The sequence below is a fragment of the Triticum urartu genome, chromosome 7A (genome assembly GCF_056163025.1).
Source record: "Triticum urartu cultivar PI428250 chromosome 7A, HENAU_Tu73, whole genome shotgun sequence".
In the NCBI taxonomy this organism is placed as follows: Eukaryota; Viridiplantae; Streptophyta; class Magnoliopsida; order Poales; family Poaceae; genus Triticum; species Triticum urartu.
The window spans coordinates 14,841,668-14,913,756 of record NC_141879.1 but is presented as its reverse complement, the minus strand read 5'-3'; the positions used below and the strand labels follow the sequence as shown (position 1 = coordinate 14,913,756).

Below are 72,089 nucleotides of genomic sequence, written 5' to 3'. Positions count from 1 at the left end.
GTTGCTTTTGATTGTCTTTTATGCTGGTATGGAGATCTTGAAAAAATCTGATTGCCCTTCACTTGGAGATATTGTACTCTAAACAATCTCTAAGGGGATAAGTTCATGGTTTGGATCTGACTCAAATAGGCCTGATCTGCACTGCTCTTTATTCCATCATATGTTGTTTTACATGGTCTACCTATATTCATATGATGAATTTGCAAAGTTGATATAGCCAAGGAAGCTCTAGCATGGACTTGCGGTTAGAGTTAAGCACGAATCCAAGATTGCACGGCACGTGCATGTATGTTCTTGTTTGGTTAGTATTGCAAACCGAGTAGGATTAGCATTACTACACCGAGTAGGATTAGCAATAGGCTATGCTTAGCAAATATATATGCGTCTACCCCCAGCCCTTGTAACATCACAACGAAAAGTTCAGAGCAATAAAAAAGCAAGAGCAAGGCTCGATACGAGCCTTTGGCGATCTATCGATCAGTTTGTTTCGTTCGCAAGTGTTTCGCCGACGACGCCGAAGTACATCGATCCAATCGATCAAGCTAGCCAGCCGAGGCGTATAAATACGCAAGTTTCCGGCTAGTTGCACGTACGTGTGTACTTAGGCACTAATCGATCAAGCTGCCAGTGTGCTTGTTCGAGTTAGCTTTGCACGTACACATACGTGGTGATCCGTGATCCTGGGTGGTTTTGATCTAGAGATCAAAAGCCAACAATTGCACCGCAGCACCATTTACATGCTGCCTGCATTCCCGCACCAAATGTATGTTCCAACTTGCGTCAACAAAAATCCTATGCAAGTTGATGACGAGATGATCAGAGGTGCACTGCACGGTACAGGGGAGGTAATTTTAGCTACTGTCTAGAGCCAACTAAGTAAAAAAGAGCATAAAAACCAGCTTGATTAGACTGCCTTAAAACATCGCGCAAATTCCTTGCTCATCTTGAAGACATCTCTTGAGGCCGACCATTCCATAGTATCTGAAATTTTCCCTCAGATTGAAAAAAAAAGAGAACAGACGATCTTCTGTCGTAATATTTCTCAAGGCAGCTGGGTGGTACCTGGATGGAGTGTGCCACGTTCTTCCCAGGCACCTGAACAGAGGTGGTCCGCCTGCTTGCCATATACTCCCTCCGTCTCAAAATAAGTGACTCAACTTTGTACTAAAGTTAGTATAAAGTTGAGTCACTTATTTTGGGATGGGGGGAGTATATGATAAACAGTATTCTCACTTCCCAGCTTCAATTGTGTAGTTGTTACAGGTGTTGAATCTTTGCTTCCATTTCATGCAGGGAAGGTCTTTTCTGGAGGGGTCCTGAAAGTTACCTACGTGCAAGCTCTCAGTCAGGTATCAATGCTTTTATTCTCTCCTCGGTTAATTAGTTCATCAGTGCTATCTGAAAAGAGAGAGAGATGAAGGAGTCCATCTTGGAGCCAAGAAACTGGAAAAACTATAAAGGTAATAACAATGTAAAAACCACTAGACAAAGATTATGTATGATACTAGCTAGGATTCGGTCCTGCTCACTGTGGCAAATGTTCAGACTCACAAATGAATTGCCAAGTTTAAAATAAATACATCATCCATTCTCAAGCAGCTCAGAGCTTTTCTTGGAATAATATGGCATTCTTGATTAATTCATCTTCACTGTTTTTAGTTCATATGTCTATTATCATTCCAGACCCATTCAAGAATCAAGAGTCATCATGCATGACATCACAAACAACAGGACTAGTGCTGTTGAGCCAACTCAAACAGGGTAGCCAAATCAATCATGCAGTGGACATCAATCAACCACGCCGACAGACCGTATTCTTAGTTGGCATTCAGTCGTGTTGACAGACAAATATTGTGCATGTTCTCCAAGCCACATCTCTATGAAACTCTTGTCACCACTGGATCTAGTGTACTGATTTCTCTCACCTGCATGCTTCTGTCAGTACAGGAGTGCACACCCCAATCAGAAAACTATGGTGCATTATGTACACTGTTTATATGCCTGCTTTAATTGTTTTATCAGTCACCAAGTTGAATGGAAAAAGAGGATGTTCTTATTCACCACTTTTTAATTATTTGTTTATGGTCCATATTTATTTCTGACTTTTGGACCATGTTTGAAGTGCCCAGCAGTGAGATTGCAGCTAGCAACGATGAGAAAAGAAGAAGATACGCCGATGACACACTTATCATAGTAAAAGCTGTTGGCCCAGTCCCGACGCCGAGTACTTCCGGCCTGCTACAAGGAGGTGCCGTCTCCTTGGCTAAGTGGTCGATAATTGTCTTCAACCAAATAATTCTGACGTGTAACAAAACCCTGTGAACCTATTTGATAGGCAGAGCTGCTCCCTGCTCAAAAGCTTGTGTTGTTGCGATGTTCAGAGACATGGTAACACAAAATAGTTTCATCCAAGATGGGCCATAGAGTTTGCACCAGTGGTAGCTGCTTGCAGTTACTACCATCTTCCCATTATTTCCAGGCTTGAGCCCAGTCCTGAAGAACACTGCAGAATGAGGCAAAGCTCACAAACATAATGTTTGCATACAGGAACATTTAGATTGGACAAGCTTTTCACTTGATGAGATTATTTTCAAAAGTTGTTTAAAAAAAGAGAGAATAGAGGTTCACTTCCAAGCTTGAAAAGCTGTATCAGCTCCCGTCCAATCCTAGTTATGTACACATGCATACAATGTGTTAACTACCTGACCTAGCAATTAACACCAAGGGGTTTAAGTTAAGTATAAGCAAGCATGGTACGTACTAAACCAAATGCGTCCTCAATCCTAGCATTCCTGATCTTCCAACCACAAAATAATCAGAACACGGCACATGATGCATCCACCTGCTTAATCATCAGGATTGCAGCCACTATAGGGAAGATCAGGAGCATGCATTCATTCATAATCCGAGTTACAGCCATTACAGACAGTTTACAAGAAAAATCTAGTTCTTGATCTTATAGATGTGAGCCAACAAGCTGTTACTTTTTACCTACTAACGGAAGGGCGGTTTGGGTGCACCAGCGAAGCCTCCTTGAACGCGCACACAACATCATGAAAGGCCCCATCAAGTCGGATCTCCTCGAGGTGTAACAGGTGCTCCATGCCGACTGGTATGGTGCCACCCCAATGTACCACACTGAGACAAAGGATTCGTAAGTTGGGCATAGCCCCTGCTTCGAACCCCAGGTACGCTGTAATATCTTTCTGAGAACTACAATAAAAATACTCCAGAACTAGGAATAGTCCTGTGCCTAATATAGCTCTTTCAGCAGGGATTTTACCCGCTCCAAAGTTGAGGTAGACGAGGGAGGGAAGCTCTCCAAGAAGATGAATCTCCTCAGTTGACGTCTCCTCAACCTGCAGCTCAAGGACGCGCAGACAATGGAGACCATCCATCCATTTCGGAACTCTGCAGAACCACCATGTTCTCATGCAAAGTCGCTCCATATGTTGAAAAGGATTGGATAATGAGCCCACCTGCAGGTTCTCACTCTCAAGATGGCAACCAAAGATGCGCAGACATTCGAGGTTACGGAGCTTTCCAATAGAGAAGGCCAAAGCATCAACTTTTTGCGTCCCCAAACTGAACTCTTTTCTCACACTCAGTTCCCTCAGATTGGTCAGCTCGCTGAGATCCATAATATACTTCAGGGAGATCTTTTCCAGGTCAAACTCTTGCAGAGTGCGCAGTGATTTCATATTCTCGATACCTTCCGGCAGGTCTGTACAATTTGGAAGACCCAGATAGGACAGGCGGGGCAAATGAACTATATCTGAAGGGATGCTCTTTACCAGCCTGCATTTCTGTATGTCCAGTGTCTCCAAGTAAACAAGCTTACCAAGTTCAGTAGGGAGCTCTATTTTCCCATCGACTCTAACCATCACACACCTCAGCTGAAAAAGTTGGCTAATAGCAGTGAGGTCAACTATATCCTTTCCCCTAACAATGATGAGCACCCTGAGATACTTGAACCACAAAAAAGGTGGTATGGGATTCTCAAACAATATAAATGACCGAACTTGTGGCAGTCTAGCAGCAATAGCCATATCATACTCATATGTTGCTCCACCAATAGCCATGGAGCTCAGGGATAATCTGCGAACATTGTACTTGCAGCCATGCATCAGTCTTGCCATGTCCTCAGAATTGTACGCCACACTTAGAAAATTGTCTTCTACACACTTGATTAGGATCAAATCAAGCATCATGTCATGTACTGTGCAAGACAACACCTCTCCATACTCAGTTTTTGATGGCTGAATCATACTTCTATTGACGAGCTCATTGAAATAACTCCTGCCAATATCCTCCAAATCTGACCCATGCAAACTGCTGACGAAGCCTTCAGCTATCCATTGTCTAACCAGATGATCCCGCCATATAATGTGGTCCTCAGGATACATACCAAGGTACAGAAAACATGCCCGGAGATGAAGAGGAAGATGCGTGTAGCTAAGGTTTAATATGTTATTCATCTCTTTCAATGAAGGATTTGTGGCAGATTGGGCACCCAGAGATTTCCTTATGCTCTCCCAGTGTTTCCTTGACCTCACTTGAGTAGCTAATAGGCTAGCTATAGTGATAATTGCAAGAGGCAATCCACCACACTTCTTCAGAATTTCAGCCGCAATGTCTTTAAGATAGGGTGGACAAACAACTTCAGACCCAAATACTCTGTTCGAGAATAACATTCTTGAATTCTGTTCATTGAGGGGCTTCATTGTGTAAATGCACTTATGGTCATTGTGACAGGCCACACTAGCCACATCTTCCACTCGTGTCGTTACTATTATTCTACTCCCATTTCCATTTTCTGGAAAAGCAAGACTAATAGTATTCCATGCTGATTGATCCCACAAGTCATCAAGTACAATAAGGTACCTGTTGAAATGTTTGCACAGGTTACATCGTATCAGAATATGACTAAGTTGAAGACAGAAGCATCAAAAATTAAAATGGACTAGATGAAAGAAATATGTTGCTCATATGGCTAAATTAGCATGATCACATAATATTCAAGACGGGATAACAATGCCTGGCCGAAGAACCTTCATTATCATTTGGTCAGCTTATGCCTGTATATTGTAGTCACCTGGCATTCTTCACCTATGAGTATTCGGTCCTGTCTCTCAACCCCTACGAGTCTCTTCCAATAAACAACTAAGCAAGTTTTTACATTGAATGAAAAAACATACAGAACTTCAATCAATTGTTCCGAATGTGTGTTTCTGCTCTAATGTTTTCTTTAAAATTTTGAATATCTACCACGAACGTACAAAACAAGAAAACAACAAAACTTCCTACATGCATGGGCAAGCAACTCTAACCAAAATATGTACTAACCAATTACTTGCTACTTCAAATTGAAGATGAGCAGCCAATAATGCCAGTGGCTATAGGAAGTAAGTAATTACCTTTTATCTGCGAGATACTTCCTTAGCTCTTCAATGATGTCTTCAAACCCGCAATCATGAGAAGACACACTTATCCCAAGTTTCAATTGTAGGCGATTGAGAAGCACTCTCATATCAGGCTTCTGTGAAACTGAAATGAATGCCACACTCTTGAAATGCCCCCTGATCTTATCATACACCTGTTTGGAAAGTGTAGTTTTACCCAGACCTCCAAAACCAACAACAGACACAACCTTGAGTTTTTTCTGAGTATCCATCAACCAATTGGCAACCTCCCCCCTTGGGCCGTCAATGCCCACAAGGCTAGTTGCCTCCTGGTAGACCGCTGACAGCCGAGGGTCGACACCCACAAAGCTAGGCTTGCAATCATCAATCTTGTAGCTCTCACGTCGAGCATTTGCTTCTACCACAAGAGTCCTGAGCTCTTCCATCTGGTTGGCAATCCTATGAAGCTCGCACAACCTCTTGTGAAGTTCAGCAGCCTCCCCGACGAAGCTTGCTTCAGCATCCTCACCTCCAAATTGGCGCATGAAGTCATCAATGCAATTCTCCATGTCATAGGAGATCTCCCTGACATCATCCCTCCAATTTTTTAGCGCTGGAGCGAGCTCATCCATGAGCTCCAGCTGCTCAAGGACAGCGTTTATGGTGCTCAACTCCTTCTTGAGGAAGGACGCCTGCTTCCTCACCTCTTTGCGCTTAATGTACTCGTCGCCCATGAGCTTGGCAAGCTTGGCACTGAGGGTGCTCATCACCCCAGTTGCCACAATCACTGTTGTTGCCTTCCCCTTACTCTCTAGGCTCACTTTGCCATCCTCCTGCTCTACCTCCAGCGCTGATGGCTGCAGTTCGGATGCTGCAGCGGAATCATCCATCAACTTCAATTCATCCACCAACTTGGAGGCAAAGCCTATCTGCAACAAAAATGAAAAGAAGGTCAGGACAAATCACTAAATAGTTAAATGGTGGATCATATACATTTACTATTGAGTAATTGTACCTGCCCTTCTGTCGAGGTAGCTACATCACTTGTAATAGACCAGTTTGAAATTTCCACATCACCCAGTATTCCACTAATGATAAACCATGTAGCAGGCCTATTCTTTGGGTCATAGTTCATGCATTTTATCCCTATCTCAGCACATACTTTTACTTGTTCCAGTGCTGTCTGGCTCTCTGATGTCCTGAACTTGTTCGTCCAACTTTCAACTATCTGCCAATTTGACAGCCTACTGAGTTACAAAAAAGCATGGCTTGCATTTTAGAAAAAGCACACCGCCGTATTGATTTAGGACTGGAGACCAAATGCAAGGATACTGCCACAAACAAAATTGAATTTCTCACTTGATCGATTTTAGTGTTAGTAATCTTTTGACACACATAATGACTCAGAAATCAGAACCATCTTTATTTTACGTTTTGTGGAAGATCAGTACAAAGACAACATTCAAATCTTGTCATTTACAAATTCTACTGTTAACTAAATACTCTGATTGAATATGTGTTGCATTTCTGTTCAACAATATTGAGGTTTGTGCTAAGCATGTTGTCTATGATGTTGTTTCTTGGAACCTCATGTATAATATAATTACCTCCTTAACATTGGAGTAGTCCTTATGTCCCATAAGGATCTCCATTATTATAACTCCCAAACTATATATGTCTGTCTTGAAGGTGATTTCTCCCTTGTTTATAAATTCTGGTGCCATATATCCCCTGCATAAAAAATAGTGCAGTTTGTACAATTAGTGAATAAAGTGTATGCGACAAAGTTGGTAGATGGCTGATAAAAACATCAAGTTCTCAAAGAAAATTGCTAGCCTACATCGTCCCATGCTTGTTTTCAGTGATAGCCCGACTCTTGCTTTCACTTAAGCGTCTTGATAGACCGAAATCCGTAATTCTGGGCAGCATGTTGTCATCCAATAGTACATTTTGAGGTTTGAGGTCCATGTGAATAATACGCTGCTTGTGAAGATAATGTACGCCTTCACAGACCCCCTTGATTATTTGATAACGTGTGATCCACTGAAATCGACAAGCTGCATCTGTGGAGAGTATTAAGTATAACAAATAGTTGGCACTATATGCGGAGAGATAGGCTGAACCACACAAGCTCAAAAGGCTGATCAGATTTTACCAGGGAGATAGTCAGCAAGGCACCCTTTGGGCATGTACTCGAAGCAGAGCAGCCTATGCCGCACATCAGCCAAGACACGCTTCCCGTCATATGGCATCAGTACTTGCTGCGTCTCGGAGCAGTATCCGAGAAATCGCACGGTATTCTTGTGCCGGACCCCAGCAAGACAGGTGACCTCGCTTGCGAAATTCTTGTCCAGGATCTCGTACATCTCAAAGAGCTTCTTCACGGCAACGGTGCGACCACTTGGAAGCACGCCCTGCATCTCACATAGAATCGTGTCAGCTAGATTGTCTCCGGTAAATTAATTTCAGAGCGGAGGGTCGGCTTGCTTACCTTGTAAACCGCTCCGAACCCGCCGCTGCCGATTTCATTATCTTCAGAGAAGTTCCCTGTGATGGCCTTGAGAAGCGAGAAAGGCAGATCGACAGGATCCGCACTTTTGTCGAGCAACACTTTCTCCAGAGCAGCAAGTTCGTTGTCTTGGCCGCCATCCGTCATCTTGGTTGTGGAAGTTATAGGTGTTATTCTATTGAAGCATGCATAATTAGTGTTGTTCATTAGCCGTACGTGGAAATAAGGAGAAAACTGGGACCTGCTATTATTCAGTTGTCTGGAAAATAATCATGTTAAAAAAGTCGACTGAAACCAATACAGTACTCTGTTTTGGGGGTAATTGAAGAACTAGTGATTGCAGAAAAAATTAGTACATCTATCTGAAGTCTAAAGTCGATCTAAAAAGTCTGAAAGAGACTGATGGACTTAATTTTTCTCTCGGTTATACTAACAAACAAGAAAAACATCTGTATGAAATTTTTTATCTATGTGAAATCTGAAAGAGACGTGGATCTGAAATGTCTGAAGTAGACGGGCGGACGGGCTTTTTCCCCTCCATTAGTTAGCAACAAAAGAAAAAGGCATTGAAGAAAAAGGGATCCGCTGATTAGATTAGATCTATGGAGGATACGGATCTAACACTAACTAACCAAAAACCAGGGGATGAGTCCCCATCTATCACCATCTTAGTGGCTTACGGTAGGTACCTTTCTTTCTTTGCCAGGGAAGCGGCGCCGCAGACCAAGGATGGCTGCGGTCGGGCCGGATAAGAACCTGACGGGAAGAGTACTTCGCCGGAGAAGTACTTCCGAGGAGGGTGGGGGCTGGAGAGGCGGAATGCGGAGGGGGGAAAGGCCGTGCCCACAATGGAGGCTTGACCTGGATGGAGTTTGCGGGCGGAGACTAACTGAATGGAGTCTGCACTCCAGACTTCACATCCGCGTTTGTCTCCGTGATGCCCGTGAGCCAAATGCTCGTCTCCGGGTGCATCTTACTAGTTACTACTACTAGTTTCCAAATAATTACTAACACCGTAAAACCAACAGTAATCCGGGTTTCCCAAAAGAAAATATAATCCCGGTTTGGACTCAATTGATTCTTTGCTTTTCAAAGCAATATCCATGGTACAACTAGAAGAGGAGGATATATACAATAGGAAATATTTGATTCTTCCCTAAAAAAAAGGAAATATTTGATTCGCTGAAATAACTCGCCCACAAATATATGTCTGTTTTGTCAAAATATAGACTCACTGACACTATCCGAATTACGTTATGAGAATAGTAGCTGGGATTCAGTCCTCTGCTCACTGTGGCAAATGTCCAGACACAAATGAATGGCCAGCTCTTTATGAATGTAAAACTGTTACATGCATCCGACCGAGGGTGATTGTTGCAGATGTTTACAAACTGCCGTGATCCAACGCAGACCATAAAGCCGAGTTTCAGTAAGTGAAAACACCCCATTCAACTGGGTTAACGATGCAGTTTCAGGAAATTGAATGTTGTTCGAGCAACGGACAACGTACGTCATGATCTCCACTATACTCCGGGTTATCTCTGTCTATACTGAGAACTCTGGTGTATTTGACGTCTTCACCTTCATGCCCCAAACAGAAAACCATGGTGTACAACACTGGTTACACCATCTATACTCTCTCTTTTGCCCCGGATACAGATTTTGTTTTGCCATTGAAGTATGCTGTTTATATCCCAAAGAAAAGCATCCGGCATTTCTTTTTTTGCAGAACTACATCAGTACATTCTGTTCAATTTCTTTTTGCCATTCAAGTATTGTACAGAGAAAAAAAGGAAGAAGCAAAACTCATGCATCTAACGAATGTTCAGAAACAGAGTAACACAATATTGCTTCATCCAACAGTCTTGAGCTCAGTCCAGAAGGAATATTGCAGGATGAGGCAAAACTCTTGTGTACGTTTCGAAAAATAATAATAATTAGGTGCCAGTTAGCACCAGTTAACTCACACAAGTGACCGTTTGAAATAGAAATAGCGTATGTATGCATCCATAGAGCTTTGCCTTTTCTTAATTATCGGATCACATGAGTAAACATCGAAAGTAGCTTCCTTTATTTAATCAAAGGTGGGTGCAGGGTGGGGAGATCGAGGTCAGAATAATGCCTAAAAGTCCAACAAGAACGCTGAGTTAATTAACACTGATGACCTCGGTCGGGTTGTCATTGATCAAGATGCAAACATAAGTTAATTATTAGTTGTTCTGATCGAGTCGAGCATACATTCATAATATACTCCAAGCTTAGCTAGCAACAGCATACTTTATCCATCTGTAAGCCATGGCAGCTAGTTCATAGTTCTTATTAGTAGTACACTACACTCCGGCCAGTCCGTGCATCTTTCTCGATCCAGATCTAGCTAGTCCCAATCCCATCGTAACTTCAGATCCAGGTCGAGCTACAATCTTAGGCTGAGTTCGAAAAGGCGTACGGTAAGGTTAAATGGCCATTTTTACAACAGGCCTTCCGTACGATGGGTTTTGATACCGCTTGGACGAAGCATGTAGAATTATTTATACAAAAAGGCAGTGCCAGGATAATGACGGCACATGTCATTATTTTCAGACACAAAAGGAATTGAGGCAAGGGGATCCAATGTCTCCAATCTTGTTTAATATCGTCGCTGATATGCTGGCAATCCTAATTGGTAGGGTCAAAGAGGACAGTCAGGTGGGTGGGCTAATGCTGCATCTCGTGGATGGTGGTGTTTTCATTCTTCGGTATGCCGATGACACTATTATTTTCATCGAACATGATTTCGTAAAGGCTAGGGATATTAAGCTAGTTTTATGACTCTTCGAACAACTGTCTGGCTTGAAAATTAATTTCAACAAAAGTGAACTGTTCTACTTTGGACGTGCCTAGGAAGAGAAGAATAATTATAGACAATTGTTTTGCTGTCAGTTGGGATCTCTCCCGTTTAGATATTTGCAAAAACCAATTCATCATTGAAAGCTCACCGGCAAAGAGGGGAAGTGCATAGAGGATCAATTTAAGAAAAAGCTTAGTTGTTGGAAATGAAAGCTTATGTCTTATGGGGGTCAGCTAATCCTGATAAACTCCGTGCTTACAAGTATGCAGATGTTCCTTTTGTTCTTCTCTGCGGTACCTGTGGGGATACAGAAAAGATTGGACTTTTATCGATCACTCTTTGTTTGGCAGAGCAATGAGACTAAATCTAAATATAGGTTGGCAAAGTGGGATATAATATGCAGGCCTAAAGATCAAGGGGGTTTAGGTATAGAAAACCTCGAGATAAAGAACAAATGCTTACTCAGTAAATGGTTGTACATATTTTCTTTTGACGACGAGGGAATCTACCATTCTTAAGAAGTTGCTCCCACTACTTCCTATTTTCTCACCATGCGCATTATCCACATCAGCGATGTGCCATGTCATCCTCTATTCTTAAATAGCTACCTCCCACTAAGAAATTTTCATGCAATTTGGTGATGCCACGTCATGGCAGACGTCACTTGATTTATTTTTTCTCCTCGCTTCATGTCCGCGCGCTAGCCTGGCCAGACCACTCGCTCGCTCGCCTCTCCTTCTTTTTTCCCTCAAAACGCTGGCCCATCACAGGCCGAAATCTAGCCCATAAGACCGCTTGCTAGCCCCATTCTATCCACTTAATACCTTTCTAACAATGCTACAAATTTGTACACTATGCAGGGCGACGCCAAACTATGCTACAATGAAGATACATGCTTCAGTGCCATACATGCTTCAATGCTACAAATTCCACCTATATTCATGTGTTTCCTATTGACCCAACCTTAATGTGGATTGCCAACTCTACAGAATGCGAAGTTAGATGTGCAGTTTTGTCACTTCAGTTTGGATCCTCACCTTTCTTAGAAATTCATGACAAAAAATCCCGCAGCAACACGCGGGGCATCATCTAGTATGGATATAGTTATTGCGTAACAAATATCTACACTCCAAAACCCTCGCACAAGTTACGACGCAACCGAATAATTATCCTTTTTGGAAGGGGCTTATGCAAACAAAGGTGGCCTTTTTCAATAGGACCAAATTCACTTTGGGAATGCCAATTCAATTAGGTTTTTGGAAGATACTTCGCTAGGGGACACGCTACTGGCCATGCAGTATCCAACCCTTTACAATATCGATATTACTCCTCTTCCTTACGGCTCCCCTGTGCCTAGTGATTTCTTGTTCTCTTGTACAATGAAAACATACCTTTTGTTAGTATAATTCTGGAATCAGTTCCCTTAAACATACAGTTCAGAAAGTCATTTGTAGGGGAACGATGTGATAGATGGATACATGTTGTGCACGGGTTGATGCAGGTCAGCCTTTCTGATGAGCTAGATACACTACACCAGAGACTTTCAGTGTCAGGAGTATTCTCAATGAAGTATATGTACACAGACCTGATAAAACACTGGTCCAATTCCAAAATCACTACACACTTGGAAAATCAAGGTGCCCTTAAAAATCAAGATTTTTGTGTGGTTCAGTTACAAAGAAGTGGTCATGGCTAAAGATAATCTGCAAACATAGTGAGGTGGGTAGTAAACGAAGTTGTTTCTATGATAGGGATGAATCAATTCAACAGTTGTTTCTCGACTGTCCACTTGCCAAGCTACTATGGCACAGTGAATGTGGCATTTAACGTAAGTGCACCTTATACCATAAATACTCTTTTTGAGACTTGGCTAAACGAGGTAGAGCCTAAGTTAGCGGCGCATATTCGAGTCGGAATGTGTGCATTACTTTGGGCCATTTGGAATTACCGGAATGACGCAATTTTTAACGCAGAACACATCACATTTTTTTAGGTAATATACAGGGCAACTGGCTGAATCCGTACGTGGTCATTACTCAGCCGTGCAGAAGCCAATGAGCATATAACTTTTGGCTGCAACCGATGGGAGACAGTCGTACACGTTATGTACAATCGGTTTGGATGGCGGTCCAATAATAGGCATGTGGTCCTAGATTTTGCTGGTTGTGGCTTTGAGTTCTCCTTTCATGTACCGTACAACACACTTGTTGGATCTTTTGGTTAATTATATAGATGGCTGCATGCGGTGCAGAAGCCGACGATAATCCTCCTTTTCTGGGAAAAAAAAGGACGTCAGGCTCCTCCAACTCATCTGATGAAGATTGGCAGAGTGGACAGAGTAACGAGAAGTACTGACGAGGGTGTGGAGATGAAACACGTGTCCGATGAGTTCCTTGGCTTCTGGCTTCGGCCAGAAGAGGCGCTGCCCGAGGTGGAGATCATAAACAACTACACCGTCTTCATGGAGTACCTCTGATGATGAGGGGACTGGGTTTTCTCGTGGTGACATGGACCACCGTCGTCCTGTTCGGCGGCTTCGTCTCCGTGCATACACGTGAGCTCCGTCCCTGGATCGAGGTCAGAATATTCCAACAAGAATGCTGAATTAATTAACGGAGATGACCTCGATCGAGTTGCTGTTGGTCAAGATGCAAACATAAGTTAATTATTAGTTGTTCTGTTCGAGTTGAGCATACATTCATAATATACTCCAAGCTTAGCCGGCAATGGTAGCCAGTTGTTCATATTGATGAAACACATATCATCCAATTCATCATTTAAAAACAAGGGAACGAGATATTGACTTCATAGTTCATATTAGTTGTACCCTACACTAATTTGAAATTTATGCAGCAGCCAACATTTGAAATTTAACATAATTTTCCTAAAGGGCGCTTTAATACTTAAAAGGTTTAAGCTTGAAATTTAACATATGTATTTATACTAAACATTATGTTGATTGGCGACCAATTTGAGACTGAGAGTGATTGTTGCATATAGCTATTCAACTGTAAGAGAACTGCACGTTCTTATTTTTGGTGGCTATTCAATTGGTTTAACATATACAATGATAATATCCGAAAGGCCATAGACTGATCTTTATTAAGAGGGTGGAAGCAGAGGTTACAAGAAGAAACTCAACAGAGCGAGCTGAGGTATAGATCAACTCCAGCTTCAAAACTGCATGGGTCCCTACACTATGTAGGAGCTGGAAAAGACATAAGAAAATTCAAATTTAAAAAATACAGCCAGTTGCTCTCCAATATCTCACATCTTTCCGGAGGAAGCTGCAATGGAGCCCATTAAAGATTTTCCAAACTCGCCAACGAACAAAGATTGCCACTGTGTTGAAGTCACGCCACATGTTTTGTGGAGCTCCCTTTCTAGCCTGTAGCCACCATTCTGCAGAAGCCTGATGCTCAGCAGCTGGAACAGGGAAGTCGGCAGCGGTGCAGGCATGCACACGATTCCATGATACACTCTGTGTGAATCGGTGGTGGACAAAAGGATAGATGCATCTTTCTGATGAGACGGGACACAAGGTGAAGGTGTCTTCATTAGGTGTCCAACCACGGCGTTGAAGATTGTCAGTTGTTACTAGATAGTGCTGATTAAACACTAGGCACATAAAAAACTTGCACTTGTTGGATAATCAGCAACTGAACCTTTACTGAGGGCCAAAGGCCAGTACATATACAGGTGTGGCAAAGTGCAGAAAAGCCCCTTATACAATGGGGATGTACACAATGAACTATACACATCTAACACACCTCCCCCCCCCCTCAAACTCATGGTGGATCAACAACACTGAGTTTGGAGAGGGAAAATCCATGCTGCGCTCGAGTCTGTGCCTTCGTGAAGAAGTCAGCCAACTGTAACTCGGAGGGCACATAGTGAAGAGCGAGAGTCTGATCCTGCACAGCAGCACGCACAAAGTGGGCATCCACACCGATGTGCTTGGTGAGCTCATGCTTCACCGGGTCACGCGCAATACTGATAGCACCAGTACTGTCGGACAGGAGAGGAGTTGAGGTAGTAGCAGACACACCAAAATCCTCAAGTAACCACCGTAACCAGAGCACCTCAGCCGTCAACATAGCCATGGCTCGCAACTCAGCCTCAGTACTCGAGCGAGAAACTGCAGTCTGCTTCTTTGTCTTCCAGGCAATAAGAGAGCCACCAAGAAAGACACAGTAAGCAGAGAGCGAGTGTCGATCAGAGGGATCACTAGCCCAGGTAGCATCAGAGTAGGCCTGGAGCTCAAGAGAGCTGGAGCAGGGAAAGAAAAGGCCCTGAGAGATCGTTCCACGAAGATATCGTAGAACACGGAGGAGGTGACTATAGTGGACAGAGGTGGGGTCTGAAACAAACTGACTCAGGATGTGGACAGGATAGGAGATGTCAGGACTGTTGGAGTACGTTGCAGAAAACAAAAAAATTTCCTACGTTTCACCAAGAGCAATCTATGGAGTCAACTAGCAGCGAGAGGAGAGTGCATCTACATACCCTTGTAGATCGCGAGCGGAAGCGTTCAAGAGAACGGGGATGATGGAGTCGTACTCGCCGTGATCCAAATCACTGATGACCAAGTGCCGAACGGACGGCACCTCCGCGTTCAACACACGTGCGGTTGGGGAAGACGTCTCCTCCTTCTTGATCCAGCAAGGGAAGGAGAGGTTGATGGAGATCCAGCAGCACGACGGCGTGGTGGTGGATGCAGCAGTAATCGCAGCAGGGCTTCGCCGTGCTTCTGCGAGAGGGAGAGGTGTAGCAGGGGAGAGGGAAGCGCCAAGACTTGGGGTGCGGCTGCCCTCCCTCCCCCCCTTTATATAGACCCCCTAGGGGGGCGCCGGCCCTAGGAGATGGGATCTCCTTGGGGGGGGGGGGGGCGGCGGCCAAGGGGGAGGCTTGCCCCCCAAGGCAAGTGGAGGCGCCCCCCACCCTAGGGTTCCCAACCCTAGGCGCAGGGGGGCCCAAGGGGGGCGCACCAGCCCACTAGGGGCTGGTTCTCCTCCCCACTTCAGCCCACGGGGCCCTCCGGGATTGGTGGCCCCACCCGGTGGACCCCCGGGACCCATCCGGTGGTCCCGGTACAATACCGGTGACTCCGAATCCTTCCCGATGGTCGAAAATGCACTTCCTATATATGATTCTTCACCTCCGGACCATTCCGGAACTCCTCATGACGTCCGGGATCTCATCCGGGAATCCGAACAACTTTCGGGTTGCTGCATACTAATATCTCTACAACCCTAGCGTCACCGAACCTTAAGTGTGTAGACCCTGCGGGTTCGGGAGACACGCAGACATGACCGAGACGACTCTCCAGTCAATAACCAACAGCGGGATCTGGATACCCATGTTGGCTCCCACATGCTCCTCGATGATCTCATCAGATGAACCATGATGTCGATGATTCAAGTAATCCCGTATACAATTCCCTTTGTCAATCGGTACGTTACTTGCCCGAGATTCGATCGTCGGTATCCCAATACCTCGTTCAATCCCGTTACCGGCAAGTCAATTTACTCGTACCGTAATGCATGATCCCGTGACCAAATTCTTGGTCACATTGAGCTCATTATGATGATGCATTACTGAGTGGGCCCAGAGATACCTCTCCGTCATACGGAGTGACAAATCCCAGTCTCGATCCGTGTCAACCCAACAGATGCTTTCGGGGATGCCTGTAGTATACCTTTATAGTCACCCAGTTACGTTGTGACGTTTGGCACACCCAAAGCACTCCTACGGCATCCGGTAGTTACACGATCTCATGGTCTAAGGAAATGATACTTAACATTGGAAAAGCTTTAGCAAACGAACTACACGATCTTGTGCTAGGCTTAGGATTGGGTCTTGTCCATCACATCATTCTCCTAATGATGTGATCCCATTATCAATGACATCCAATGCCCATAGTCAGGAAACCATGACTATCTATTGATCAACGAGCTAGTCAACTAGAGGCTCACTAGGGACAGGTTGTGGTCTATGTATTCACACATGTATTACGATTTCCGAATAACACAATTATAGCATGAACAGTAGACAATTATCATGAACAAGGAAATATAATAATAATCCTTTTATTATTGCCTCTAGGGCATATTTCCAACAGTCTCCCACTTGCACTAGAGTCAATAATCTAGTTACATTGTGATGAATCAAACACCCATAGAGTTCTGGTGTTGATCATGTTTTGCCCTAGGGAGAGGTTTAGTCAATGGATCTGCGGCATTCAGATCCATATGTACTTTACAAATATCTATGTCTCCATCTTGAACATTTTCACGAATGGAGTTGAAGCGACGCTTGATGTGCCTGGTCTTCTTGTGAAATCTGGGCTCCTTGGCAAGGGCAATAGCTCCAGTGTTGTCACAGAAGAGAGCGATCGGCCCCGACGCATTGGGTATGACTCCTAGGTCGGTGATGAACTCCTTCATCCAGATTGCTTCATGCGCTGCTTCCGAGGCTGCCATGTATTCCGCTTCACATGTAGATCCCGCCACGACGCTTTGCTTGCAACTGCACCAGCTTACTGCCCCACCATTCAAAATAAACACGTATCCGGTTTGTGACTTGGAGTCATCCAGATCTATGTTTAAGCTAGCGTCGACGTAACCCTTTACGACGAGCTCTTCGTCACCTCCATATACGAGAAACATGTCCTTAGTCCTTTTCAGGTACTTCAGGATATTCTTGACCGCTGTCCAGTGTTCCTGCCGGGATTACTTTGGTACCTTCCTACCAAACTTACGGCAAGGTTTACATCAGGTCTGGTACACAGCATGGCGTACATGATAGACCCTATGGCTGAGGCATAGGGGATGACACTCATCTTTTCTCTATCTTCTGCCATGGTCGGACATTGAGCTGAGCTCAATTTCACACCTTGCAACACAGGCAAGAACCCCTTCTTGGACTGAACCATATTGAACTTCTTCAATATCTTATCAAGGTATGTGCTTTGTGAAAGACCTATGAGGCGTCTTGATCTATCTCTATAGATCTTGATGCCTAATATATAAGCAGCTTCTCCAAGGTCCTTCATTGAAAAACACTTATTCAAATAGGCCTTAATGCTGTCCAAAAGTTCTATATCATTTCCCATCAAGAGTATGTCATCCACATATAATATGATAAATGCTACAGATCTCCCACTCACTTTCTTATAAACGCAGGCTTCTCCATAAGTCTGCATAAACCCAAACGCTTTGATCATTTCATCAAAGCGAATGTTCCAACTCCGAGATGGTTGCACCAGCCCATAAATAGAAGATTGGAGCTTGCATACCTTGTTAGCATTTTGAGGATCGACAAAACCTTCCGGCTGCATCACATACAATTCTTCCTTAAGAAAGCCATTGAGGAATGCCGTTTTGACGTCCATTTGCCATATCTCATAATCATAGTATGCGGCAATTGCTAACAAGATTCGGACGGACTTCAGCTTCGCTACGGGTGAGAAGGTCTCATCGTAGTCAACCCCTTGAACTTGTCGATAACCCTTAGCGACAAGTCGAGCTTTATAGATGGTAACATTACCATCCGCGTCCGTCTTCTTCTTAAAGATCCATTTATTCTCTATCGCTCGCCGATCATCGGGCAAGTCTGTCAAAGTCCATACTTTGTTTTCATACATGGATCCTATCCCGGATTGCATGGCTTCAAGCCATTTGTTGGAATCTAGGCCCGCCATTGCTTCTTCATAGTTCAAAGGTTCACCGTTGTCTAACAACATGATTTCCAGGACAGGGTTGCCGTACCACTCTGGTGTGGAACGTGTCCTTGTGGACCTACGAAGTTCAGTAGCAACTCGATCTGAAGTTTCACGATCATCTTCATTCACCTCCTCTCTAATCGGTGGAGGCACCACAGAAACATTTTCTTGATCTGCGCTACTCTCCGGTTCAAGAGGTAATACTTCATCAAGTTCCACTTTCCTCCCACTTACTTCTTTCGAGAGAAACTCTTTCTCTAGAAAGGACCCGTTCTTGGCAACAAAGATCTTGCCTTCGGATCTGAGGTAGAAGGTATACCCAATGGTTTCCTTAGGGTATCCTATGAAGACGCATTTTTCCGACTTGGGTTCGAGCTTTTCAGGTTGAAGTTTCTTGACATAAGCATCGCATCCCCAAACTTTTAGAAACGACAGCTTAGGTTTCTTCCCAAACCATAATTCATACGGTGTCGTCTCAACGGATTTAGACGGTGCCCTATTTAAAGTGAATGTAGCTGTCTCTAGAGCGTATCCCCAAAATGATAGTGGTAAATCAGTGAGTGACATCATAGATCGCACCATATCCAATAGAGTGCGATTACGACGTTCGGACACACCGTTACGCTGAGGTGTTCCAGGCGGCGTGAGTTGTGAAACGATTCCACGTTTCCTTAAGTGCGTATCAAATTCGTGACTTAAATATTCTCCCCCACGATCTGATCGTAAGAACTTGATTTTTCTGTTACGTTGATTCTCAACCTCACTCTGAAATTCCTTGAACTTTTCAAAGGTCTCAGACTTGTGTTTCATTAAGTAGACATACCCATATCTACTCAAGTCATCAGTGAGAGTGAGAACATAACGATAGCCACCGCGAGCCTCAACACTCATTGGACCGCACACATCAGTATGTACGATTTCCAATAAGTTGGTTGCTCGCTCCATTGTTCCGGAGAACGGAGTCTTGGTCATCTTCCCCATGAGGCATGGTTCGCATGTGTCAAATGATTCGAAATCAAGAGACTCCAAAAGTCCATCTGTATGGAGCTTCTTCATGCGTTTGACACCTATGTGACCAAGGTGGCAGTGCCACAAGTATGTGGGACTATCATTATCAACCTTACATCTTTTGATATTCACACTATGAATATGTGTAACATTACGTTCGAGATTCATTAAGAATAATCCATTCACCAACGGGGCATGACCATAAAACATATCTCTCATATAAATAGAACAACCATTATTCTCGGATTTAAATGAGTAGCCATCTCGCATTAAACGAGATCCAGATACAATGTTCATGCTCAAAGCTGGCACTAAATAACAATTATTGAGGTTTAAAACTAATCCCGTAGGTAAATGTAGAGGTAGCGTGCCGACGGCGATCACATCGACCTTGGAACCATTCCTGACGCGCATCGTCACCTCGTCCTTCGCTAGTCTTCGTTTATTCCGCAGCTCCTGTTTTGAGTTACAAATATGAGCAACCGCACCGGTATCAAATACCTAGGAGCTACTACGTACTGGTAATGTACACATCAATTACATGTATATCACATATACCTTTAGTGTTGCCGGCCTTCTTGTTTGCTAAGTATTTGGGGTAGTTCCGCTTCCAGTGTCCCTTTCCCTTGTAATAAAAACACTCAGTCTCAGGCCTAGGTCCATTCTTTGACTTCTTCCCGGTAGCTGGCTTACCGGGCGTGGCAACTTCCTTGCCGTCCTTCTTGAAGTTCTTCTTCCCCTTGCCTTTCTTGAACTTAGTGGTTTTATTCACCATCAACACTTGATGTTCCTTTTTGATTTCTACCTCTGCTGATTTTAGCATTGAATACACCTCAGGAATGGTCTTTTCCATCCCCTGCATATTGTAGTTCATCACAAAGCTCTTGTAGCTAGGTGGGAGCGACTGAAGGATTCTGTCAATGACCGCCTCGTCCGGGAGGTTAATGTCCAGCTGGGACAAGCGGTTGTGTAACCCAGACATTTTGAGTATGTGCTCACTGACAGAACTATTTTCCTCCATCTTACAACTGTAGAACTTGCCGGAGACTTCATATCTCTCGGGCATGAGCTTGGAAAATCATTTTCAGCTCTTCGAACATCTCATATGCTCCGTGCTTCTCAAAACGCTTTTGGAGCCCTGGTTCTAAGCTGTAAAGCATGCCGCACTGAACGAGGGAGTAATCATCAGCACGCTGCTGCCAAGCATTCATAACGTCTTGGTTCTCTGGGATGGGCGCTTCACCTAGCGGAGCTTCTAGGACATATTGTTTCCTGGCAGCTATGAGGATGATCCTCAGGTTCCGGACCCAGTCCGTATAGTTGCTGCCATCATCTTTCAGCTTGGTTTTCTCTAGGAACGCGTTGAAGTTGAGGTTGACATTAGCGTGGGCCATTTGATCTACAAGACATATTGCAAAGTTTATTTAGACTAAGTTCATGATAATTAAGTTCATCTAATCAAATTATTTAATGAACTCCCACTCAGATTAGACATCCCTCTCGTCATCTAAGTGTTACATGATCTGACTCAACTAGGCTGTGTCCGATCATCATGTGAGACGGACTAGTCATCATCGGTGAACATCTCCATGTTGATCGTATCTTCCATACGACTCATGTTCGACCTTTCGGTCTCTTGTGTTCCGAGGCCATGTCTGTACATGCTAGGCTCGTCAAGTCAACCTAAGTGTATTGCGTGTGTAAATCTGGCTTACACCTGTTGTATGCGAACGTTAGAACCTATCACACCCGATCATCACGTGGTGCTTCGGAACAACGAACTTTCGCAACGGTGCACAGTTAGGGGGAACACTTTCTTGAAATTTATTGTGAGGGATCATCTTATTTACTACCGTCGTTTCTAAGTAAATAAGAAGCATAAACATGATAAACATCACATGCAATCAAATAGTGACATGATATGGCCAATATCATATGGCTCCTTTTGATCTCCATCTTTGGGGCGCCATGATCATCTTCGTCACCGGCATGACACCATGATCTCCATCATCGTGTATTCATGAAGTTGTCACGTCAACTATTACTTCTACTACTATGGCTAACGCTTTAGCAATAAAGTAAAGTAATTACATGACGTTTATGTTGACACGCAGGTCATAAATAAATTAAGACAACTCCTATGGCTCCTGCCGGTTGTCATACTCATCGACATGCAAGTCGTGATTCCAATTACAATAACATGATCATCTCATACATCACATATATCATGCATCACAACTTTTGGCCATATCACATCACAAAGCACTTGCTGCAAAAACAAGTTAGACGCCCTCTAATTGTTGTTGCATGTTTTACGTGGCTGCAATAGGGTTCTAGCAAGAACGTTTTCTTACCTACGTGAAAACCACAACGTGATTTGCCAACTTCTATTTACCCTTCATAAGGACCCTTTTCGTCGAATCCGCTCCAACTAAAGTGGGAGAGACAGACACCCGCTAGCCACCTTGTGCAACTTGTGCATGTCAGTCGATGGAACCTGTCTCACGTAAGCGTACGTGTAAGGTCGGTTCGGGCCGCTTCATCCCACAATACCGCTGAAGCAAAATAAGACTAGTAGTGGCAAGAAGGTTGACAACATCTACGCCCACAAAAAATTTGTGTTCTACTCGTGCAAAGAGAACTACGCATAGAGCTAGCTCATGATGCCACTGTTGGAGAACGTTGCAGAAAACAAAAAAAATTCCTACGTTTCACCAAGATCAATCTATGGAGTCAACTAGCAACGAGAGGAGAGTGCATCTACATACCCTTGTAGATCGCGAGCGGAAGCGTTCAAGAGAACGGGGATGATGGAGTCGTACTCACCGTGATCCAAATCACCGATGACCAAGTGCCGAACGGACGGCACCTCCGCGTTCAACACACGTACGGTTGGGGAAGACGTCTCCTCCTTCTTGATCCAGCAAGGGAAGGAGAGGTTGATGGAGATCCAGCAGCACGATAGTGTGGTGGTGGATGCAGCAGTAATCGTAGCAGGGCTTCGCCGAGCTTCTGTGAGAGGGAGAGGTGTAGCAGGGGAGAGGGAGGCGCCAAAACTTGGGGTGCGACTGCCCTCCCTCCCCCCCTTTATATAGGCCCCCTGGGGGGCGCCGGCCCTAGGAGATGGGATCTCCTTGGGGGGGGCAGGGGGAGGCTTTCCCCCCAAGGCAAGTGGAGCCCCCCCCCCCACCCTAGGGTTCCCAACCCTAGGCGCAGGGGTGGCCCAAGGGGGGGGCGCACCAGCCCACTAGGGCCTGGTTCTCCTCACCACTTTAGCCCACGGGGCCCTCCGGGATGGGTGGCCACACCCGGTGGACCCCCGGGACCCATCCGGTGGTCCCGGTACAATACCGGTGACTCCGAATCCTTCCCGATGGCCGAAACTGCACTTCCTATATATAATTCTTCACCTCCGGACCATTCCGGAACTCCTCGTGACATCCGGGATCTCATCCGGGACTCCGAACAAATTTCGGGTTGCTGCATACTAATATCTCTACAACCCTAGCGTCACCGAACCTTAAGTGTGTAGACCCTACGGGTTCGGGAGACACGCAGACATGACCGAGACGACTCTTCGGTCAATAACCAACAGCGGGATCTGGATACCCATGTTGGCTCCCACATGCTCCTCGATGATCTCATCGGATGAACCACGATGTCGAGGATTCAAGTAACCCCGTATACAATTCCCTTTGTCAATCGGTACGTTACTTGCCTGAGATTCGATCGTCGGTATCCCAATACCTCGTTCAATCCCGTTACCGTCAAGTCACTTTACTCGCCTGAAGCCAGTTCTTGCAAAAGGAAGCCTTTGAAACCTTTGAACATCTTGAAGCCTTCCAAGTTATTCATGGCTTCAGAAACAGCAGCAAGGAAGGGAGGCAGACAGCGACGTGGTGAAACGTCCAAAGATCTGCCTGATGAATTGGCAGAGATGTACAAAACTGATCCTGAAGAAAGCTATGGTCAGCGCAAGACACGAATCCAATGGATTCGAAGATATTGGGCAGAGCAATGGTTCCACTACCGCTTCGTCACTCAGGAATATGCGGAGAAGTGCGCCATCAAGAGACCGTGGGGAGATGTATTATACAAAAATCACGTACCCAAGTCCAGAGACGAAGCCATTGCTCAAGGCTTCTATCCATGCATGGTGAGAGGACCACAACCAGCTGAGGCACATCCGTCATCACTTCTCTGGTGTCGCGATGATAATCTCTTCAAGCGCAACTTTCAGTTTGCACAACAGTCAGCAAAGATAAACAAGAAGAAATTTGGGCTTGACTTCAACCCTGGTCCCTCCTCACCAAGGGCAGATGGCACACGCAACGCCGATCCCAATATCATCGGGCCGTATGCCAATCTTGAAGGCCTCATCACTTGCATCCTAGTCCAAGGGACTGCTGTGAATGACCCTCCAGCAGATACTGAGTCAGATGACGCCCCTGCTGCTCCGAAGCCAAAGCAGAAGAAGCCAAAAGCACCAAAAGCTTCAAAGCCAGCCGCTTCTCCCAAGATCGCAAGAGTGAAGCCTTTAGCAACTGCACCTCCTGAAGCCAGTGTGCAGTCAGAGGGCTTATCACGAGTGTCCAAGCCCCAAGAAGCCAAGAAGCCTCAGCCACACACAGGGAAAGAGCTCACAGCTGCTGACATTCTGCGCTGCGAAGCCATTGATCTCTCAAGCGATGAAGATCTTGGAGATGATGCTCTTGAGCAGCTCATCAAGAGCAAGGAGGAAGCCGAAATCTTCAACAATCTTCCTCTGTTTGATGTCGCCATCATTCACAACTTCATCGATGAATGGTTTGACACACCAGACATAAGCTTCAATGATCTGCAGCTACCCATAGGCCTCAGCGTTGCCTTTCAAGGTGCAATTGCTTCAGAACTTGCAATAGCCCAGCGAATTGTAGAACTGAAGCAGAAAATTGATCATGAAAAGGCTCAGTTCAAGAAGCACGTGGCCAAGCTCAGTGTGCAAGAAGTAAAAAACTTCAAGATCATGTTGCACGAGCTGAAAGAGAACTTCCTGAAAACGCGTGCCAAAGCTCAAGGCTCGCGAGAACGCATGAAGACTTTGGCTGAACGCTGCGTGCAAGCCTACAATGAGGCAGAAAAGCGCAAGGCACTTGGGCGTCCTGGCATTGACCCCAGGATGGCCGCGAAGAAGAAAAAGAAGGCGGCTGTGCCCGAACCTGAAGCGCCAAGGTCAGAACCTGATGCTCCGATTGTCTTCCCAGCTGCAACGACTGGCTCGAAGCCAAAGAGTCGATCAACCGCCTCACAGCACAAGAAGACACGGACTGCAGAGGCTAAAGCTAAGAAGAGAAAACATTCTGAAGCCTCTCCTTCTGAACCCATCATCAAGAAGCGCAAGACCAAGAAATCTCGGGCTGCTCCCACAGAGCCCCTGATAGTTGAACCACTCTGCGTCCGCTATTCTGACGCAGACCGTCAGTTGACAGTGCATGAGCCTGCTTACATAGAGGCTCCGCACGCTGAAGACATTCCAGCAGCCAACCCCAATGCTGCTGAAGACATTGGTCTCCAAGACAATGTGCAAGGTGATGCAGCCCTTCCTCAGCTTGAGACAAGCGAACAGATAAGTATTGGTCGTCCATTGACGCCAATCACACAAAATGCATCATGGGCAGATCGCCCACAGGAGGAAGATGAGCCCCAACCCACTGCAACTCCACCAGCGCCTACATTCCATAGGCTTCGCAAAGGGCCAAGGGCTCAGGCTGCTGAAGACATTCCGGCTGCATCAGCCGAAGAGCAAGAAGAAATACCACAAGCTCCAACTCCCCCGCACCAACAAGAAGCAGTTCTCAAGGAGAACGTGCCTGAAGCTGAAAATGTTGAGGCTGCCACAAACAACGCCGAAGCAAATGTGGAGCCCTCCCCAACAACAGCTTCAGAAGACACCGAAGCTACTGCTCCTGAACATTCTGTGCCTGAGTCTGCTGCCGGACCACAATTCAACTATCATATTGCGCACAGGCCCCAGGTCCAGAAGCCAATCCCACGACTACCAAGGTTCCCAGGTCCTGCATCAGCTCCTGGTTCCTTCAACATCAACTGCTTCAGGGCAGATAACACGTTTTTCGACCGCTCCAAGAACCCTTATTCAAGGGAACGGATTGTATCAGATAGGTTCTGGAGCCATCAACAGCGCAGCTATTATTCATGCATCCTCTACAACCAAAGCCACATCTTTCCTCACAAGCGCCTTGAGGTTGAAGCTGTTGCAGGTCTGCCTGGTTTGGAAGAAGCACTGGATTGCTTCAAGCAAGTGGGTTTGCTGCCATTTATCACTGACGAAGAGCACTGGAATGAAGAGCTTCTGCTCCAGTTCTATGCCACCTTGCATATCAAAGGCTATAACAGAGATCCGAAGACATGGATCCTGGAGTGGATGACAGGAAATATCCATCATGAAGCCAATGCTTTCGATCTAATTGAGCTTACCGGCCTTCCCACTCCTGGCGAATTCTTTGAAGAAGGGTGCAAACTCCATGCTGAAGCAATTGAGAGCATATTTCAGCGTCCTGAGCCAGATATGAGTCAAATGCTCTCAATGATGAAGCCATTTCCTCCAAATGCACCCTATCCAACTAAGTTCTTCGTTGAAGACTTAGAGTACCTGCCCAGAACAATATATCACATCATAAGGCGGACTCTCTGGCCAGTCAAGGGACACTCTCGATATGCAACGATTGATGGTGCAATGAAGACTCTCATCTTCTGCATTCTTCACGGCAAATGCTTCAATACACAGGATCTCTTCATCCGTCAATTTGCAGCGTCTGCTTCAGAACTGTTTGGATTAAAGTTTTATGCTCCTTGGGTTATGAGGCTGATCAAGCTTCACTCTGCAATCTCCTATCAACCCTCAGCCCGCAATCATAGGATATTTTTGCCAGATATGGACACATCTGCTGAAGCAATATATCCAGAGCCGGCCAAGCAACCACTAAGTCTTCAGAATGCAGAACACCAGAGCTTCACTAAAAATATTGAAGGTATTGAAGCTCTCTCCCGAGTGTATCCAATGGCTGGCACCACACGTGCCCCTGCATCAACTGAAGCCACCAACAGCACAGCTGCAAAGAGACCCAAGAAGCGCGCTCGTACACTCAATGACAGAGAGCTTCTTGTGGCTCTTCACCAAAAGCAAGATAGGCATCACGACTGGATCAAGAGGCAGATGAGAAGCATCATGCAAGAAGTCAATCGCATTAGAAATATGGCAACCAAGAATGCATTTGTCACACACGAGACCTGTCGCCGCACTTGGAAGGGCCTCACTATGATGTGCCCTGAAGCTGAACTGCATGAGGATGGCTTCACAGAGCACTTCAAATTTGACTCCACGCCTCCACGAAGAGCGGTGATGCGCAGCACACCATCACTTGAAGAGTCAGAGTTCTCTTCTTCTGCTGCCACCGTGTCTGCCCGGATCATTGAAGAAGAAGACGACGTGACATCATCTCCACCTGCTTCAACGCGCGTCGCATCTGCACCAAGCTCGTCTGCACCGCCGCCAAACAACTCCACCGACCCTGCTGCACCTTGGGAACGAAGTCTGTGAAGGTTTGGGAGTCTACCTTGAAGACTTACCTGAGTGATTGGGCGAGGTCTGTGTGACCTTAGCTCAAGGAGAAAACGGTGAGGACTGGGTGTCTTGGACTAAGTGTCCTTGACTGGGTGTTCGGGACTGTGTGTCCTTTGGTTTAAATACCTAGCCGCTCCAACCAGACGTACAGTTGTCACAGCAACTGGAACTGGTCCAACAAATCATTGTCTTCAACGCATCACTGGTTTCATCTTCACTTCCTTTCACTTACAGTTATTCATTGTGAAGACATTGCATGCTTGCTTTATCTTTTGTCTTCACAACATGAATGTATGATCTGTTTGGCTTCATAACTTCTTCCCACCTGATCCTTATTACACTGAGGCTGTTTGTCATTGCGCTTTCACTCTATTGAATACATGACCATGGCTGGCCTAGTGTAATCTAACTTCCGCTGCATAGTAATAGGCATGATCTTCACTGTTTGTCTTCACAACTCTCACGTTTTGAAGACTTTCATAAAAATCGCCTATTCACCCCCCCTCTAGTCGATATAACGCACTTTCAATTGGTATCAGAGCAAGGTGCTCCCTTGTTCTGTGTGATTCGGTTTAACCACCTGGAGTTTTAGCTATGTCGACTGCAGGGATAATCAAAGTCCGCTGCTTGTCCCGTCTTCGATGGAACTGAATATCCCTACTGGAAGAATAAGATGCGCATGCATCTTGAAGCCATTGACGTCGACCTATGGTATGTCGTCGAAAACGGCGTTCCCAAGGCTGGAGAAGGTGTCACTGCTGCTGATGTCAAGAAGTTCGTTCAACTGGACTCTACTGCCAAGAATATCATTTGTGGTCATCTGACCAAAGGATAGTATGGCCGTGTGAGTGCCTTGAAGACATCCAAACTGGTCTGGGATTGGCTCTCCAAAGTTAATGAAGGCATATCAACCCAGAGAGATCAAAGAATCAGTGTCCTTCGCAATCTCTTCAACCGCTTCAAACGAAATGACAATGAGAATGTCCAGCACACCTTTGATCGGCTCACTGACATCACAAATGAACTTCAAGCCCTCGGCGCTACTGAGATCACCAAACATGAAATCGTCAAGACGCTGCTGAGATCACTTGATAGTTCGTTTGACATTCTGGCCCTGATGATTCAAGAACGTCCTGATTTCAAGACACTCGATCCGTCTGACATACTTGAGAGGCTCAACACACATGAGTTTCAGCTTTCTGAAAAAAGAGATATCTACGGTCCAAACTATGGGCGAACTCGTGCCTTGAAGGCAAAAGCTGTCTCCTCATCTGAAGAAGAATCTGACTGCAGTTCTGATGATCCTGAAGACATTGGAAGAGAACTTGCAATGCTAGTGAAGAAGTTCCAAAAATTCACTAAGAAGAAAGGCTTCAGGAAATCTTCACGATCAAGCTCAAGGAATGATGAAGCTTCTGCTCATGACTACAAGAAGAAAACATGTCACAAGTGCAAGAAAACTGGACACTTCATCTCTGAGTGTCCACAGTGGGACAATGAGAACAGAAGGAAGAAGAAGAGCAAGGAATATGATTCTGACGACAAGAAGATGAAGAAATACTCAAAGTCGTCTTCCAAAACTTCATCAAGGTCTTCATCACACAAGAAGAGCTCATCTGGCAAGGCACGTGCGTTTGTTGGAAAGGAGATGGATTCAGAGGAGGAGTCCGCCTCTGAGGAGGCAGAGGTGGAGTCTGAGGAGGAGTCTGATTCTGGCATTGCGAGTCTGGCTACAACATACGTCGCCAAGTCCATCTTGAATACTGAAGACAATGACTGCATCACCGACACAGACGCAAATGACAAGAACGACTCCACTCCTACCTACTGCTTCATGGCACGCGGTGCCAAGGTAATCACACGCACAACTCGCTATGAAACATCTAGTGACGATGACTCTGAATGTGATTCAAAACCTAGCTACAAAACACTTGCTAAAATTGCAACTGAACAACAGAAAGCTATGGAACATATTCAAAAATTGTTAGACAGAAGCGATGATCTGTTGGGTGCTGAAATGACTCGATCTGAATCCTTAATTGAAGACATAAAAAACCTTCACGTTAAGTATCAGGAACTTGAAGATCGTCATGATACTCTCTCGACAACTCATGAAAAGCTTTCCTATGATTATCTTCAAAGGAAGCAAGAACTTGAGAAATTGAGGGTGGCTCATGAAGATCTTCAAAAGGAAAACGAGTCACTTCGCGCTGAACAGATCAATCCCGCTCAGGAAGGATTTGAACCACCATGTCTTAAATGCATTGAGCGTGATAATGCTGCTTCTGTTGCTGAATGTTCCACTGCTACTACTGTTTCAATATCTTCAACTGTTGATGTGGTAACTAACCCCTCTGCTGAGGATACCACTGCTATTGCTGATGAGAATGCTAGGTTGAAGACATTGCTTGAAACAGGGATGTACAAAAGTCTGAAAGGGCATTAGACATTATGTGATGTCCTTAAGAAGCAGATTCTGAACCGAAACCCTAGGAAAGAGGGTGTTGGGTTCGTGAGGAAAATTAATGCAGATGGGTCTTACTGGAAACCTGAGCAGTACCCCAAAACTACGTGGGTTGCTGCAAAGGAACTTTCAGCAGATCCATCCAATTTATCTGGCTTCACTTGTGCTAACCCAATTATCATTGATGAATCCTTTGATGCAAACTATAAGCTGTTTAAGAATCAGAATGGTGAAGTGTTTGCCAGGTACATTGGTACTAACTGCAGGAATGGACCGCCTATGAAGAAGATCTGGGTTCCGAAAACATGTCTGGAAAATCTTCCTGTGAATGTCTTCATGACACCTCACTTGAAGAAGACAAACCTCAGACCAAAGGTTTCATATGGTCCAAATGCTTCATACAAACAGGGAACTCACCTGAGTCGCACTAACGCAAATGTTTTGCAGGGGAACCATACTCAGGCATATGAATATGAGAGTGGTTCATCGAACCGTCATGTTCATATGACCAAAAATTATTCTGCTTATTCCTATGAGTATTATTGTCCCCCTGCTAGACTGTTTGCTAAGGCTTCAAAGCCAAAATTCTCAGATGCTGCTCTTAGACTCATAGCTTCTAAGCCACCCTTGAAGATGTGGGTGGTTAAGAAAGCTTAACCTTTTTTTTTTGCAGGGAAAGGTCTCCAGCACAAAAACAAAATCTTCTGATGCTATTGCTGGGGACCATAAAAATCTTGTGGGGCGCAAGATAAACTGCCCAAATGGCATCATTATGTACTTCGTTCCTGAATCGCATGCTACTCTCCCCATTAGTCCTAATCTGGATCTAAGTTTTCATAACCCACTGGTTCGCCAAATGTTTATGCTTCACAACACTCTTCGTGAAGCCTATCCCCCTAACTGCACTGTAGGGTACGATACCAGCGACTTCAAAGTCTTCAGAGTGGATTATTGACAGTGGGTGTACAAATCACATGACTGGCAGAAGAAGCCTTCTTATGGACTCAACTTTACGTCCATCCGACAAGAGCCACATTACATTCGCTGACACTGGTAAAAGTAAGGTATTGGGTCTAGGTAGAGTTGCAATCTCAAAGGATCAACACATGGATAAAGTCATGCTTGTTGAATCCCTTGGCTTCAACTTAATGTCTGTCGCAATGCTTTGCGATTTGAATATGATTGTAATGTTTGGCAAATATCGCTGCCTGGTGCTAATGGAATCTGACAAATCTCTAGTGTTTGAAGGGTATAGGAAAGGTGATTTGTATGTGGTAGATTTCTCAGCAGGACCACAACTTGCAGTATGTCTTTTTGCAAAAGCTTCAGAATGCTGGCTTTGGCATCGAAGGCTTGGGCATGCTGGCATGAGGAACCTCCACACCCTTGCGAAGAAAAAGCACGTCATAGGCATCGAAGGCGTGAAGTTCAAGAAAGATCACTTATGCGGTGCCTGTGAAGCAGGGAAGATGACAAGGGCAAAACATCCTTCGAAGACAATCATGACCACTACTCAACCCTTCGAACTGCTTCACATGGATCTTTTCGGTCCCACTCACTACTCAACTTTTACTACTTCTGCATGCCTCTATGGCTTCGTAATTGTTGATGATTATTCTAGATATACTTGGGTGCACATAATCCTTTACAAGACTGAAGTGCAGGATGTCTTCAGACGCTTCACAAATCGAGCTATGAACAATTTTGGCGCCAAGATAAAGCACATCAGAAGTGACAATGGCACTGAATTCAAGAACACTGGCCTTGATACATATCTGGATACCTTGGGCATCACACATGAATTCTCAGCTCCATACACACCACAGCAGAATGGCGTCGTCGAACGCAAGAACAGAACACTCATTGAGATGGCCAGAACAATGCTAGATGAATACAAGACTCCAAGAAAATTCTGGACTGAAGCCATTGATACTGCATGCCATACAATCAATCGTGTTTATCTTCACAAGCTTCTAAACAAGACATCCTATGAACTCCTAACTGGCAAGAAGCCAAATGTCAGTTATTTCAGAGTATTTGGCGCAAAATGCTGGATCAAGGACCCACACCACAACTCAAAGTTTGCACCAAAAGCACATGAGGGCTTCATGCTTGGATATGGAAAGGATTCGCACTCCTACAGAGTCTTCAACCTCTACCACTACAAAGTGGTTGAAACAGTGGATGTGCGGTTTGATGAAACCAATGGATCACAAAGAGAGCAATTGCCAAATGTGCTAGATGAAGTTCCAGCAAATGAATCAATCAAGCTTATGGGAACTGGAGAAATTGTACCTTCTGAAGCTCAACCTGAAGAAGAACTTATCATCTTAGCACCTGATCCACATGAAGACAATGCTCAGCCTGAAGATATACCTTCAAATGACCACATAGATCAGCAAGAGCAAAGTCTTCGCCCCACACACCCTCGTGTTGCAAATGAAGTACAAATTGACAAAATACTGGACAGCATAAATGCACCTGGTCCACTCACTCGTTCAAGGGCAACTCAGCTAACAAACTTCTGTGGGCATTTCGCATTCGTCTCAATATCAGAACCCAAGAAAGTTGAAGAAGCCTTCATGGAACCTGAATGGATTCAAGCTATGCAAGAAGAGCTTCAACAGTTTGAGCTGAATAATGTATGGGAACTGGTTAAGCGTCCTGATCCACGGAAGCACAACATAATAGGCACCAAATGGATATACCGCAACAAGCAAGATGAGCATGGTCAAGTTGTCAGAAACAAAGCTCGTCTAGTTGCTCAAGGATATACTCAAGTGGAGGGCATTGACTTCGATGAAACATTTGCTCCTGTGGCTAGGCTTGAAGCCATACGCATACTGCTGGCCTATGCAAATCATCATAACATACTTCTCTATCAGATGGATGTGAAGAGTGCCTTTCTCAATGGCAAGATTGAAGAAGAAGTGTATGTTGCACAACCACCTGGCTTTGAAAATCCAAAACATCCTGATATGGTATACAAGCTCAACAAGGCACTGTATGGCCTCAAACAAGCCCCTAGGGCCTGGTATGATACACTCAAGTACTTTCTGAAAAGCAAAGGCTTCATACCTGGTTCCCTGGATCCCACTCTTTTCACGAAGACATATGATGGTGAACTATTTGTGTGCCAAATATATGTGGATGACATTATCTTCGGCTGCACCAATCAGAAGTATAGTGAAGAGTTTGGATACATGATGCAAGAGCAATATCAGATGTCCATGATGGGGGAACTGAAGTTCTTTCTCGGTCTTCAAATACGGCAACAACGCAACGGCATCTTCATATCTCAAGAGAAATATCTTAAAGAGTGCCTGAAGAAGTTCGGTATGCAAGACTGCAAAGGCTTCACAACACCAATGCCAGCCAAGCATCATCTGGGTCCCGACGACAATGGTAAAGAGTTCGATCAAAAGGTATACTGCTCCATGATTGGGTCTTTGCTTTATTTATGTGCATCTAGGCCAGATATCATGCTTAGTGTTTGCATGTGTGCTCGATTTCATGCGACACCAAAGGAGTCGCATCACTTAGCTGTGAAGCGAATTCTTCGATATTTGGCTCACACCCCAACTCTAGGATTATGGTATCCAAAGGGCTCAGAGTTTGATTTAGTTGGATTTTCGGATGCTGATTATGCTGGTGACAAAGTTGATCGCAAGTCTACATCAGGCACATGTCACTTTCTGGGACGATCACTTGTATGTTGGTCTTCAAAGAAGCAGAACTGTGTATCACTCTCCACTGTTGAATCTGAATACATTGCTGCTGGATCTTGCTGCGCTCAGCTTCTGTGGATGAAGCAAACACTCAAGGATTATGGCATTCATCTGAAGCAAGTGCCACTTTACTGCGACAACGAAAGCGCCATCAAGATTGCCAACAACCCAGTTCAGCACTCGAAGACAAAGCACATTGAAATTCGTCATCACTTTCTCAGAGATCATGTTGTGAAGGAAGACATTGATATCATACACGTCAACACTGAAGAGCAATTGGCAGATATCTTCACAAAGCCCTTGGATGAGAAGAGATTTTGCAAGTTACGGTGTGAGCTAAATATCTTGGAATCCTCAAATGTCCTGTGATCAGGCACACATCCTAACACTTAAGCATATTGATGACTTAGATGTGCAACACACGAAGTAGCGTATATCTTCAAACAATGAAGACATACATTCTAAGTGTGAATACATTAATGTGGAATTTGACTTCGGAGCGCCACGATAATTGTGCGCCGTGTCTGGGTCTAATACTTCCTATACGGTGGGTAACGCCACCACCAAACGTTCCATTTTGAAGCGTTTCTCTCATGGCGTTACCTCTCAATGTCTTCACAATTGGTTTGGTTTAATTCTCAATATGTCTTCATGATTATCTTCACTGCGTTGATTATATGGATATATATGTACTGATGTTCTGTCCTCTACAGCATTCACTTATAGCTATGTCTTCTTGGTTGAATCTTTTGAACTAAGTGAATGTGATCGGACCCTAACCTCTCTATGCTTTCTATCTCAAACTCTATCTCTCCAAGTCATATGCATTCTGTTGAAACTGTCGAATGTCTTCACTGTGTCCTTGTCAGCCGAAGACATTAAGACAACCATAAAAGTCCGTTTTTAATGCTCATTCCTCCACATAAGATCCGGAGAAGCAGGAACGACCGTCCGACAATTTAGGCGCAGGAACGACCGTCCGACAATTTAGGCGTGCGTGGGACATGGAACAAATCCCAATCTTCCTCTAACTGGCCACGCGTGCCTCAAATGCGAACCGCCAGGGGCACCTGCGTAATAGCGCTGTGCCGCCTCTATCCCTATAAATACATGATTCACTGCGGTCATTATCTCCTTCTTCCACCCTCGCACGAACCCTAGCGCCACCGCTAGCACTCGACGACGCCGGCGACGACGCGCTTCACTGCCGCAACCTCTCCGACGCCGTTTTCACGCCGACCGCGGACATCGCTCTCTCCGCCGTCGCCGTAGGTGTCTTCCGTCGCCAAGTTAGGGCACGGAGGATCGAACTGCTCGTCTCAACTCTCACTTCGTCTAGCAGTTCCAAGTGTGGTAAATAAAACCTCTTTTTACAGCTTCTTTTGATCCTACAGTTCAGTCACCTTCTGCCATAAGAAGTTTCTCTTCACACCAGTTAAATCTCTCGCTGCATCTCATAACATGCCTAGTATATTCACTTGTGCTTCATAAAGTAGTTAGATTCCTCACTTGTACAGATCTATGGGTTCGTACAAATCTGGAACCAACTTCTTATCTATAAGTGAATGTCTTCGCATAATGAGGTCAATGTCTTCTAAACCGATTTATCTTCAAAATCTTCTGAGAATGCATATGACCTCTTCCCCTTCCCTCGCACCTCAATGCTGTCATAGGTACATGTCCGTGGGAGAATCCTTTGGTTCTCATAGTCTGCATTCATTTGCAAAGTACTTGCAGCATCACATCAACTCGCCTGAAGCCAGTTCTTGCAAAAGGAAGCCTTTGAAACCTTTGAACATCTTGAAGCCTTCCAAGTTATTCATGGCTTCAGAAACAGCAGCAAGGAAGGGAGGCAGACAGCGACGTGGTGAAACGTCCAAAGATCTGCCTGATGAATTGGCAGAGATGTACAAAACTGATCCTGAAGAAAGCTATGGTTAGCGCAAGACACGAATCCAATGGATTCGAAGATATTGGGCAGAGCAATGGTTCCACTACCGCTTCGTCACTCAGGAATATGCGGAGAAGTGCGCCATCAAGAGACCGTGGGGAGATGTATTATACAAAAATCTCGTACCCAAGTCCAGAGACGAAGCCATTGCTCAAGGATTCTATCCATGCATGGTGAGAGGACCACAACCAGCTGAGGCACATCCGTCATCACTTCTCTGGTGTCGCGATGATAATCTCTTCAAGCGCAACTTTCAGTTTGCACAACAGTCAGCAAAGATAAACAAGAAGAAATTTGGGCTTGACTTCAACCCTGGTCCCTCCTCACCAAGGGCAGATGGCACACGCAACGCCGATCCCAATATCATCGGGCCGTATGCCAATCTTGAAGGCCTCATCATTCGCATCCTAGTCCAAGGGACTGCTGTGAATGACCCTCCAGCAGATACTGAGTCAGATGACGCCCCTGCTGCTCCGAAGCCAAAGCAGAAGAAGCCAAAAGCACCAAAAGCTTCAAAGCCAGCCGCTTCTCCCAAGATCGCAAGAGTGAAGCCTTTAGCAATTGCACCTCCTGAAGCCAGTGTGCAGTCAGAGGGCTTATCACGAGTGTCCAAGCCCCAAGAAGCCAAGAAGCCTCAGCCACACACAGGCAAAGAGCTCACAGCTGCTGACATTCTGCGCTGCGAAGCCATTGATCTCTCAAGCGATGAAGATCTTGGAGATGATGCTCTTGAGCAGCTCATCAAGAGCAAGGAGGAAGCCGAAATCTTCAACAATCTGCCTCTGTTTGATGTCGCCATCATTCACAACTTCATCGATGAATGGTTTGACACACTAGACATAAGCTTCAATGATCTGCAGCTACCCATAGGCCTCAGCGTTGCCTTTCAAGGTGCAATTGCTTCAGAACTTGCAATAGCCCAGCGAATTGTAGAACTGAAGCAGAAAATTGATCATGAAAAGGCTCAGTTCAAGAAGCACGTGGCCAAGCTCAGTGTGCAAGAAGTAAAAAACTTCAAGATCATGTTGCACGAGCTGAAAGAGAACTTCCTGAAAACGCGTGCCAAAGCTCAAGGCTCGCGAGAACGCATGAAGACTTTGGCTGAACGCTGCGTGCAAGCCTACAATGAGGCAGAAAAGCGCAAGGCACTTGGGCGTCCCGGCATTGACCCCATGATGGCCGCGAAGAAGAAAAAGAAGGCGGCTGTGCCCGAACCTGAAGCGCCAAGGTCAGAACCTGATGCTCCGATTGTCTTCCCAGCTGCAACGACTGGCTCGAAGCCAAAGAGTCGATCAACCGCCTCACAGCACAAGAAGACACGGACTGCAGAGGCTAAAGCTAAGAAGAGAAAACATTCTGAAGCCTCTCCTTCTGAACCCATCATCAAGAAGCGCAAGACCAAGAAATCTCGGGCTGCTCCCACAGAGCCCCTGATAGTTGAACCACTCTGCGTCCGCTATTCTGACGCAGACCGTCAGTTGACAGTGCATGAGCCTGCTTACATAGAGGCTCCGCACGCTGAAGACATTCCAGCAGCCAACCCCAATGCTGCTGAAGACATTGGTCTCCAAGACAATGTGCAAGGTGATGCAGCCCTTCCTCAGCTTGAGACAAGCGGACAGATAAGTATTGGTCGTCCATTGACGCCAATCACACAAAATGCATCATGGGCAGATCGCCCACAGGAGGAAGATGAGCCCCAACCCACTGCAACTCCACCAGCGCCTACATTCCATAGGCTTCGCAAAGGGCCAAGGGCTCAGGCTGCTGAAGACATTCCGGCTGCATCAGCCGAAGAGCAAGCAGAAATACCACAAGCTCCAACTCCCCCGCACCAACAAGAAGCAGTTCTCAAGGAGAACGTGCCTGAAGCTGAAAATGTTGAGGCTGCCACAAACAACGCCGAAGCAAATGTGGAGCCCTCCCCAACAACAGCTTCAGAAGACACCGAAGCTACTGCTCCTGAACATTCTGTGCCTGAGTCTGCTGCCGGACCACAATTCAACTATCATATTGCGCACAGGCCCCAGGTCCAGAAGCCAATCCCACGACTACCAAGGTTCCCAGGTCCTGCATCAGCTCCTGGTTCCTTCAACATCAACTGCTTCAGGGCAGATAACACGTTTTTCGACCGCTCCAAGAACCCTTATTCAAGGGAACGGATTGTATCAGATAGGTTCTGGAGCCATCAACAGCGCAGCTATTATTCATGCATCCTCTACAACCAAAGCCGCATCTTTCCTCACAAGCGCCTTGAGGTTGAAGCTGTTGCAGGTCTGCCTGGTCTGGAAGAAGCACTGGATTGCTTCAAGAAAGTGGGTTTGCTGCCATTTATCACTGACGAAGAGCACTGGAATGAAGAGGTTCTGCTCCAGTTCTATGCCACCTTGCATATCAAAGGCTATAACAGAGATCCGAAGACATGGATCCTGGAGTGGATGACAGGAAATATCCATCATGAAGCCAATGCTTTCGATCTAATTGAGCTTACCGGCCTTCCCACTCCTGGCGAATTCTTTGAAGAAGGGTGCAAACTCCATGCTGAAGCAATTGAGAGCATATTTCAGCGTCCTGAGCCAGATATGAGTCAAATGCTCTCAATGATGAAGCCATTTCCTCCAAATGCACCCTATCCAACTAAGTTCTTCGTTGAAGACTTAGAGTACCTGCCCAGAACAATATATCACATCATAAGGCGGACTCTCTGGCCAGTCAAGGGACACTCTCGATATGCAACGATTGATGGTGCAATGAAGACTCTCATCTTCTGCATTCTTCACGGCAAATGCTTCAATACACAGGATCTCTTCATCCGTCAATTTGCAGCGTCTGCTTCAGAACTGTTTGGATTAAAGTTTTATGCTCCTTGGGTTATGAGGCTGATCAAGCTTCACTCTGCAATCTCCTATCAACCCTCAGCCCGCAATCATAGGATATTTTTGCCAGATATGGACACATCTGCTGAAGCAATATATCCAGAGCCGGCCAAGCAACCACTAAGTCTTCAGAATGCAGAACACCAGAGCTTCACTAAAAATATTGAAGGTATTGAAGCTCTCTCCCGAGTGTATCCAATGGCTGGCACCACACGTGCCCCTGCATCAACTGAAGCCACCAACAGCACAGCTGCAAAGAGACCCAAGAAGCGCGCTCGTACACTCAATGACAGAGAGCTTCTTGTGGCTCTTCACCAAAAGCAAGATAGGCATCACGACTAGCTCAAGAGGCAGATGAGAAGCATCATGCAAGAAGTCAATCGCATTAGAAATATGGCAACCAAGAATGCATTTGTCACACACGAGACCTGTCGCCGCACTTGGAAGGGCCTCACTATGATGTGCCCTGAAGCTGAACTGCATGAGGATGGCTTCACAGAGCACTTCAAATTTGACTCCATGCCTCCACGAAGAGCGGTGATGCGCAGCACACCATCACTTGAAGAGTCAGAGTTCTCTTCTTCTGCTGCCACCGTGTCTGCCCGGATCATTGAAGAAGAAGACGACGTGACATCATCTCCACCTGCTTCAACGCGCGTCGCATCTGCACCAAGCTCGTCTGCACCGCCGCCAAACAACTCCACCGACCCTGCTGCGCCTGGGAACGCGTAGAAACCTCTATGTCTTCAAACCTTTTTGGTCATCACTGACAAAAGGGGGAGAAGCATATGATGGTTATAGTCTTCAAGCGGGTCACTATGGGCGGGTGCCTTCATATTTTGCTATATTTTGCTTCGTGCTTACAACTCCCGTTCTTTTGCTACATTTGCTTCATTTAGTTGTAACACTTAGCCTTGATGGTCGTCTGCTACCTGTTTGTCACTCCGTTTTGCGAAGATAAATTCCGCATGTGCGACGATAAATTCCGCACTCATCTCATTCTACATACGTCCATTTTCCATTATGCATGTCATTATCTTCATATACTTTCACATGCATAGTGGATTGTCATAAGTTGAAGTGGATCTCCACAAGTACAACCTGCCATGTGCATTTGCATTCAAGAAGCAAATTACTTATATGCACATCTTCAGGGGGAGCCCTTGCAACTTATGAAGAAAATTCTTTTACAATTTCACAAATTATGTTTCCCGTTGAAAACTTCAACTAGTTTGTCATCAATCACCAAAAAGGGGGAGATTGTAAGTGCATCTAGTGCCACCCCTAGTTGGTTTTGGAGTATTGACGACAAACCTAGTTGAGGGACTAATGTGTTTGTGAGAATTGCAGGAAAACACAGGTAGAAGTCCCTCATTGATTCGGTTTTACTACCAGAGATGACCCCTAAAAATGTACGAAGACATTGAAGACAATGGTGGTTTATGAAGATATTCATATTGAAGACAATGACAGGAGAAGACTCCCTATGAAGCTTTTGGAACTCGAAGACCTAGATCCTTCGTAGTTTTATTTCATTCATGTTGTGTCATAGGAACCACCGTACTGTTAAGTGGGGTCGAAGAGAACCAGTCAGAATGACTGAAGTGATGCCTAATTCAAATCCTATGTCTTCGAGCGAAGACTTTGAGAGAAAATCTTGTCCAGAGTCAGACAAGTCAGCTTTACTTGTAGCCCAAGTAAAGTTGTCGTGTGAGTTCAAAATTCGACCGTTGGTACACGTGTCAGTTCCTTAGTGACCCAGGGTCATTTCGGACAGATCAGGTCGGGTTGCCAAGTGGCTATAAATAGTCCACCCCCCACAACCATAAACGGTTGGCTGCTCAGATTTCAGTGCACGGCTTTTGTCGTTTAAGAGCAACCCACCTCGAAGCCTTTGAAAGAAAAATTCCCAGTGAGGAGAAAAGCCCTAACCACCCAGAGCCAGAGCAAATTGGGCATCACTTAAGTCTTCGTGTCTGTGTGATCTGAAGACTTATTACACTTGAGAACTGTGCATTCTCCAGACGGTTAGGCATCGCGTTCTGAGCATCCAAGAGAAATTGTGGATTGTCAGTGAACGAAGTCTGTGAAGGTTTGGGAGTCTACCTTGAAGACTTACCTGAGTGATTGGGCGAGGTCTGTGTGACCTTAGCTCAAGGAGAAAACGGTGAGGACTGGGTGTCTTGGACTAAGTGTCCTTGACTGGGTGTTCGGGACTGTGTGTCCTTTGGTTTAAATACCTAGCCGCTCCAACCAGACGTACAGTTGTCACAGCAACTGGAACTGGTCCAACAAATCATTGTCTTCAACGCATCACTGGTTTCATCTTCACTTCCTTTCACTTACAGTTATTCATTGTGAAGACATTGCATGCTTGCTTTATCTTTTGTCTTCACAACATGAATGTATGATCTATTTGGCTTCATAACTTCTTCCCACCTGATCCTTATTACACTGAGGCTGTTTGTCATTGCGCTTTCACTCTATTGAATACATGACCATGGCTGGCCTAGTGTAATCTAACTTCCGCTGCATAGTAATAGTTATGATCTTCACTGTTTGTCTTCACAACTCTCACGTTTTGAAGACTTTCATAAAAATCGCCTATTCACCCCCCTCTAGTCGATATAACGCACTTTCAACAGGTTGTGGTCTATGTATTCACACATGTATTACGATTTCCGGATAACACAATTATAGCATGAGCAATAGACAATTATCATGAACAAGGAAATATAATAATAATCCTTTTATTATTGCCTCTAGGGCATATTTCCAACAAGGACGCGTAACAGCAAGATAGACAAGGCTGCCAACGAGGCGACGATAGTGAGTGGGATTAGGAAGAGGGTCACCATCAGAGGCACGAAGCTGAACGTTGAGCTCCATAGGAGTCACAACAGTGCGCTCATCACCAAGAGCATCACGAGCAAGAAGATCCTGAATATATTTTTCTTGGGAGATGTAGAAGCCATCAGGGGTCGAGGAGATCTCAATCCCAAGAAAATAGCGAAGAGGACCAAGACCAGTCATGAGAAACTGGTCTCGAAGGCGAGCCTTAACAAAGGCAATGTACTCAGAGTCGTCACCAGTGATGATCATGTCATCAGCATAGAGAAGGAGAAGAGTCCGACCACGAGGAGACGTGTGAACAAACAACGCAGGATCATGATTACTGGGCAAGAAACCAGCGGCAGTCACCACAGAGGCGAAGCGCTCAAACCAGGCGTGAGGGGCCTGTTTGATACCATAGAGGGAGCGGCGAAGTCTACAGACCATACCATCAGGAGCATAGTACCCCGGTGGTGGCTGCATATAAACCTCCTCACGCAACTCGCCATTGAGAAAAGCGTTCTGAACATCAAGTTGAGAGATAGACCATGTTGGAAATATGCCCTAGAGGCAATAATAAATTGATTATTATTATATTTCCTTGTTCATGATAATCGTTTATTATCCATGCTATAATTGTATTGATAGGAAACTCAGATACATGTGTGGATACATAGACAACACCATGTCCCTAGTAAGCCTCTAGTTGACTAGCTCGTTGATCAATAGATGGTTACGGTTTCCTGACCATGGACATTGGATGTCGTTGATAACGGGATCACATCATTAGGAGAATGATGTGATGGACAAGACCCAATCCTAAGCCTAGCACAAAGATCGTGTAGTTCGTATGCTAAAGCTTTTCTAATGTCAAGTATCATTTCCTTAGACCATGAGATTGTGCAACTCCCGGATACCGTAGGAATGCTTTGGGTGTGCCAAACGTCACAACGTAACTGGGTGGCTATAAAGGTACACTACGGGTATCTCCGAAAGTGTCTGTTGGGTTGGCACGAATCGAGACTGGGATTTGTCACTCCGTGTGACGGAGAGGTATCTCTGGGCCCACTCGGTAGGACATCATCATAATGTGCACAATGTGATCAAGGAGTTGATCACGGGATGATGTGTTACGGAACGAGTAAAGAGACTTGCCGGTAACGAGATTGAACAAGGTATCGGGATACCGACGATCGAATCTCGGGCAAGTACAATACCGCTAGACAAAGGGAATTGAATACGGGATTGATTGAATCCTCGACACCGTGGTTCATCCAATGAGATCATCGTGGAACATGTGGGAGCCAACATGGGTATCCAGATCCCGCTGTTGGTTATTGACCGGAGAACGTCTCGGTCATGTCTGCATGGTTCCCGAACCCGTAGGGTCTACACACTTAAGGTTCGATGACGCTAGGGTTATAAAGGAAGTTTGTATGTGGTTACCGAATGTTGTTCGGAGTCCCGAATGAGATCCCGGACACCACGAGGAGTTCCGGAATGGTCCGGAGGTAAAGATTTATATATGGGAAGTCATCATACGGTAACCAGAATAATTCGGGGGTTGCCGGTATTGTACCGGGACCACCAAAGGGGTTCCTGGGGTCCACCGGGAGGGTCCAACTGCCCCGGAGGGTCCTATGGGCTGTATGTGGAGAGGGACCAGCCCCTTAGTGGGCTGGGCGCCTCCCCCCCTAGGGCCCATGCGCCTAAGGGTTTGGGGAACCCTAAAGGGGGGGGCGCCCCCTTGCCTTGGGGGGCAAGGCACCCCCTCCTGGCCGCCGCCCCTTCCTCAGATGGGATCTGAGGGGGCTGGCCCCCCTCTCCCTTGCCCCTATATATATGTGGGGGGTGGGAGGGCAGCCGCACCAATGTTCTGGCGCAGCCCTTCCCCTCTCCCAAGTCCTTCTCCTCTCCCGTGGTGCTTGGCGAAGCCCTGCAGGATTGCCACGCTCCTCCACCACCACCACGCCGTCGTGCTGCTGCTGGATGGAGTCTTCCTCAACCTCTCCCTCTATCCTTGCTGGATCAAGGCATGGGAGACGTCACCGGGCTGTACGTGTGTTGAACGCGGAGGTGCCGTCCGTTCGGCACTAGGATCATCGGTGATTTGGATCACGACGAGTACGACTCCATCAACCCCGTTCACTTGTACGCTTCCGCTTAGCGATCTACAAGGGCATGTAGATGCACTCTTCTTCCGCTCATTGCTAGCTTACTCCATAGATTGATCTTGGTGATGCGTAGATAATAAATTGAGTTTCTGCTCCGTTCCCCAACAGTGGCATCATGAGCTAGGTCTATGCGTAGTTTCTATGCACGAGTAGAACACAAAGCAGTTGTGGGCATCGATATTGTCAATTATTTTGCCGTTACTAGTCTTATTTTGATTCGGCGGCATTGTGGGATGAAGCGGCCCGGACCAACCTTACACGTACGCTTACGTGAGACCGGTTCCACCGACTGACATGCACAAGTTGCACAAGGTGGCTGGCGGGTGTCTGTCTCTCCCACTTTAGTCGGATCGGATTCGATGAACAGGGTCCTTATGAAGGGTAAATAGAAATTGGCAGTTCACGTTCTGGTTTTGGCATAGGTAAGAAACGTTCTTGCTAGCAACCTATAGCAGCCACGTAAAAAAACTTGCAACAACAATTAGAGGATGTCTAACTTGTTTTTGCAGCAAGTGTTTTGTGATGTGATATGGCCAAAGGATGTGATGAACGATATATGTGATGTATGAGATCGATCATGTTCTTGTAATAGGAATCACGACTTGCATGTCGATGAGTATGACAACCGGCAGGAGCCATAGGAGTTGTCTTAATTTATTTATGACCTGCGTGTCAACATAAACGTCATGTAATTACTTTACTTTATTGCTAACCGTTAGCTGTAGTAGTAGAAGTAATAGTTGGCGAGACAACTTCATGAAGACACAATGATGGAGATCATGATGATGGAGATCATGGTGTCATGCCGGTGACGATGATGATCATGGAGCCCCGAAGATGGAGATTGAAAGGAGCAAAGTGATGACGGCCATATCATGTCACTATTTGATTGCATGTGATGTTTATCATGCTATTACATCTTATTTGCTTAGAACGACGGTAGGTTAAATAAGATGATCCCTCATTAAAATTTCAAGAAAGTGTTCCCCCTAACTGTGCACCGTTGCGAAAGATCGTCGTTTCGAAGCACCACGTGATGATTGGGTGTGATAGATTCTTACGTTCACATACAACGGGTGTAAGCCAGATTTACACACGCGAAACACTTAGGTTGACTTGACGAGCCTAGCATGTACAGACATGGCCTCAGAACACAAGAGACCGAAAGGTCGAGCATGAGTCGTATGGTAGATACGATCAACATGAAGATGTTCACCGATGATGACTAGTCCGTATCACGTGATGATCGGACACGGCCTAGTTGACTCGGATCATGTAATCACTTAGATGACTAGAGGGATGTCTATCTGAGTGGGAGTTCATAAGATGAACTTAATTATCCTGAACATAGTCAAAAGATCTTCGCAAATTATGTCGTAGCTCGCGCTTCAGTTCTACTGTTTAGATACGATCCTAGAGAAAATTTAGTTGAAAGTTGATAGTAGCAATTATGCGGACTAGGTCTGTAAACTGAGGATTGTCCTCGTTGCTTCGTAGAAGGCTTATGTCCTTAATGCACCGCTCAGTGTGCTGAACCTCGAACGTCGTCTGTGGGTGTTGCGAACATCTAACATACACGGTTTGATAACTTCGTGATAGTTCAGTTAAACGGTTTAGAGTTGAGGCACCATAGACGATTTCGAAACGTCGCGGAACATATGAGATGTTTCGAGGGCTGAAATTGGGATTTCAGGCTCGTGCCCACGTCAAGAGGTATAAGACCTCCGACGATTATCTTAGCCTGCAAACTGAGGGAGAAAGCTCAATTGTTGAGCTTGTGCTCATATTGTCTGAGTACAACAATCATTTGAACCGAGTGGGAGTTGATCTTCCAGGTGGGATAGTGATGTTTCTCCAAAGTCATTACCACCAAGCTGCTAGAGCTTCGTGATGAACTATAACATATTAGGGATAGATATGATCCTTGAGGTATTCGCGATGTTCGACACCGCGAAAGTAGAAATCAAGAAGGAGCATCAATTGTTGATGGTTGGTGAAACCACTAGTTTCAAGAAGGGCAAGGGCAAGAAGGGATACTTCATGAAATGGCAAATCAGCTGCTGCTCTAGTGGAGAAACCCAAGGTTGAACCCAAACCCGAGACTAAGTGCTTCCGTAACAAGAGGAACAGCCACTTGAGCAGAATTACCCTAGATACTTGGTAGATGAGAAGGCTGGCAAGGTCGATAGAAGTATATTGGATATAAATTATGTTAATGTGTACTTTACTAGTACTCCTAGTAGCACCAGGGTATTAGATACCGGTTCGGTTGCTAAGTGTTAGTAACTCGAAATAAAAGGCTACGAAATAAACGGAGACTAGCTAAAGGTGAGATGACGATATGTGTTGGAAGCGTTTCCAAGGTTGATGTAATCAAATATCATACGCTCCCTCTACCATCGAGATTGGTATTAAAACCTAAATAATTGTTATTTGGTGTTTGCGTTGGGCATAGACATGATTGGATTATGTTTATCGCAATACAGTTATTCATTTAAGGAGAATAATGGTTACTCTGTTTATTTGAATAATACCATCCCGATCGTAGTGATACACATTTTCATGCCAAAAGGTATAAGATAGTAATGATAGTACCACTTACTTGTGGCACTGCTATGTAAGTCATATTGGTATGAAACGCATGAAGAAGCTCCATGTTGAGGGATCTTTGGACTCACTCGTTTTTTGAAAAGTTTGAGACATGCGAACCATGTCTATTGGTATATACGCATGAAGAAACTCCATGCAGATGGACCGTTTGGACTCACTTGATTTTGAATCGCTTGAGACATGCAAATCATACCACATGGCAAGATGACTGAAAGCCTCGGTTTCAGTAAAATGGAACAAGAAAGCAACTTGTTGGAAGTAATACATTTTGATGTGTGCAGTCCAATGAGTGCTAAGGCACGCAGTGGATATCGTTATGTTCTTACTTCACAGATGATTTGAGTAGATACTGAGTATATTTACTTGATGAAACACAAGTATGAATTATTGAATGGTTCAAGTAATTTCAGAGTGAAGTTGAAGATCATCGTGACAAGAGGATAAAATGTCTATGATATGATCATAGAGATGAATATCTGAGTTGCGAGTTTGGTACACAATTGAGACATTGTGGAAATTGTTTCACAACTAACACCGCCTGGAACACCATAGTGTGATGGTGTGTCCGAACATCATAAATGCACCCCATTGGATATGGGGCATACCATGATGTCTCTTATCGAATTACCACTATCGTTCATGGGTTAGGCATTAGAGACAACCACATTCACTTTAAATAGGGCACCACGTAATTCCGTTGAGATGACACCGTATGAACTATGGTTTAGAGAAACCTAAGCTGTCGTTTCTTGAAAGTTTGGGGCTGCGACGCTTATATGAAAAGGTTTCAGGCTGATAAGCTCGAACCCAAAGCGGATGAATGCATCTTCATAGAATACCCAAAAATAGTTGGGTATACCTCCTATTTCAGATCCGGAAGCAAAAGTTATTGTTTCTAGAAACAGGTCCTTTCTCGAGGAAAAGTTTCTCTCGAAAGAATTGAGTGGGAGGAAGATAGAACTTGATAAGGTTGTTGAACCTTTACTTCGACCAGAGAGTAGCGCAGCATAAGAAAAATGTTTCTGTGGCCCCTGCCTCAGTTGAAGAGAAAGCTAATGATGATGATCATGGAGCTTCAGATTGAGTTACTATCGAACCTCATAGGTTGACAAGGGTGTGTACAACTTCTAAGTGGTAACCCTATCTTAAAGGTCACGTTGTTGGACAAGGATGAACCTATGAGCTATGGAGAAGCGATGGTGGGCCCGGATTCCAAAAAATGGCTCGAGGCCATAAAATCCGAGAGAGGATCCATGTATGAAAACAAAGTGTAGACTTTGGCAGAACAACTCGATGGTCGTAAGGCTGTTGAGTACAGATGGATTTTAGAAGGAAGACGGACAATGATGGTAAGTGTCACCATTAAGAAAGCTCGACTTGTCGTTAAGATGTTTTCCGACAAGTTCAAGGAGTTGACTGCGATGAGACTTTCTCACTCATAGCGATGCTTAAGTCCGTTGGAATCATGTTAGCATAAGCTGCATTTATGAAATCTGGCAGATGGATGTCAAAACAAGTTTCCTTACCAGTTTTCGTAAGGAAAGGTTGTATGTGATACAATCAGAAAGGTTTTGTCTATCCTAAGGATGCTAAAAGGTATGCTAGCTCCAGCGATCCTTCCATGGACTAGAGCAAGCATCTCGGAGTCGGAATATACACTTTGATGGAGTAATCAAAGTCTATGGGTTTATACAAAGTTTGTTAGAAACTTGTATTTACAATAAAGTGAGTGGGAGCACTACGACATTTCTGATAAGTATATGTGGATGACATATTGTAGATCGGAAATGATGTAGAATTTCTGGAAAGCATGAAGAATTATTTGAAAAGTGTTTTTCAATGGAAAACCTGGATTAAGCTACTTGAACATTGAGCATCAAGATCTATAAGGATAGATCAAAACGCTTAATCGTACTTTCAAATGAGCACATACCTTGACATGATCTTGAAGGTGTTCAAGATGGATCAGCCAAAGAAGGAGTTCTTGCCTGAGTTGTAAAGTATGAAGTTAAGACTTAAAGCTCAACCACAGCAGAAGAAAGAGGAAGGACGAAGGTCGTCCCCTATGCTTTTGTCATAGGCTCTATACAGTATGCCATGCTGAGTACCGCACCTGATGTGTGCCTTGCCACATGTCTGGCGAGAGGGTGCAAAGGTGATCTAGGAGCAGATCACCAGATAGCGGTCAAAATTATCCTTAGAGGAATAAGGATATGTTTCTTGATTATGGAGGTGATAAAGAGTTCGACGTAAAGATTTACGTCGATGCAAGCTTAACACCTATCCAGATAGCTCTGAGTAGAGATACCGGATACGTATAATGGAGCAACTATTTGGAATAAGCTCCAAGTAGAACAGTTATTTGAAATGGCTCCAAATATAGCGCAGAGATTTGCGAAGTACATACGGATCTGAATATTGCAGACCCGTTGACTAAAACCTCTCTCACAAGCAACATGATCAAACCCAGAACTCATTGAGTGTTAATCACATAGTGATGTGAACTAGATTATGAACTCTAGTAAACTCTTTGGATGTTGGTCACATGGCGATGTGACCTGTGAATGTTAATCACATGGCGATGTGACCTGTGAATGTTAATCACATGGCGATGTGAACTAGATTATTGAATCTAGTGCAAGTGGGAGACTGTTGGAACTATGCCCTAGAGGCAATAATAAATTGATTATTATTATATTTCCTTGTTCATGATAATCGTTTATTATCCATGCTATAATTGTATTGATAGGAAACTCAGATACATGTGTGGATACATAGACAACACCATGTCCCTAGTAAGCCTCTAGTTGACTAGCTCGTTGATCAATAGATGGTTACGGTTTCCTGACCATGGACATTGGATGTCGTTGATAACGGGATCACATCATTAGGAGAATCATGTGATGGACAAGACCCAATACTAAGCCTAGCACAAAGATCGTGTAGTTCGTATGCTAAAGCTTTTGTAATGTCAAGTCTCATTTCCTTAGACCATGAGATTGTGCAACTACCGGATACCGTAGGAATGCTTTGGGTGTGCCAAACGTCACAACGTAACTGGGTGGCTATAAAGGTACACTACGGGTATCTCCGAAAGTGTCTGTTGGGTTGGCATGAATCGAGACTGTTGGTTATTGACCGGAGAATGTCTCGGTCATGTCTGCATGGTTCCCGAACCCGTAGGGTCTACACACTTAAGGTTCGATGACGCTAGGGTTATAAAGGAAGTTTGTATGTGGTTACCGAATGTTGTTCGGAGTCCCGGATGAGATCCCGGACGTCACGAGGAGTTCCGGAATGGTCCGGGGGTAAAGATTTATATATGGGAAGTCATCATACGGTCACCGGAATAATTCGAGGGTTGCCGGTATTGTACCGGGACCACCAAAGGGGTTCCTGGGGTCCACCGGGAGGGTCCACCTGCCCCGGAGGGTCCTATGGGCTGTATGTGGAGAGGGACCAGCCCCTTAGTGGGCTGGGCGCCTCCCTCCCTAGGGCCCATGCGCCTAAGGGTTTGGGGAACCCTAAAGGGGGCGCCCCCTTGCCTTGGGGAGCAAGGCACCCCCTCCTGGCCGCCGCCCCCTCCTCAGATGGGATCTGAGGGGGCCGGCCCCCCTCTCCCTTGCCCCTATATATATGTGGGGGGTGGGAGGGTAGCCGCACCAATGTTCTGGCGCAGCCCTTCCCCTCTCCCAAGTCCTTCTCCTCTCCCGTGGTGCTTGGCGAAGCCCTGCAGGATTGCCACGCTCCTCCACCACCACCACGCCGTCGCGCTGCTGCTGGATGGAGTCTTCCTCAACCTCTCCCTCTCTCCTTGCTGGATCAAGGCATGGGAGACGTCACCGGGCTGTACGTGTGTTGAACGCGGAGGTGCTGTCCGTTCGGCACTAGGATCATCGGTGATTTGGATCACGACGAGTAGGACTCCATCAGCCCCGTTCACTTGAACGCTTCCGCTTAGCGATCTACAAGGGTATGTAGATGCACTGTTCTTCCCCTCGTTGCTAGCTTACTCCATAGATTGACCTTGGTGATGCGTAGAAAATTTTGAATTTCTGCTACGTTCCCCAACAGACCACTGGCGAACAGAAGCCACAGCAAGGAGAGTGCGGACAGTGGTCATGTGGGCCACAGGAGCGAATGTCTCATCATAATCGCGCCCCTGCTCCTGCTGAAAACCACGGGCCACAAGACGAGCTTTGTAGCGCTCAAGAGAACCATCGGAGCGAGTCTTAATCTTGTAGACCCACTTGCAGGTGATGGGACTGACACCGGAAGGAAGGGGAACCAGATCCCATGTGCCAGAGCACTCAAGAGCAGCAAGCTCTTCGGCCATCGCAAGTTGCCATTCAGGCTGAGTCATGGCAGTTCGGTAGGAAGTGGGCTCAGTAATAACAGAGAGACCATAGCGATCAGGGGAGTAGCGATCAGGCGTGGGGCAAGGCCGAGCACGGAGGTTGTGAACTGGGGGAGGCGTGAGAGGAGGTGCACCAGAGGTGGAAGGCTCGTCAGAGGAGACATCCTCAGTACGAGATCAGCGAGTATAGTGGAGAGGAAACGGTGAGAGAGGGTGACGGACTGGAGATGATGGTGGAGAGGTGGAGGAGGAGGATGGAGAAGATGGTGTCGGTGGGGAATGAGAAAGAACGAGAGGTGCCGGAGGAAGAGGTGACACATGAGGCACATAGCCGGGTGTATCAGGAAGGAGTAGGAAAGAAAGGTCGTCCACAGAGAAACTCAAGGAAGAAGAATGTGGGTAGTAAGAACGAGACTCGTCAAAAGTCACATCACGGGAGATGCGCAAGCGACGACCCACAGGATCCCAACATCGATATCCCTTGTGCTCATCACTCTAGCAAGGAAAACACACTCAACTGACTGAGCAGTCAGTTTGGTGCATTCTCGGGGGGCAAGAAGAACATAGCACACGCATCCAAACATACGAAGAGCGGAGTAGTCAGGAGAGAGACTAGTAAGACACTCCATAGGAATACCACCCTGCAGAGCAGACGAGCGCTGAATGTTGATGAGATAGGTGGATGCGGAAATAGCCTCAGCCCAAAAATGGGGTGGAAGGGAAGCAGAAATCATCAGCGCACGAGCCGTCTCAAGCAAATGACGATGCTTTCGTTCGGCAATGCCATTCTGAGCATGAGCACCAGGTCAACAGAACTGGGCAAGAGTACCCTGTTCCGCGAGAAAAACACGCAACAGCTGAGAGATATACTCTCCAGCGGAGTCAGCATGAAAAGTGCGAATGGGCATGGCAAACTGGGAGTGAGCCATGGCAGCAAAGCGTTTGTATATAGGGAGAACCTCGCTACGAGATTTCATGAAGTAGAGCCAAGTGTAGCGAGAGAAATCATCAATAAACAAAACATAATAGCGATGACCACCTTTCGAATCAAAGGGAGCAGGACCCCAGACATCAGAATGAACTAAGTCAAAAGGACGCTGAGATACAAACTCACTAGTAGGATAAGGTAACTGAGTCTGTTTGCCAAGTCTGTAACCATTACAATGTAAGGAGACATCTCCAGATACGGACCCTAAGAGGCCCTGGCGAACTAAAGAAGACAAGCGAGTGTTGGGGTACGTAGTAATTTCAAAAAAATTCCAACGCACACGCAAGATCATGGTGATGCATAGCAACGAGAGGGGAGAGTGTTATCTATGTACCCTTGTAGACCAAAGCGGAAGCGTTGACGCAACGTAGAGGAAGTAGTCATACGTCTTCCCGATCCGACCGATCCAAGCACCGTTACTCCGGCACCTCCGAGTTCTTAGCACACGTACAGCTCGATGACGCTCCCCGGGCTCTGATCCAGCAAAGCTTCGGGGATGAGTTCCGTCAGCACAACGGCGTGGTGACGATGATGATGTACTACCGACGCAGGGCTTCGCCTAAGCACTACAACGATATGACCGAGGTGGAATATGGTGGAAGGGGGCACCGCACACGGCTAAGGAACGATCACGTAGATCAATTTTTGTCTCTGGGGTTCCCCTGCCTCCGTATATAAAGGGTCTAGGGGGGGTGCGGCCGGCCAAGGGGTGGCGCGCCAGGAGGAGTCCTATCCCCTTGGGTGTAGGATTCCCCCCCCCCCAATCCTAGTTGGAATAGGATTCGCGGAGGGGGGAAAAGAGAGAGGGGGGCCGGCCACCTCTCCTTGTCCTAATAGGACTAGGGGAGGGGGGAGGCGCGCGGCCCATCTTGGGCTGCCCCTTCTCTTTTCCACTAAAGCCCACTAAGGCCCATATAGCTCCCGGGGGGTTCCGGTAACCTCCCGGTACTCCGGTAAAATCCCGATTTCACCCGGAACACTTCAGATATCCAAACATAGGCTTCCAATATATCAATCTTTATGTCTCGACCATTTCCAGACTCCTCGTCATGTCCGTGATCACATCCGGGACACCGAACTAACTTCGGTACATCAAAATGCATAAACTCATAATAACTGTCATTGTAACGTTAAGCGTGCGGACCCTACGGTTCGAGAACAATGTAGACATGACCGAGACACGTCTCCGGTCAATAACCAATAGCGGGACCTGGATGCCCATATTGGCTCCTACATATTCTACGAAGATCTTTATCGGTCAGACCGCATAACAACATACGTTGTTCCCTTTGTCATCGGTATGTTACTTGCCCGAGATTCGATCGTCGGTATCCAATACCTAGTTCAATCTCGTTACCGGCAAGTCTCTTTAATCGTTCCGTAATACATCATCTCGCAACTAACTCATTAGTTGTAATGCTTGCAAGGCTTATGTGATGTGCATTACCGAGAGGGCCCAGAGATACCTCTCCGACAATCGAAGTGACAAATCCTAATCTCGAAATACGCCAACCCAACATCTATCTTTGGAGACACCTGTAGAGCACCTTTATAATCACCCAGTTACGTTGTGACGTTTGGTAGCACACAAAGTGTTCCTCCGTTAAACGGGAGTTGCATAATCTCATAGTCATAGGAACATGTATAAGTCATGAAGAAAGCAATAGCAACATACTAAACGATCGGGTGCTAAGCTAATGGAATGGGTCATGTCAATCAGATCATTCAACTAATGATGTGACCTCGTTAATCAAATAACAACTCTTTGTTCATGGTTAGGAAACATAACCATCTTTGCTTAACGAGCTAGTCAAGTAGAGGCATACTAGTGACACTCTGTTTGTCTATGTATTCACACATGTATTATGTTTCCGGTTAATAAAATTATAGCATGAATAATAAACATTTATCATGATGTAAGGAAATAAATAATAACTTTATTATTGCCTCTGGGGCATATTTCCTTCAGTCTCCCACTTGCACTAGAGTCAATAATCTAGTTCACATCGTCATGTGATTTAACAGCAATAGTTCACATCACCATGTGATTAACACCCATAGTTCACATCGCCATGTGACCAACACCCAAAGGGTTTACTGGATTCAATAATCTAGTTCACATCGCTATGTGATTAACACCCAAAGAGTACTAAGGTGTGATCATGTTTTGCTTGTGAGAGAATCTTAGTCAACGGGTCTGCCACATTCAGATCCGCATGTATTTTGCAAATTTCTATGTCAACAATGCTCTGCATGGAGCTAATCTAGCTAATTGCTCCCACTTTCAACATGTATCTAGACCGAGACTTAGAGTCATCTAGATTAGTGTCAAAACTTGCATCGGCGTAACCCTTTACGACGAACCTTTTTTCACTTCCATAATCGAGAAACATATCCTTATTCCACTAAGGATAATTTTGACCGCTGTCCAGTGATCTACTCCTAGATCACTATTGTACTCCCTTGCCAAACTCAGTGGTAGGGTATACAATAGATCTGGTACACAGCATGGCATACTTTATAGAACCTATGACCAAGGCATAGGGAATGACATTCATTCTCTTTCTATCTTCTGCCGTGGTCGGGCTTTGAGTCTTACTCAATTTCACACCTTGTAACATAGGCAAGAAACTCTTTCTTTGACTGTTCCATTTTGAACTACTTCAAAATCTTGTCAAGGTATGTATTTATTGAAAAAACTTATCAAGCATCTTGATCTATCTCTATAGATCTTGACACTCAATATGTAAGCAGCTTCACCAAAGTCTTTCTTTGAAAAACTCCTTTCAAACACTCCTTTATGCTTTACAGAATAATTCTACATTATTTCTGATCAACAATATGTCATTCACATATACTTATCAGAAATGATGTAGTGCTCCCACACACTTTCTTGTAAATACAGGCTTCACCGCAAGTCTGTATAAAACTATATGCTTTGATGAACTTATCAAAGCATGTATTCCAACTCTGAGATGCTTGCACCAGTCCATAGATGAATCGCTAGAGCTTGCATATTTTGTTAGCACCTTTAGGATTGACAAAACCTACTGGTTGCATCATATACAACTCTTCTTTAAGAAATCCATTAAGGAATGCAGTTTTGTTTATCCATTTGCCAGATTTCATAAAATGCGGCAATTGCTAACATGATTCGGACAGACTTAAGCATAGATACGAGTGAGAAACTCTCATCGTAGTCAACACTTTGAACTTGTCGAAAACCTTTTGCGACAATTCTAGCTTTGTAGATAGTAACACTACTATCAACGTCTGTCTTCCTCTTGAAGATCCATTTATTTTCTATGGCTTGCCGATCATCGGGCAAGTCAACCAAAGTCCATACTTTGTTTTCATACATGAATCCCATCTCAGATTTCATGGCCTCAAGCCATTTTGCGGAATCTGGGCTCATCATCGCTTCCTCATAGTTCGCAAGTTCGTCATGGTCTAGTAACATGACTTCCAGAACAGGATTACTGTACCACTCTGGTGCGGATCTCACTCTGGTTTACCTACGAGATTCGGTAGTAACTTGATCTGAAGTATTATGATCATCATCATTAGCTTCCTCACTAAATGGTGTAGTAGTCACAGGAACAGATTTCTGTGATGAACTACTTTCCGATAAGGGAGAAGGTACAATTACCTTATCAAGTTCTACTTTCCTCCCACTCACTTCTTTCGAGAGAAACTCCTTCTCTAGAAAGGATCCATTATAAGCAACGAATGTCTTGCCTTAGGATCTGTGATAGAAGGTGTACCCAACAGTCTCCTTTTGGGTATCCTATGAAAAAATATTTCTCCGATTTGGTTTTGAGCTTATCAGGATGAAACTTTTTCACATAAGCATCACAACCCCAAACTTTAAGAAACGGCAACTTTGGTTTCTTGCTAAACCACAGTTCAGATTGTGTCGTCTAAACGGACTTAGATGGTGCCCCTTTTTTAACGTGAATGCAGCTGTCTTTAATGCATAACCTCAAAAACGATAGTGGTAAATCGGTAAGAAACATCATAGATTTGCACTATATCTAATAAAGTACGGCTATGACGTTCGGACACACCATTATGCTGTGGTGTTCCGGGTGGCACGAATTTGTGAAACTATTCCACATTGTTTTAATTGATGACCAAACTCGTAACTCAAATATTTGTCTCTGCGATCAGATCGTAGAAGCCTTATTTTCTTGTTACGATGATTCTCCACTTCACTCTGAAATTCTTTGATCTTTTCAAATATTTCAGACTTATGTTTCATCAAGTAGATATACCCATATCTTCTCAAATCATCTGTGAAGGTCAGAAAATAACGATACCCGCCGCGAGCCTTAACACTCATCAGATCGCATACATCAGTATGTATTATTTCCAATAAGTCAGTTGCTCGCTCCATTGTTCCGGAGAACGGAGTTTTTAGTCATCTTGCCCATGAGGCATGGTTTGCAAGCATCAAGTGATTCATAATCAAGTGATTCCAAAAGCCCATCAGCATGGAGTTTTTTCATGCGCTTTACACCAATATGACCTAAACGGCAGCGCCACAAAGAAGTTGCACTATCATTATTAACTTTGCATCTTTTGGTTTCAATATTATGAATATGTGTATCACTACGATCGAGATCCAACGAACCATTTTCATTGGGTGTGTAACCATATAAGGTTTTATTCATGTAAACAGAACAACAATTTATTCTCTTACTTAAATGAATAACTGTATTGCAATAAACATGATCAAATCATATTCATGCTCAACGCAAACACCAAATAACACTTATTTAGGTTCAACACTAATCCCGAAATTATAGGGAGTGTGCGATGATGATCATATCAATCATGGAACCACTTCCAACACACATCGTCACTTCACCCTTAACTAGTCTCTGTTCATTCTGCAACTCCCGTTTCGAGTTACTACTCTTAGCAACTGAACTAGCATCAAATACTGAGGGGTTGCTATAAACACTAGTAAAGTACACATCAATAACATGTATATCAAATATACTTATGTTCACTTTGCCATCCTTCTTATCCGCCAATCACTTGGGGTAGTTCCGCTTCCAGTGACCAGTCCCTTTGCAGTAGAAGCACTTAGTCTCAGGCTTAGGACCAGACTTGGGCTTCTTCACATGAGCAACAACTTGCTTGCTGTTTTTCTTGAAGTTCCCCTTTTTTCCTTTGCCCTTTTCGTGAAACTAGTGATCTTGTCAACCATCAACACTTGATGCTCTTTCTTGATTTCTACCTTCATCGATTTCATCATCATGAAAAGCTCGGGATTCGTTTTCATCATCCCTTGCATACTATAGTTCATCACGAAGTTCTACTAACTTGGTGATGGTGACTAGAGAATTCTGTCAATCACTATCTTATCTGGAAGATTAACTCCCACTTGATTCAAGCGATTGTAGTACCCAGACAATCTGAGCACATGCTCACTAGTTGAGCGATTCTCCTCCATATTTTAGCTATAGAACTTGTTTGAGACTTCATATCTCTCAACTCGGGAATTTGCTTGAAATATTAACTTCAACTCCTGGAACATCTCATATGGTCCATGATGTTCAAAACGTTTTTGAAGTCCCGATTCTAAGCCATTAAGCATGGTGCACTAAACTATCAAGTAGTCATCATTTTGAGCTAGCCAAACATTCATAACGTCTGCATCTGCTCCTGCAATAGGTCTGTCACCTAGCGGTGCATCAAGGACATAATTTTTCTGTGCAGCAATGAGGATAAACCTCAGATCACGGATCCAATCCGCATCATTGCTACTAACATCTTTCAACACAATTTTCTCTAGGAACATATCAAAATAAACACAGGGAAGCAACAACGCGAGCTATTGATCTACAACATAATTTGCAAAATACTACCAGGACTAAGTTCATGATAAATTTAAGTTCAATTTAATCATATTACTTAAGAACTCCCACTTAGATAGACATCCCTCTAATCCTCTAAGTGATCACGTGATCCAAATCAACTAAACCATGTCCGATCATCACGTGAGATGGAGTAGTTTCATTGGTGAACATCACTATGTTGATCATATCTACTATATGATTCACGCTCGACCTTTCGGTCTCCGTGTTCCGAGGCCATATCTGTATATGCTTGGCTCGTCAAGTATAACCTGAGTATTCCGCGTGTGCAACTGTTTTGCACCCGTTGTATTTGAACGTAGAGCCTATCACACCCGATCATCACGTGGTGTCTCAGCACGAAGAACTTTCGCAACGGTGCATACTCAGGGAGAACACTTCTTGATAATTAGTGAGAGATCATCTTATAATGCTACCGTCAATCAAAGCAAGATAAGATGCATAAAAGATAAACATCACATGCAATCAATATAAGTGATATGATATGGCCATCATCATCTTGTGCTTGTGATCTCCATCTTCGAAGCACCGTCGTGATCACCATCGTCACCGGCGCGACACCTTGATCTCCATCGTAGCATCGTTGTCATCTCGCCAATCTTATGCTTCCACGACTATCGCTACCGCTTAGTGATAAAGTAAAGCATTACAGCGCGATTGCATTGCATACAATAAAGCGACAACCATATGGCTCCTGCCAGTTGCCGATAACTCGGTTACAAAACATGATCATCTCATACAATAAAATTTAGCATCATGTCTTGACCATATCACATCACAACATGCCCTGCAAAAACAAGTTAGACATCCTCTACTTTGTTGTTGCAAGTTTTACGTGGCTACTACGGGCTTAAGCAAGAACCAATCTCACCTACGCATCAAAACCACAACGATAGTTTGTCAAGTTGGTGCTGTTTTAACCTTCGCAAGGACCGGGCGTAGCCACACTCAGTTCAACTAAAGTTGGAGAAACTGTCACCCGCAAGCGACCTATGTGCAAAGCACATCGGGAGAACCGGTCTCGCGTAAGCGTACGCGTAATGTCGGTCCGGGCCGCTTCGTCCAACAATACCGCCGAACCAAAGTATGACATGCTGGTAGGCTGTATGACTTATATCACCCACAACTCACTTGTGTTCTACTCGTGCATATAACATCAAACCATAAAACCTAGGCTCGGATGCCACTGTTGGGGTACGTAGTAATTTCAAAAAATTTCCTACGCACACGCAAGATCATGGTGATGCATAGCAACGAGAGGGGAGAGTGATGTCTACGTACCCTCGGAAGCGTTGACGCGGAAGCGTTGACGCAATGTAGAGGAAGTAGTCGTACGTCTTCCCGATCCGACCGATCCAAGCACCGTTACTCCGGCACCTCCGAGTTCTTAGCACACGTACAGCTCGATGACGCTCCCCGGGCTCCGATCCAGCAAAGCTTCGGGGATGAGTTCTGTCAGCACAATGGCGTGGTGACGATGATGATGTACTACCGACGCAGGGCTTCGCCTAAGCACTACAACGATATGACCGAGGTGGAATATGGTGGAAGGGGGCACCGCACACGGCTAAGGAACGATCACGTTGATCAATTTTTGTCTCTGGGGTTCCCCTGCCTCCGTATATAAAGGGTCTAGGGGGGTGCAGCTGGGCAAGGGGTGGCGCGCCAGGAGGAGTCCTACTCCCCTTGGGTGTAGGATTCCCTCCCCCCCCCCAATCCTAGTTGGAATAGGATTCGCGGAGGGGGGAAAAGAGAGAGGGGGGGGCGCGCGGCCCATCTTGGGCTGCCCCTTCTCTTTTCCACTAAAGCCCACTAAGGCCCATATAGCTCCCAGGGGGTTCCGGTAACTTCCCGGTACTCCGGTAAAATCCCGATTTCACCCGCAACACTTCCGATATCCAAACATAGGCTTCCAATATATCAATCTTTATGTCTCGACCATTTCCAGACTCCTCGTCATGTCCGTGATCACATCCGGGACACCAAACTAACTTCGGTACATCAAAATGCATAAACTCATAATAACTGTCATCGTAACATTAAGCGTGCGGACCCTACGGTTTGAGAACAATGTAGACATGACTGAGACACGTCTCCGGTCAATAACCAATAGAGGGACCTGGATGCCCATATTGGCTCCTACATATTCTACGAAGATCTTTATCGGTCAGACCGCATAACAACATACGTTGTTCCCTTTGTCATCGGTATGTTACTTGCCCGAGATTCGATCGTCGGTATCCAATACCTAGTTCAATCTCGTTACCGGCAAGTCTCTTTACTCGTCCGTAATACATCATCTCGCAACTAACTCATTAGTTGTAATGCTTGCAAGGCTTATGTGATGTGCATTACCGAGAGGGCCCAGAGATACCTCTCCGACAATCGGAGTGACAAATCCTAATCTCGAAATACGCCAACCCAACATCTATCTTTGGAGACACCTGTAGAGCACCTTTATAATCACCCAGTTACGTTGTGACGTTTGGTAGCACACAAAGTGTTCCTCGGGTAAATGGGAGTTGCATAATCTCATAGTCATAGGAACATGTATAAGTCATGAAGAAAGCAATAGCAACATACTAAACGATCGGGTGCTAAGCTAATGGAATGGGTCATGTCAATCAGATCATTCAACTAATGATGTGACCTTGTTAATCAAATAACAACTCTTTGTTCATGGTTAGGAAACATAACCATCTTTGATTAACGAGCTAGTCAAGTAGAGGCATACCAGTGACACTCTGTTTGTCTATGTATTCACACATGTATTATGTTTCCGGTTAATACAATTCTAGCATGAATAATAAACATTTATCATGATGTAAGGAAATAAATAATAACTTTGTTATTGCCTCTAGGGCATATTTCCTTCAACGAGAGCCACAGATGTGACCAAGGCGATGATGCCACTGTTGGAAGGACGCAGACGAAGAGGCAGCAAGAGCATGAGAGCTGGCAGAAGTGGTGGCAGCGGAAGGAACACAAAGCCAGTCAACCTCCCAAAGGCCCTCTGACTCACGGCGCCGGGGGCTAGCACCAACTAAAGCCTTGGTGCGACGATCCTGAATGGAGCAAGTGCGGTATCAAGAATGACACGACAACCAGAATCAGTAAGTTGGGCAGCGGAAAAAAGATTCATGGTAAGGCGAGGAACATGAGAAACACTCGGAACAGAGAATATGGAGTGGAAAGAATACCACAACTAGCAACAGGAAGAGATTTGCCATCGGCAGTAAGAACATTAACAGGCGAATCAAGAGGTCGGAGAGAGGACAACGCGGAAGAATCAGAAGACATATGAAAGGAGGTTCCAGAATCCAGAACCCACAAAGATGTACCTAACTGTGTAGATGCCGGTGGTGGTGAGGAAGAGGATGCAGTCACAGCAGCAGCAGTCGACGAGGAGCCTGAGGAAGCAAGAAGATGCTTGAGACGAACAATGTCCTGGTCAGTGAGTGACGGAGTCGAGGAAGACACAGGAGTCCCGCTGGAGGACGAGCGCCTCTGGTCTCGCTTCTTCTAGCGACAATCAGACTCTGGGTGACCTGGCCGGGAGCAGTAACCACAGACGGTGTCACGGCGCGACGTGCCCTTCTCAGCATAAGGAGGACGGCTCACCCCCCCTGGAGGAGTAGGCAGGGGCGGAGGAGCAGTGAGGCGAGCAGACGACACAGGTGCCCGGGCGGCCAATACTGACGGAACCAGAAGCAACCCAGCAGAGCGAAGGCGGGTCTCCTCAGCAGGAAGCTCAGCAAGTATCTCTGAGATAGGAACACGACCACGAGTAAGGAAGTGAGCTCGACGAGGCTCAAACTCAGACCGGAGACGAGATAAGAACTCATGGACCTGCTGAAACTCCAGATCAGACCGAGTAGTCTGACAACAACGACAGGTTCCACAAACAACTATCCGAAGAGAGTCAAGCTGGCGCTAGATGGTAGAGCACTGTGAATAGAACTCATCAACAGAAGAATCAGCTTGCTGGAGTGCGTGCTCCTGGCGCACCACAGAAAGGTAGAGAGCATCACCAGAGGGCTGATAGCGCTGACAGAGATAAGACCACATCGCTGCAACTGTGCCAAGTCCCATGAACTTGGAAGGAAACTGAGGGAGGACACTCGCAGTGAGAACAGCAGCAGCTCGAGCATCATCATTGCACCACTGAGTGTAAGCAGACAGATCATCCCGGTACACAGAGAGAGCATCGGAATAAGCGGATACCTGCTGATCATAGGCACCAACCGCAGCATCATCCAGAGCCTTGGCAGCATCCCGGTCAGCCTGAGAGGCATCAGCAGCAAGGACCGGCGGCACTGGTGGGATTGGGGCCACTGGCGGAAAACCGGACATGGCGAACAGGGGACCTCGCCAGAGAGAACACCCCACAGAAGAAGTCCACGCATATGAATGCGCATAAAGCCGACAAACTCAGCATAGTTGGTGCCATCGAAGATCACCGAGCAGCGAGGAACAGCAACTGAAGCAAATATGCCCTAGAGGCAATAATAAAGTTATTATTTATTTCCTTATTTCATGATAAATGTTTATTATTCATGCTAGAACTGTATTAACCGCAAACATAATACATGTGTGAATACATAGACAAACAGAGTGTCACTAGTATGCCTCTACTTGACTAGCTCGTTAATCAAAGATGGTTATGTTTCCTAACCATAGACAAAGAGTTGTTATTTGATTAACGGGATCACATCATTAGGAGAATGATGTGATTGACATGACCCATTCCATTAGCTTAGCACCTGATCATTTAGTATGTTGCTATTGCTTTCTTCATGACTTATACATGTTCCTATGACTATGAGATTATGCAACTCCCGTTTACCGGAGGAACACTTTGTGTGCTACCAAACATCACAATGTAACTGGGTGATTATAAAGGATCTCTACAGGTGTCTCCAAAGGTACATGTTGGGTTGGCGTATTTCGAGATTAGGATTTGTCACTCCGATTGTCGGAGAGGTATCTCTGGGCCCTCTCGGTAATGCACATCACATAAGCCTTGCAAGCATTGCAACTAATGAGTTAGTTGTGAGATGATGTATTACGGAACGAGTAAAGAGACTTGCCGGTAACGAGATTGAACTAGGTATTGAGATACCGACGATCGAATCTTGGGCAAGTAATATACCGATGACAAAGGGAACAACGTATGTTGTTATGCGGTCTGACCGATAAAGATCTTCGTAGAATATGTAGGAGCCAATATGAGCATCCATGTTCCGCTATTGGTTATTGACCGGAGACGTGTCTCGGTCATGTCTACATTGTTCTCGAACCCGTAGGGTCCGCACGCTTAAGGTTTCGATGACAGTTATATTATTTGTTTATGAGTTTTGATGTACCGAAGGAGTTCGGAGTCCCGGATGAGATCGGGGACATGACGAGGAGTCTTGAAATTGTCGAGACGTAAAGATCGATATATTGGACGACTATATTCGGAGATCGGAAAGGTGCCGAGTGGTTCGGGTATTTTTCGGAGTACCCGAGAGTTACGGGAATACGGGGGAAGAAGTATATGGGCCTTATTGGGCTTCAGGGGAGAGGGAGAGGCAGGCCGCGCCCCCCCCATTGACTAGTCCGAATTGGACTAGGGGGAGGGGCGGCGCCCCCTCCTTCCTTCTCTTCCCTCTTCCCCTTCCTCGTCTCCTACTCCTACTACTTGGAAGGACTCCTAGTTGGACTAGGAAAGGGGGAATCCTACTCCCGGTGGGAGTAGGACTCCCCTAGGGCGCGCCATAGAGAGGGCCGGCCCTCCCCTCCTCCACTCCTTTATATACGGGGGCAGGGGGCACCTGTAACGCCCCAGATATAACTTTCCCAATTTGTACTCCAACTCTTGCCATTTCCGGCGTTAAGTTATATTTATTTCTCGGGTTTGGGTCTTTGTCTCTGTGTGTTGTTTTCGTTTTCATGCATCCCATATCATGTCATCATGTGCATTGCATTTGCATAATTGTTCATCTCATGCGTTCGAGCATTTTCCCCGTTGTCCGTTTTGCATTCCGGCGCTTCGTTCTCCTCCGGTGGTCATTTCTAGCTTTCTTTCGTGTGTGGGGATTAAACATTTCTGGATTGGACCAAGACTTGTCATGCGGCCTTGGTTTACTACCGGTAGACCGCCTGTCAAGTTTCGTATCATTTGGATTTCGTTTGATACTCCTACGGTTAACCGAGGGACCGAAAAGGCCTCATGTGTGTTGCAGCCCAACACCCCTCCATTTTGTCCCAAAACCCACCAAACTCTGCTCCATCATCTAGAGCGTTCGATCACGATCTCGTGGCCGAAAACCGCACCTCATTTGGACTCTCCTAGCTCCACTTATGCCTATAAATAGCCCCCCCCCCCCCGTTTTCGGATCATCTTATCCCACGTAACCCTAATTTTCCCAGATCCGCCACGTGGCGCCAACCACCGCCGCTGCCGCCGGCCCGCGGAAGCCCGCGCCCGGCCCCGCGCGAGCGCCACCGGGCCAGATCGCCGCCGCCGCTCCGTTTCTTCTTCCCCACGTCCGACCGCCGCCCCGCCGCCGTGTTTCACCGGCGCCACCGCGAGCCGCCGCCGCCCTGTTCTTCGTCCCCGACGTCGCCTGCCGCGCCGGACGCCGCGCCTGCCTCGGCGCCGGTAGCTACCCGAGCCGGCGCCGCCCCGTCCAAGTCCGGCGACCGGCCTCCTCTTCTTCCTCTCCGACCCGGCCGGATCCCGCGTCTCCGGCGAGCTCCAAGCCCGGCGGTGAACAGCAATCCGGCGGCCTCGGTTCCCGTGCGATCTGGATCTAGATCCAAAAATATCTCACAGTTGACTTTTTCCCCTCCTAACCCTAATTTTCGAGCAAACTTTGACCTGCCATATCTCTGCATCCGTAGCTCCGATTTGGACATATAGTATATCAAAATGTTTGTCTCGATGAGTAAATCATTTCATTCCATTGCATCATTTGCATTTGAGTTCATCTTGATGCCCGAAATGCTGCTAGAAGGAGGCTTCGTGAGTTAATTGTCAGATCTGCTAGTTCATCTTAGACTTTTGTCATTTTTGCCATGATTGTTGTGTGCATGATATGCCTGTGAGTCCTTCATATGTTTTGTTAAGCATCTTGTTATCTTTCCAGAGGTGCAACCCATGCATTTTTAGGATGTGTGTGGTGACTTGTGCAAGCTTGCAAAGTGAGGCGCCCGGTAATTCTGTTTTCAGGGACTTAGTTGTTTTCACTAAGTCTGGGATTATTTAGTTCATGATGCCATATGTTCATGTTGTTTCCTAGTGATCCGTGCCTCTTGTTTGAACCTCATAACGGATGAATTGGCCGTAGCTCAGTGCTAGTCATTTGTTAAGCATCTTAAATTCTTCCCTGCCATGTATTTTGTTGTCATGTTTGGGTGCTGTAGCATGTTCATTGCATTGCATTTAGATGCCTACTTGCTGTAAATCGCAGACCGGTGTCATTCTTAAAACGCTTGCCATTTCCAAACCATAACTCCGATTCCGGCGTTCTTTATATCGTTTTCAAGCGATTTCGTCCCGTCTTTCCAGTGGCACACTTGGATTTCCAAGTTGAGGCCAGGTTCATGCATTTCCTGTCATATCTTGCATTTTGCATCCCGCATCGCATCCCGCATAGCATGTCATCTTTGCATCTTACTGTTTGAGTTTGCACGTGGTTGATTGTATCCTTGTAGCTTGTTTGTCTTGTTTGGGTAGAGCCGGGAGACGAGTTCGCTAACGAGGAGCCCGTTGAGTTTGCTTTTGAGGATCCAGTCAACTCTGACAGCTTTGCAGGCAAGATGATCATACCCTCGAAATCACTACTATCTTTGCTATGCTAGTTTGCTTCGCTCTTTTGCTATGCCAATGCTACGATGCCTAAATTTTGCTTGTCAGCCTCCCAATTGCCATGTTGAACCTCTAACCCACCATGTCCTAGCAAACCGTTGATTGGCTATGTTACCGCTTTGCTCAGCCCCTCTTATAGCGTTGCTAGTTGCAGGTGAAGATTTGGAGTCGTTCCTTGTTGGAACATTTTTTTACTTGTTGGGATATCATTATATTGCTATGTTATCTTAATGCATCTATATACTTGGTAAAGGGTGGAAGGCTCGGCCTCTCGCCTAGTGTTTTGTTCCACTCTTGCCGCCCTAGTTTCCGTCATATCGGTGTTATGTTCCCGGATTTTGCGTTCCTCACGCGGTTGGGTTATAATGGGAACCCCTTGATAGTTCGCCTTGATTAAAGCTTTTCCAGCAATGCCCAACCTTGGTTTTACCATTTGCCACCCAGCCTCTTTTTCCCTTGGGTTTCCGGAGCCCGAGGGTCATCTTATTTAAACCCCCCCCCCCACACCCCGGGCCAGTGCTCCTCTGAGTGTTGGTCCAAACAGAGCCACTTGCAGTGCCACCTCGGGGCAACTCGAGGGTTGGTTTTAGTTGTACGTAGTGTTCATCTGAGTGTGCCCTGAGAAAGAGATATGTGCAGCTCCTATCGGGATTTGTCAGCACATTCGGGCGGTGTTGCTGGACTTGTTTTAACCTGTTGAAATGTCTTGTTGTACCGGGATACCGAGTCTGATCGGAACGTCTCGGGTGGAGGTCTATTCCTTCGTTGACCGTGAGAGCTTGTCATGGGCTAAGTTGGGACTCCCCTGCAGGGATTGAACTTTCGAAAGCCGTGCCCGCGGTTATGGGCAGATGGGAATTTGTTAATGTCCGGTTGTAGATAACTTAAACCTTAACTCAATTAAAATGAATCAACCGTGTGTGTTACCGTGATGGCCTCTTCTCGGCGGAGTCCGGGAAGTGGACACGGTGTTGGAGTTATGCTTGCGCAGGTTGTTCCTTTAGTTTCTCGCTCGCGCTTTGCCTTCTCTTCTCGCTCTCCTTTGCGTATAAGTTAGCCACTATACATGCTAGTCGCTTGCTGCAGCTCCACATATACTTGCCTTATCCTTCCTATAAGCTTAAATAGTCTTGATCGCGAGGGTGCGAGATTGCTGAGTCCCTGTGGCTCACAGATACTATAACTCCAGATGCAGGTCCAGGTGATTCCGCTGCAGGTGATGCGTATGAGCTCAAGTGGGAGTTCGACGAGGACTCGCAGCGTTACTATGTGTCTTTCCCTGATGATCAGTAGTGGTGCCTTGTTGGGGGTGATAGGGACCTTTGTCGCTTGTTGGGTTTTCTTCTATTTTGGCGCTGTAGTCGGGCCATGAGTGTTTGGATGATGTATGTTATTTATGTACTTTGAAGTGACGTGGCGAGTGTAAGCCAACTATGTTATCCCTCTTCATTATTATATTACATGGGATGTTTGTGATGATTACCTGATTTGCGACATATGCCTTCAATGCGATTATGCCTCTAAGTCGTGCCTCGACACGTGGGAGCTATAGTCGCATCGAGGGTCTTACAAGTTGGTAATCAGAGCCTTCCCCGACCTTAGGAGCCCCATTGCTTGATCGTTTTTAGAGGCCGAGTTGTGTCTAGAAAAATGTTTTGAGTCATTTAGGAATTATATATCGGAGAGCTTAGGAATTCTTTTTACTTCCCAGTCTGCTCATCGCTCTGGTAAGGCATCCTGACGTAGAGTTTTGACTCTTCTCTTCTCAAATTTCACTAAAAAAAATTTTAGGATCACGCGAGTATCTTGGAATCGTTCCGATGGCTTATGATGAGAATACTGTCTTGGTGCCTCCTGTCAGGGGTTTAGTGGAAGTGTCCCGGGGAGTTGAGCTCTGAGGTGTTGTCATCATAATTTTTTCATTGCAATTCTGGAATACTTGAGATATGTTCGCCGACATCGAAAATCTCTTTTATGCAGTTCGTTGGTGAGATAACCTCGACGCCACCCAGTACTGGGGCGGGAGTTCGGGAGTATCGCCATAACTTGTATAACGGATGCTTTTCGAAGGTTGAGGTAGATGGTTTCCGAAGGTTTCTTGGTTACGTGTTGAAGGATGGATACAGCTGGATGTAGGAATTGCTAGTTTGGGTGAGATATTATGCTTCCCCTGTATCCCCAACACCTGATTGCATAACCAGAAAGTTTCGGGAGTTTCATAGGTGGGAATTCTTGTAGCTCTAGTTCTTCTTCCACGGATATTGGTTTGAGATTGGGATTTCTTACCGATTATTCGTTCTTGATCCATACCTTGTTGTTTTACTTCTTCTACCTTCATTCTACGTGGCTTCGCAATTTAGGGATATGTGACCACTTCAAGAGAAATGCATTCGTTCATTTTGTTCGGATGTGAAGACTTTATGTTGCAATTTTCATTCCGTTGGTTTCAGCTTCATTTATCTGTCTATGTGCTAACGGTGGTCAACCTCTTCAGGATGGCTCCCGCTAAGAGCACCAGTCAGAACCAGAATCAAGATCCGCCACCACCACCACCTCCTCCGGAGGCATGGTAAGCTGTGATGGCCGCAACCAATGCAAACACACAGTTAATCATGCAAATCCTCCAAGAATGCAATCAAGGCAGTCAAGGGAATCAAGGCAGCAATCAGAATCATTTTGCTACACTGAACCAGTTCCTTGCTAATGGGCCAAAGACGTTCAGCAATTGTGTTGAGGCTTCCGATGCTGACGATTGGCTTGTGGATCTGGGCAAGAATTTTGAGTGCAGCAACGTCAGGCCTGAAGATTTCGTCAAGTTCGCTTCCTTCCAACTCAAAGATCAAGCTGCAGAATGGTTCCAGCAGTACAAGGATTCCAGAGGTGGACGTTTGATCACTTGGGATGATTTCCATCAAGATTTCCGAGCTCATCACATCCCTCAAAGTGTGGTTGAGAGTAAGCGTCAGGAATTCCGCAATCTGAAGCAAGGCTCTTTGTCTGTCTATGACTACAACAAGTTGTTCCAGAAGCTCACCCATTTTGCCAAGCAGGATGTTCCTGATGAGAAGAGCATGATATACCAGTTCAGGGCTGGTCTCAGAGAAGAAATTCAGCTCGCTCTTGTCCTTTTCGAGCCGTTGAGATACGATGAGTTCTACAACATGGCACTGAAGCAAAAGGTTGCTCAGTTGAGGTGTGATGCTTCCAAGAAGCGAGCCAGAGATGCTACTCCTTCTTCCTCTACTCAAGTGGCCAAGCAGCAGAAGTATTGGCTTCCTCCTCCTCCGTTCCGTCAGCCGTATCAGCAGAAGAGCAAAGGTGGCAGTGGTTCTTCCCACCCACCCAACCCTAGCTTTCAGAACAAGTCTTCGTCTCAACCTGCAAGACCGAGTGCTCCGTACCACCGTCCGCTCTCAGAGGTCACGTGCAACAAGTGCCAAGAAAAGGGTCACTATGCCAACAAGTGTTTCAACCAGAGGCGTCTTCCTCCTCCTGTGAGATCGGCAAGTACAGCAGTGGTCAAGCATAACCCCAAGCATGCCAAGGTCAACTTGCTGAATGCAGCTCAGGCAGAGGACTCGCCAGATGTGATCATGGGTAACCTTCCTGTTAACGATGTTCCCGCAAAAGTACTTTTTTATACTGGTGCATCGCTTTCTTTTATTTCAACTCCATTTGTGGCCAAGCATGATTTTGTGACCGAAAGGATTCCTGTTCCGTTGAAGATTGTGTCTCCGGGCAAGCAAATGACTTCTAACAATTGCGTCCCGGATGTCTCTATCACGTTGGGCAACTACAAGTTTCTCTCTTCTACGGTGGTTCTTGGTAACTCAGATATTGATCTTATTCTCGGAATAGATTGGCTTTCTAAGCACAAGGCACAGCTTGATTGTGCAGCAAGGCAGATTCAATTGACTCATTCGTCTGAGGATGTAATTGTCTTTGCCGCTCGGGATAATACCATCCGTCTGTTTTCTCTCAATGAGAAGGGTGAACTAGACGCTATTTCGCAAATTCCAGTCATTTGCGAATATCAAGACGTCTTTCCAGAAGAGCTTCCAGGAATGCCTCCGCACCGGCCAGTTGAATTTTTTATTGATCTTGAGCCGGGTACGGAACCTGTGTGCAAACGTCCTTACAAGCTCGGACCTGAAGAGTTGAAGGAGTTGAAGAAACAACTCGATGAGCAAGAAAGAATGGGTCTCATCCGGCCTAGTTCTTCTCCGTGGGGTTGTGGTGTTCTTTTTGTGAAGAAGAAGGATGGATCGGACCGACTTTGTGTTGATTACCGTCCATTGAACAAGAAGACCATCAAGAACAAATACCCACTTCCCAATATGAATGAGCTGTTCGAACAACTCAAAGGTGCCCAAGTATTCTCCAAGCTTGATCTCCGTATGGGTTATCATCAGATTCGAATCCGTGAGCAAGATATTCCCAAGACGGCTTTCAGGACAAGTTTTGGTTCATATGAATACACTGTCATGTCTTTTGGCCTCGTCAACGCTCCTCCGACGTTCTCTCGCATGATGAACTTCATCTTCAACGCCTACACCAATGACTTCGTTTTGGTCTATCTCGACGACATTCTGGTTTTCTCCAAGAACAAGGAAGATCATGCCAAGCACTTGCGTTTGGTGCTTGATAAGCTCAGGGAACATCAGTTCTACACCAAGTTCTCCAAGTGTGAATTTTGGCTCGATGAGGTTCTTTATCTTGGCCATATCATCTCTGCCAAGGGCATTGCCGTGAATCCCGAGAAGGTGTCTGCAATTATGAATTGGGAACCTCCTCAGAACGTGAAGCAACTCCGCAGTTTCCTCGGTCTCGCAAGCTATTGCCGAAGATTCGTTGAAAACTTTTCTAATATCGCGAAGCCTCTCTCTAATCTTCTTCAGAAGCACGTCAAGTACGTTTGGTCTCCAGAGTGTGATATTGCTTTCAACACTTTGAAAGAGAAGTTGATCACTGCTCCAGTTCTGACTCCACCTGATGAATCCAAGCCGTACGAGGTCTTTTGTGATGCCTCTCTCCAAGGTCTCGGTGCAGTTTTGATGCAAGAGAAGAAAGTTGTTGCTTATACCTCTCGCCAGTTGAAGCCTAATGAGAAGAACTACCCCACTCATGACCTCGAGTTGGCAGCAGTTGTGCATGCTTTGTTGACTTGGAGACATCTTCTATTGGGAAGAAAAGTGGACATTTTCACTGATCACAAGAGTCTCAAGTACATCTTCCCTCAGCCTAATCTCAACCTCAGGAAAACTCGATGGGTCGAAATGATTCAAGAGTATAATCCGAGTATCGAGTATACTCCAGGCAAGGCCAATGTGATCGCTGACGCTCTGAGCAGGAAAGCGTATTGCAACAGTCTGATTCTGAAGCCTTATCAACCCGAGCTTTGTGAAGCTTTCCGCAAACTGAATCTGCAAGTTGTTCCTCAAGGTTTCCTCGCCAACCTTCAAGTCTCTCCTACCTTAGAAGACCAGATTCGCCAAGCCCAGCTTCTTGATGCTATGATGAAAAAGGTGAAGATTGGGATTGCCAAGAGTCAGTCCAAGTACAAGTGCTACCGCCTTGATGACAAGGATACTCTCTTCTTCGAGGATCGAATTGTTCTACCCAAAGGTGAACTTCGTAAAGTGATCATGAATGAGGCTCACAATTCTCTCCTCTCCATCCACCCTGGGAGTACGAAGATGTATCAGGACCTCAAGCAAACTTATTGGTGGACTCGAATGAAGCGCGAGATCGCCCAATTCGTGAATGAATGTGATGTCTGCAGAAGAGTGAAGGCAGAACACCAAAGGCTAGCAGGTCTCCTCCAACCTCTTGCCATTCCAGAATGGAAGTTTGATCACATTGAAATGGACTTCGTGACTGGGTTTCCAAAGTCCAAGCGTGGCAACGATGCTATATTCGTCATCATCGACAAGCTCACCAAAGTGGCTCACTTTCTGCCTATCAAAGAGTCAATCACTACAGCTCAATTGGCGGAACTCTATACCTGTCGAATTGTCTCTCTGCACGGTATTCCTCAAGTGATATCTTCAGACCGTGGCAGCATCTTTACCTCCAAGTTTTGGGATTCTTTTCAGAAGGCCATGGGCACCAACATCCGCTTCAGCACTGCTTTCCATCCTCAAACAAGCGGTCAAGTCGAGCGTGTCAACCAGATTCTTGAAGATATGCTCAGAGCTTGTGTGATCTCCTAAAGCATGAAGTGGGAGGATTGTCTTCCTTATGTTGAATTCTCATACAACAACAGTTTTCAAGCAAGTTCGGGCAAGGCCCCATTTGAAATTCTGTATGGCAGGAAGTGCCGTACCCCTCTCAACTGGTCCGAAACCGGTGAACGTCAGCTGCTGGGTAATGACTTAATCACAGAGGCAGAAGAAATGTGCAAAGTCATTCGTGATAACCTCAAAGCAGCCCAATCCCGCCGGAAGAGCTACTATGACAGTAAGCACCGTGATTTGGCTTTCGAGATCGGAGATCATGTTTACCTCTGCGTCTCTCCTATGAAGGGTACTCGTCGCTTCGGTATCAAAGGGAAGCTTGCCCCTAGATACGTGGGACCTTTCAAGATTGTCAACATGAGAGGCGACCTCGCCTATCAACTCGAGCTTCCTTCAAACTTTGCAAATGTTCATGATGTGTTCCATGTCTCTCAACTTCGAAAGTGCTTCAAGACTCCTGATTGCACAGTCAACTTCGAGGACATTGAGCTCCAAGAAGATCTCTCCTATCGTGAGCACCTAGTTGCTATTCTTGAAGAGACTGAACGAAAGACTCGCAACAAGTCAATCAAATTTCTCAAAGTCAAGTGGTCACACCATTCCGACCGTGAAGCTACCTGGGAACGCGAGGATCACCTCCGTTCTGAGTACCCGGCGTTCTTTCAGTCCTAGATCTCGGGACGAGATCCTTTCGTAGTTCTGGAGTGTTGTAACGCCCCAGATATAACTTTCCCAATTTGTACTCCAACTCTTGCCGTTTCCGGCGTTAAGTTATATTTATTTCTCGGGTTTGGGTCTTTGTCTCCGTGTGTTGTTTTCGTTTTCATGCATCCCATATCATGTCATCATGTGCATTGCATTTGCATACGTGTTCATCTCATGCGTTCGAGCATTTTCCCCATTGTCCGTTTTGCATTCCTGCGCTTCGTTCTCCTCCAGTGGTCATTTCTAGCTTTCTTTCGTGTGTGGGGATTAAACATTTCCGGATTGGACCGAGACTTGTCATGCAGCCTTGGTTTACTACCGGTAGACCGCCTGTCAAG

The 72,089-nt window shown here is 45.7% G+C and overlaps 2 protein-coding genes across 2 annotated transcripts; one reads left to right on the top strand and one right to left on the bottom strand.

The window, feature by feature from the left end:
- Positions 1-2,873: 2,873 nt before the first annotated feature.
- Positions 2,874-8,776, bottom strand: LOC125525610 (disease resistance protein RGA5-like). The gene is made up of 8 exons (XM_048690622.2): positions 8,601-8,776; positions 7,894-8,086; positions 7,558-7,816; positions 7,243-7,465; positions 7,010-7,133; positions 6,418-6,630; positions 5,418-6,331; positions 2,874-4,884 (listed from the first exon to the last, which is right to left on the bottom strand). Exons 2-8 carry the CDS (start codon positions 8,056-8,058, stop codon positions 2,988-2,990), a joined length of 3,795 nt encoding a protein of 1,264 aa, XP_048546579.2. The 5' UTR covers positions 8,059-8,086; positions 8,601-8,776; the 3' UTR covers positions 2,874-2,987.
- Positions 8,777-14,839: 6,063 nt separating this feature from the next.
- LOC147956954 (uncharacterized) lies at positions 14,840-50,289 on the top strand. Its single transcript, XM_087531520.1, has 3 exons — positions 14,840-14,902; positions 40,876-41,482; positions 49,796-50,289. Exons 1-3 carry the CDS (start codon positions 14,840-14,842, stop codon positions 50,287-50,289), a joined length of 1,164 nt encoding a protein of 387 aa, XP_087387646.1.
- The last annotated feature ends 21,800 nt before the right edge of the window (positions 50,290-72,089 follow it).

What these genes read in the sequence shown, in the direction of transcription:
- LOC125525610 (XM_048690622.2), bottom strand. Translation starts at nt 8,058, where the DNA reads ATGACGGATGGCGGCCAAGACAACGAACTTGCTGCTCTGGAGAAAGTG. An exon ending in CCTTGCTGACTATCTCCCTG is followed by an intron (nt 7,466 to 7,557) that starts GTAAAATCTGAT and finishes TACTCTCCACAG; the next exon opens with ATGCAGCTTGTCGATTTCAG. An exon ending in AAGTATCTCGCAGATAAAAG is followed by an intron (nt 4,885 to 5,417) that starts GTAATTACTTAC and finishes ACATTTCAACAG; the next exon opens with GTACCTTATTGTACTTGATG.
- LOC147956954 (XM_087531520.1), top strand. Translation starts at nt 14,840, where the DNA reads ATGGCTCGCAACTCAGCCTCAGTACTCGAGCGAGAAACTGCAGTCTGC. An exon ending in TCTGCTTCTTTGTCTTCCAG is followed by an intron (nt 14,903 to 40,875) that starts GCAATAAGAGAG and finishes TATTGCCTCTAG; the next exon opens with GGCATATTTCCAACAAGGAC. An exon ending in TCTGAACATCAAGTTGAGAG is followed by an intron (nt 41,483 to 49,795) that starts ATAGACCATGTT and finishes CTACGTTCCCCA; the next exon opens with ACAGACCACTGGCGAACAGA.